The sequence below is a fragment of the Wolffia australiana genome, chromosome 13, assembly GCF_029677425.1.
Source record: "Wolffia australiana isolate 7733 chromosome 13, ASM2967742v1".
NCBI lineage: Eukaryota > Viridiplantae > Streptophyta > Magnoliopsida > Alismatales > Araceae > Wolffia > Wolffia australiana.
In genome coordinates, this window is record NC_135847.1 from 12,787,117 (window position 1) to 12,858,163 (window position 71,047).

Below are 71,047 nucleotides of genomic sequence, written 5' to 3' on the forward strand. Positions count from 1 at the left end.
TTATAGTAAGAAATTTACAAGTCTAAATTGTAACTTATATTATACATATATTCAAGAATAATACAATTAATAAAAGATAATGCTTTGTGCCACCCTAGGGGTTATTGAAATTACAAATTATAAATCTCATTATGTCTCCAACACGATGCTTCATCAACTAATGAACGCATATCCTTCCTCCCCTAGAAGTCTTAATGTCAACTAAGCCACTGCAACATCTGAAATTATAATTAAAATTATGGGGAAAAAATAAAACGAGAATTATTGTACGATCCATATCATGAACATAAATCATAATCAAAGATGAATAATACCTAATGTTTATAGTTGGGCAATAATGGCACCATTAAGACAGACATCATACTGTTATTTCCCCTTAATGCCTACACTTTACACGAATGAGTACCTCCACACTCCTCCCCTCTACTGAAGATCTCTCAAAGGTGGTGACCACTCAACCAGCCAAAAACAATCATTCTGATGGAACATTTATTGTGTATATTAATATACTTTTGCATCCAATCTTTGCTAGTACTTGGTAGACATGAACACCTTTAATTCCTCACTAGGTGTGCACAACTTCTCCCCCTCCTTGGTGCATAGTTTGTAAGAAAGTCTCAAATTTTTCCAGAGGAGCTGTTAATGTCTATTTAATAGTGACTTTGATACTAACGGCCTAATTGGCACATGTTATTGATCGTGGTCGTTAACTGGCACATTTGTGTAACAAATGTCTTATAAGCTAATGTTTCTAGAACTATAGGGAGAACACCTTAAGGAAGATCAATTATCAAACATTTTCCTCTACCCAAATGGCTCAAGTAGCATGGCAACGGGGATGTCACCATTATTCCAAATTAGCTTATCGTAATCAGCTAATTTAGAATGCGTTGAAATACATATAGTTTCTAATGATTTTCACTCATCTTGAGACAGTCTCCTACCTATGAAAAATGTAGGTTTTGTGACCTGTTTCATGACATCCTTTGTGTGCTGCAATAATGTTTGAGTAAGTATTGGGTTCTTGCGGCTTCACTCTAGACGAAGAACTCTGAATGATTCACAATATAAGACTTAAACAGAATTTTGGCTGCATCAATAAAATATTTACATGAATCACCTTTGCATGGAGCACATCCATTATTTCTTGGATCCTTGATCAAGATGAGTCTAGCTACTCAAGTGTGCAGCCTTTAGACATATCCACACAATCCTTAGCGTATCAAATCTCCTCCTTCACCTTGACAGTCTCCATTCACACTCTATTATCAACGTCCTGCATCCAGATCACATCGGGAATGGAGAATAGCTGTGAGGAGAATAGAGAAGAAGGGGAAGCCCCTTGAACAATTTTGGGTTGGGTGAATTTTGTTTATAGCTTTTTCTTATTTATACTATGTGGGTATTTTTCATAAAACCACCAAACTTGAAGCATATCTTTGGATGTCCAAAAGATCATTTTTTTGTGACCCTCTATGCCAATGTATCACTCTAGTTAATGACTCTAGTAGCGCAATAACCTTTATTGGCCTTCCACATTAACTAATTATATCATATAGATTAATTAATATTAGATCTTTAACTGAATTTGTAGGTTAAGTCTCCAATGAAAATATCACTCAAAGAGGAAAAATACAAGAAGAATAATAAGGATGGACATAGAGGAAAAGGAGATAATATGAGAAGAGTGACACCATGATGTAGATCATAATTCTTCTCTTAATAATTTAAATTAACAAGTGAGTTTGTATTTATAATTTTGAGACAAGTAATAACGGAAAAGCACTTATAGATCGAGATTTATAACTGCCGCATTAGTTTTAAGCTTAGCCATGAGATAATCCAACCGCTGGATGACGTGTCCTTGATTTCTCTTCATCCAAGACGTGGGGTGCTGATAATCTCAATTTTAGGGTTAAAATTTTTCGTTGGTGATTGAGATTATTCAATAAAAATATGTTTAGCCGTACTTGAAAATACTTAGTTAGTGATGTGTACAGATTGTCTCCATAGGCAACGATGATTAAGGAACTAATTTCATAAACTAGTGATGATCAATAAGAGGATCGACAAAAACACGATTCAGGGATATGAGCTAGTGGTATCGATTAAGAAGTACTTAATTATATGTTATTTTAACTAAAATAAAGAGTAAGTGATTGTGACGGACACGATGATGAAAGAAAGTATGAACGAGGATAGTGGTTGGATGTGGAGTGATACGATCGCAAGGATAGATAGACGAGAGAATGGGGACGTAAGTAAGCAGAATGATAAATGAAACGTTGATGAAAAACTATAACTATGATAATGATGATGTTAGGAGAGAAACAACTTAAGGCGAAAACACTTACCTCAAATCCTTACGTTCTGCCAAGATCATGCCGATTTGCATAGGCCGGTAAGCTCCCCCTCTTCTCTTTTGTCTCTTCTCACGCATCCAAGACACCAAGAACACTCTTGATGGATCTCAAAACTCACTATCTTTCAATCAGCCCACAAAATTAGGAAGCAAGTTCAAGATGATTTTTACAATGATCCAAGCATCTATTTATAGATCAGAGGGTATGGATAGAAAGATGAGGGGAAGATCAAAAGTTATGGCTGTTGGATGTTGAAGCAATCCTAGCCTTTAATTTCTTCTCTCTCCTCATCAATGTCATCAGTTTCGTGTCTGTTAAGAAGTCAAAGCACTTGGTATTATATGGCTTTTCATATTTTGTGGCTTTTCGTATTACGTGGCTTTTCATATTCCGTGGTTTTTTGTATTCCGCGGCTTTTTGTATTCCATGGCCTTTCGCATTCCCTGCCATATGTACATGACAAAAGGACAAAAAAACAAAGGAAAAAATCTCTTTATCGATGCTGACGTGGCGGCACATCGGCGTGCCACGTCACCCTATGCCATAAAAAACCAAAATACTTAAAATTTCATAATAAATCAAATAAAAGCCCAAAAAATACGTATATATATATTGACTTGGAAAAATCGTATCGTTCTAAATTTAATATCAAAAAATTGCAGAAAAATCATATTCTATCTCAAAAGTTATATTCTTTTAAAATATACTGTTAGAAAAATTCCAAAAAATATAAAAAATTCAGAAATTTTTTCTAAAAATAAATTTAATCATTTTAAGCTTGATAAGATGCAAATATGAGTAATTTAATGCATAAAGACACATAAATATAATGATATAAGGCACTAGAAATGCATGTTATCAGACCCCCCCCCCAAGTTTAATAATTGCTAGTCCCTTAGCAATGGCATTTAAAATATCTTGGCTGATACATTCACCTTATAGTCATAACAACATGAGCTTGAAGTAATTATGATATCAATTACACCTCTAAGTATGATTATACCCATGTAATGCTAGAATGCGTATGAGAGACTCCCTTGTGCCAACCACCAATATTCCACAGTAGGACAATGATTGCCGACAAAGAGGATTACAATAACTGAGAAGGGAGATAACGACCATCAACAAGCGGGATAATGATCGTTGAGGACAGAGATGAAGAGTATGGACAGTGTAGACAACAATTATCACTGATGACAAGGGATAATCGGTGCCATGAATGGGGTCACGGAAGAAGACAATTATGATAATTATCTCTCTTGTGTGCACCCTCTATTGCTCTCTCACTCACTCTCACTTTCTCTCTCTTCCGCTCTCTGGCTCACCCACTCTCTTTTCTTATCTATCACTAATATTCTCTCTCCTCCTCTCTTTCTATGTCTCGATGATGGGCTCTCTCCGATCCTCTCTCTCGCTCCTTATTGCTCACTCTCCCTCTCTCCCTCTCTCTCTATCTCATTGTCACTCTCTTTGTACCTCTCCCTCTATATCTCTCATGCACTCTACTCTCTCTCATTCACGCGCACAATTAGTATCTCAATGTCTCATGAGGTCTTTACTTCTCTCTCTACCTCTTGGGTTCTCTCTCTCTCTTATTGTTGCGCTCTCTCACTCTTAATCACTTATCTTCCTCATTTTCTTGTTCTCTCTGGTTCTTTCACTCTGGCTCGAGTGCTCTCTTCTTGGTCGTTCTCTTTCTCTTGTTGTCACTCTCTTTCCACCTCTCTCTGCGTCGGGATACACTCTTCTCGCTCACTCTCTCTCCCAATCCTCCTTGCTTTATATATTGCACAAACACTTTCTTTATCTTTCTCTCTCCCTCTCTTTCTCTGTGGTTCTCTTTCTCACTTTCTCTCTCAAGCTTGCTCAACACACACTCTCTCTCGCATTCTTTTTCACTTTCTCTCTCTCACTCTTTATTTCTCTTTATCTTTCTCTCTCTTCAATTGTTTCTCTCTCTCCCTCAGTCTCTCTCTGGATTGCCTGGTCCATTGTTTCTTTGCATATTTAGTCATCCGCCCATCCATCATACATTCCATTTTTTGGCATGGAAGGATGATGGAATAAGACTGATGATGGAGTTATGACGATGACTAAACACAGACGAATCTGACAAAAAATAAATGTTGTGGGTGGATGACTAGATGGAAGCATGTTCAGTCCTGAAAGGCTCCATCTTTCATCCAACAAGCTAGTCTATTGACAATATGGGACAACAACTACACACGAGGGGGATGACACCCACCAACGAGAGGGATGATGACTGTTGAGGATTTAGATGAAGACCATGTATGACACAGACAATTAGGGAATGGCACGTCGGGGAAGCGACGCACGGGACATGACGGGATGGATGATGATCCGTGATGGACGGTGTCATGACGAAAGTTTCATCACGTCACTGTCCCGTCATACGTCCTAGAAGTTCGGAAAAATCCGTCACGTTCGCGTCATCGTCATGGTTTACAGCGTATCTCCAATTATCTCTAGACGGCATCATTTTGCGCAGACGAACTAATACATGGACTATTCTACAAAATACCAAGAAATTGAGTTAGTGACACCACGTGTCGAAATATCGGCCATCGAAAAGCTTAAATCTAACGATTTTCTAGTTTTTTGGGTCATTTTTAAAAATCTGTCATGGGCGTCATCCGTGACGGCCGTCTCGTCATGTCATCTGAGGCCCTCCATTACCGTTGGGTCATCGTCACGCCCAGGTCGTCGTCCGTCACCGTCACCATCACGAGCCCCTAATTTCGTCACCATCACCTTCATGTCATCCGTCACATTGCCGTCGTGACATGTGATGTGACGGATGATGGCTGGCGTTCCCTATACTGAAAGGGGATAAGAAAGAAATTCAGTCCTCCGGAAAAAGCGTCATCCGTCATTCGTCCAGGTTCCAAATGAGATTCCTCGGGAAGCGCGCTTTACAATTTTTTGGGTTGCTATATAAAGGCAGCCGACAAATTCGAATTTGGCAGAGTTCAGAGTTCAGTCGAGTTCGAACTTCGAAGCGATGGAAGAATTGCGCAAGGAGGAAGTGGCGGAGGACTACTGTTTCGTTTGTAAGGACGGCGGGAGATTGCTAATCTGCGAGCATGGGCAAGTTCGACGCGATTTCCTGTTCTTTTTTTCGTCTTTTTTCTGATTTTATTGTTGTAATCACCGTTGTTGTCTGCTTTCGCCGATGTTTTCATCTTGTTCGACTCTAGAATCTCTCTCTCTATTTGTAGATTTTCCTTTTTGGATGGATTGTAGTGTTCTGCAGGTGTGTTTGGATATAATGCTGCATTGGATTACCTTTTTGCGCGTCAGAATGATTTTTTTAAGGTCTGATTGTGTCAGGGCGCTACGGCAATGTTTTTTCGGTAGTTTTTCAGATTGATAAAATGTTTTTTTCGTAGTTTTTAGGTCTGTTTTGAGAGACACGAAGATGTTTCGTGCTTTGTGTAATCCTTTTCATCCTCGTACTGGGACATAAAATGTCAAAGAGTGGGTCCTACGTTTGTGCGTCAGAAATAATTTTATTTTAGGGCAGATTGTGTCAGAGCCACAGCATGATTTTTTGGGTGGTTTTTAAGATTAATGAGAGACTCGAAGGTGTTTCAAGCTTGGTTCAATTTTAACCTTTTTTTGGATCGTGAAATGTCAAACAATGGGTCCCGCGTTTGGCCCCGCGTATAAGGAAATTATTTTCATTTGGGTTTCTTCCTTACTGATCGTTAGGACTCGGAAAATCTCCAGGAAAGAAGGATTCTATTGGTAATGTTGTGTTTTTCTTTCGAACGTATAAATACTGTTGTAATGCCTGAGGGGTTTTATATTTATCGGTTATTAAAACAGCTGACATGGAAACAATGGTTTGGAATTCACTTACTCATTCTACTTTGCCGATTTAGTTTCTTTGTTACCTCTAGATGTCACCGTGCATGAGATATCTTATCACGCTCTGTTTTTGGATTATTTCGTTGTTGTATCTAATTAAAGGATACTGTATTCTCTACTTGCTTGGTATTTTTCGTGTTTCCTAAAATTTGTTATGCCTCATTCTTCCAAAACAGTGACTGCCTTAAAGTTTATCATCCCCAATGTGTGGGAAAGGATGAATCTTTTCTGGAGGGGGAAGAGAGATGGAGATGCGGTAAGCTATATGAAACTTTTCTCGTTTTCTCCTTTTATGTGGCTTCTGATTACCTATCTGTGGATCCCCGATAGTACCTATTTGATGATGAAACCATATTATTTAATGAACTGTTTTCTCGTCTTTGGATTCTATATCTGTCAGAGGATATAGAGGGAAGGAGAATCAGAATGTCCCACAAGACAAGGGCGGAGTATGGGGGCATCAGAAGACACAGACAGTCTGATGTCCACCAAGAGAATACCTCTCTTATTGCTTTCCCCCAGAATGCTACACTAGTACTGTTGTATGGGCCTCTACTAAGTATAAGTACCCAGTAGCCAGCTTATATGACTCATCCCAACAGACACAATCTTGTTGAGAAGGTTGAATCGTGGAAACATGTGATTTGTTGGACCATATGTTGGGCCACAGATAAGGGTGTTTCTTAGATTCAGTCAGAGAGCACCTGCCTATACTATTTTTTGGTCTTCTTATTTCTTTCCTACGCCTCATTTAACTCCTCAGATAGTCATTTTACCGTTTCCTGAATGGTTTCTGTCGATTCAACTCGTATTTGAGAGTATGAGAGAGAGGAGATAGCACAGAGTAAGAGAAACAGGCAAAACAACACTAACTTATCGTGTACACTGAGTCTGTATTTAAATGTATGCCTGTAATGGCTAGTTTTTACTAGCCGTTACTTGCCTGATAATGGGCCTACCCGATAAGGGTGACTTACCGGATCTGTCAATTGAACAGATCGGGTAATGGGCTGATTAACCCAATACAGAAGAGGCTTATTCATCAGCCTTAAAACAAATATATTCAACAGTTTCAATAGGCAGGATATGATCAGGGACCACCTGTAATCCCCATATTTTATGTGGAGGACTGATTAAGTTAAATGTGATTGGTTTTTCATTCCCTCAAACCTCTCTGCGTCAGACAGAAAGCCTTGGGCAATCTTGTCTGGTCTCCCAGACTGTGGCAGGGTGTGACACATTGCGAGAGACGAGTGCTCTAGGGGATCAACACCTGTAAACTAAGGTAGGATGTCCCCAATATGGTTCCAATTAAAGTAATGAGAATAGGAAAAGATGGGGTAGTCAAACATGGGGCGTTGACCAGTCAACAGGCACCGACCTGTTAGTAGAATTCTTTACCTTACAAGTGTGACATTCATATCTGTTAATAGAATTCTTGTTCTTTTCTTACCAAGTCGATACAGTTCATATCAGTCCTCCACTGACCTGGCCCTCTTTCCCTTTGCCAAATCTACCCTGATGACTAAATCTTCTTTCCTCATCAGGGGGGGATTGCATCATATTCCCAATCGAAGCAGAAGCTGCGAGGTTCTGATATGATGTGAGACTTGTCCCTTCTCTTGGTCCTCCTCTCTTAGTCTCTCTCTTTCTCTGCCTATTGTCAGACGATCTTCCCTGTGATGTAGGCGCCATTTCTCCTCCTCTAACCTCTGAATCATCTAGATATCTCTCATTATCCCTTGAGGATTCTAAAGAAAGTTTATGTTTCTATTGAAGTATTTCGGGTTACATTTGCCTCATTGGCTTGACATCCCCCAGGATCCTGTGAAGTTCAATGGCTTCAATTTGGTGGTTGCCGCCAATATGTGAAGTTGATCCTTGAGAGTAAAGGGTTGAACTGTTATCTTACAGAGATTGTGGTTCCAAACAGCCTGAAGCACAAGGCTTGGAAGAGAGAAGAGGCTATGGTTCATGCATGGCTGCTAGACAGCACAACAGGAAGCAGGTGCTGGAAAAACCTGTACCTGAAGACCACTAAGAAGATCTGGGGTACTATCCAACAGAGTTGTCAAGAACACATTTGGACGGTATATGAGCTAGTGACTAGAGCTACCAGCCTTATGCGGGGGAATATATATGTCGTTGAGTATTCAGATGAATACCAACCCATCTGGGGGGAGACTGATCAATGCAGACCTATTCAGAATCCAAAATCTTCCAAGCAGCAATATACGCTGTCGGTTCGCCAGTTCGGATTCCCTATGAGACTGAGTTAAAGATATGTGGAATACTTTAGTTAAAGATTTATGGATGAGATTCTGGAGACTTGTGCCGAGCAGAATATTGACTGGAGGATATATAAGCTTTCAGTCAAAGCATTTGATAAGGTCCCTCTTAGGACCTATCATGAGAGCTAAAGAAGGCGCCGTCATCTGGCACATGCAACATGAAGCGGCACATGTCATCTTTGAATACAAGGCGGGATATGCTCCCTCATTATGAATAAAGAAAAGGGAGCTGTAGGCAGGGGGATGGTTCCTTTTCAAGAAAACTCTGTTGGGGGGGGAAGTTGTTACAAGGGAGAACCAATCCGGCTTGGGTAGAAGGCCAATCCGGCTGTCTCTTCCTGCGTCCTCTGTTCCCTTAAATCAAACACTTACAGGGAGCTTCATCTCATTGATGTCTTCATCTCGTTTGATTTATTGAGTAATTTTGCGGGTTATATTCGAATAAAATTCTTGAAATTCAACTCATATATTGAATATTGTTGAAGATTCTTGATATCTCGAGTTCTTGAATTTCTTCAATCAAAGCTATTACTGTCTTCATGTAAAGTCAGGATCGTAACTTTTTGGTTTTTGAGCCACCACAATCCTTGAATAACGACTAGAAACACCCGATCACAAAGTAGATGCAATTCAAAATTGATTTACTAATTGGGTTGACCACCAAGTTCCGGAGGTCTTCTTTCTTTCCTTGAATTTTTTTTTTGATTTACTAATATATTGGACCATCTGATGCAAGAAATGGCCAAACCTCTGCGCCGACATGAAGAATAAAGTTCCCGTGGTTTTACCATCTCATGCAGCACAAGAAGCACCAGTACATGTTCCTGAAAGACGAGTATAGTTTGACCATAAAAGTCTGGCTGAAATGTGCGGAGAGGTTTTTTTGTCTTCACACTATGGCTGATCATACAAGGATCATGCAACCATGCGAGGACCGAGTCAATCAAATCTTGGGAGACAACTACGACGAGGTCTTAAACTGGGACAAGAAAAGAGTTCCGGTCAGGGGGCATCACCATTCTTGAAAGGCCTAAGACAAATCTTCCCCAAAAGTTTGGGGGTTCTACTCAGCCTGACTAGGTGATGGCTCTCTATTTCTCCTCTGGGCAGATCACTGGTCCTCATGTGGCCCCCTGCGAGTAACGCTCCTGTGACTATTTGCGCTAGCACAAAGCCCCGAGATCACAGTGGGGGAGTGTTGGGGCGGCACATGGAACATGAGGTTTGTGGGCGTCCTATCAGATAAAAGAGTAGTGGACCTCTTGGATTTGCAACAAGCATTGAATCAGCTTTGCCCAAGACCCGACATAAAAGATGGTTGGGAATGGACCAAAGCCCCCTTTAAAGTGTGGAAAGCGTATTTGGGGATTAGCCAGGGAAACACAGAAAACTTAGAGAATGCCCACGCATGCCGGATGATATGGAGTCCTGATATGATCCTCTACCCCCAAAGGGTATCATAGGAGTTTAGCCCACTTGGGGCATTTTAGTAATTTCATGTTTAGGACACCCGACGGTGAACCATATCAGACTACCACCCTGTAAAAAAATGTAGCCTGATGCAGCGACAGAATGTGTACTGTGCACAGGAGGCAATGAGGACTATAACCATCTATTTTTCGGGTGCCCTTTTGCTCTTACGCTTTTGGGCCACTGGAACAGCTGCGGTGGTGAACACGACATCAGAAGAGGCCTTCTGGGAGTCCATGCAGAGACCTGGATCCAGAAGAAATGAAGAAGGGGTTAGAGCGCTGACAGTGCTTTGGGGTATTTGGAGCCACAGAAACGAAATGATATTTCGAGGTGGAACAGCCTCTACGGACAGGCTAACCCACGAGGTGGAGGGACTCATGGCGTCATGGTTCCCTTTCTTCAATAAAAAGGGGGAAGAAGAGAAGTACTCATGTAAAGGAGCCTTAGGGATCGATACATGTATATGCCGGGTGGTTACCAATCTTTTCGGGTGACTGCATTTTTGTATTAAAAATAACTATGGCTGATCATGACAAGCTTCGCCAAATATCGCGACATCTGGACGACTCAGCATTAACATGGTTAATACATAAAGAGGAATATTTTGGGATGGTGTCTTGGCTGGACTTTAAGGCACATTTTGAAGGGAGGTATGGTTTAGTCATTTGTGTCTTACGTCAGCAGTTATTCGAGATTCAATAAACCTCTTCAGTACATGAATGCATACTGAATTTAAAGCACCTGAGATTAAAGAAAGTGCTTACCTCGGGGGCCCCATACCCGAAATCAGAACAGAAGTATTCTGCCTCCTTATGCTGAGCTGCCTTCCCAAATGACAGCTAAACAAAGAGCTTCCTCATCGACAATGACAAATACTACGATGTTCCCTATTCAACAGACACGCTTCACAACTATATGAAAGAAATAACAGGCGAAAAGATCCGAAGATTACTGATTCGGAATTCCAATCATGTAAGGACAAGGGCTATGTTTTCATTGAAATTACAGGTTTAGTCCAGGACACAGACTTAAGAAGAATTTAAATCTCATATTGATAAAAGGAAAGAGATGATACTCCAGTTTCGGAAGAAGAAGATTTTCTTGAAGAAAACCAGAAGAAGATGATGAGAGAGTGTTAAGACTCTAACTGGTTCCATGACAACAGTAGATATATGAATGTGATCCAACACGGAGATCATGGATTCTTGACAATATCCCAACCTATATGAAGTAGAAATGTATTGAACGTGCGATTTGGTATAGCAGAATAGAGAATACACATAAATCTGTAGAATGTCTGTAAAATAAGAACAATATCAAGATGAAAGGTGGAGACTACTCTCCTGTGAGGATCTTGGAAGCTGGTGGCCATATTGGTCTGCAACAGCTTCCTCGGTGGAGAATTTCCCTCGTACCGAGATGTCTGACGATGATTCTTCCTCCTTTCACCAAGTGCCACCCCTTTCTTTATATAGCTTTATTCCTCCTGCTCTTTTTCCGCACTTTATTCTAGGCTTGCCACATGCCGCCTCACTCCGCACGTGCGGTATGAATCATGCGCCTTCTCTTGGTTTGGTAAGTCCTCGCTAGAGGTTTATCAGAGCGATTTAATGAATACTGAAGACAGACTAATAACTGAGGGGTCTTGATGCATCCTCCTCTGTTTGAGATGCTTATGCAAAGCTCAGCGGTAGACACATAGGGGAAGACCTGAGGATCCTCAGGTCGTGTTGAATCATATGGTGACAAAAGTTCTTCATTAAGGTGAGATTTTTCTGTTGGCTGTTCCTTCGACGAAGACTAGTGACGAATGTCATCCTTTAGAGATGGATCCCAGAAGCTTTGGTGGGGTGTGCTATGTGCGCAAAAGCTGATGAGGACTGTGTCCATATTTTCTTTGAATATTCATTTGCCAGAGCAGTGTGGACCCATTAGCCAGTCATGGGGATGGATATCTCCTCGAAGGAGGCCTTTTGGGACTCTATACAGAGTGGTGCAAGAAACTACCTTTTCTGGGTGGGTATTTTCTCAGGCTGTTTCAGAGATTTGCCTCTTCTGGATCTCTAAAACTTTTGGGTAGTATCAATGGTTTACCTATTATAGTTCTTGAAAAAAAATTTTCAACAAAAATACTTTTTGATGGGGGATTTACTCATAACTTCATAAATCCAGCAATCTGCCCTCGATATTGATTCCCATTCTAGTGAGATCCAGATTTGATGTCATGTTAGGAGATGGCTTTCTAAAATCCTCACATGACATCTGTTTGATAGTCCATTGCATATTCAAAGCCTGAACATTCTGCAAGATTTTCTACCATTAGCACTGGGTCAATTTAATGTAGAATTGGGCATACAGTCCAACTGCCTTTTCCTTTTTTTTGGGTTCCGAGTGGCTTCGAGGAGTGTGAGGTTTTCTCACTTAACATTAGCACATGTGATAGAGACCCAGCAGTAGGCATGATACATCAACAACATTTTGGTGCAAGAAACTAGATTTTATATCATGTTATCTTTAGACAGCTTCTTTTTCAAAGCTCGGTAGACCAGTCGCTATGTTAAGAGCAAAGCAAAGAACAGCAGAGCCCGTCGACTGCCCCTTGTGCGCTAGGGGCGAGGAAAACTGCTCACACCTTTTCTTCACATGTCACCTCGCTCAAGGAGTATGGGCCTCGCAACAGATTTCAGGGGTGAATATCTCCTCAGACGACGATTTTTGGGCATCAGTCACGATGGGTGGATACCAGAGCAGAATGGAGTGGGGGAGAATTCTCGCAATCAAAACGAATTGGTGTTCAAGGGAGGAAAGGCTTCAGTCAAGAGTGCCATATTTGATGTTGAGGCACTAATATCTTTTTGGGGGCTAGGGGGATAAAAGCAGGATGTGCAGTCATAACTGTAAATGATGTGTACATGACTTTGTTTTTTAATAGTATCAGGTGGGCCACCGGTTTCGGGTGGTCTGCCCTATTTCCTTCAAAAAGCAAAAGAGCAAAGCAAAGAAGCAACGACACATGGGAGAAGGAAATTCATCTTCATCTGGATGTAAATAATCATAGACACCACTTAATAATGTCGTGCTAAATTAAAACTCCAAGTATGGCCTTGATTTCCTGACAGACAGGATAAACTTTTAAGGGGGGGAAATCAGGAAAATGCCCTTTTTTGTCATCCTGTCTCCCCAATGACCTCAGCTTAATAATAACTTTTGGCCACCGTTTATTTTTTTGTCAATTGTTTTTGATTTAATGTCAACTTTGGGTACAGCCCGGCACAAGTGTTTTGTCTGCCACCAGAGTTCAAATATTCTATGTTTTTGCTGCCCAAAAGCCTGCTGCATAGGATGTATTGAAGCTGCTAAACTTATAGAAGTTAGAAAGTCAAAGGGCTTCTGTGGAAACTGCCTGGAGTTATTGATGTCGGACAAAATTAACGAAAGCCACAAGTCGACCCAGGTGACTTTTGCAGAAATATGAGCTTTTATTTCAGTCATATTCGTTGTTCTATGTTGGAGAAAACTTGAAAATCCTCTAGATGTGTTTTTGAAAAAAATAACTTTGAAATTGAAAAGCATCCCAACCTGACATATGACATAAAAGAAAACGGATGCAAGTTATCACCTAAGGAGATTGGATTGAATTAATTATTTTCATCGCAGTATTTGTGGTTTCATATACCAAAGGATTTGTTTATTCACAACGTATTTTTATCAAAGTTCTTAAGATCATTTGATTGTTTAGAAAAATCAGTGTGTACTTCAAATACCAATGCATAAGTCAGTTTATCAGGCCGGATAGGGAGAGAGGCTTTTCGTCAATTGTTCCTTCACAATAGTAAGAAAGCTAAAGTCACGAACTTTTAAAACTTGATTTGGATAGCTTGTCTGCCCATAAATCTATAATTGTTTTATTTTCCTCTGGTCTCTCCTCGTTCATATATTCAATCAACTTCTTTTATCCCATGGAGTTTGACAATTGCAATTTTCCTTTCTACAGGGGGAGCTGGACTTGGGCAGTTCTGGAACAAAAGAGCTTTTTATGGAGTATTGGCATCAAATAAAAATAAAAGAGAGGATCAGCTCCAAAGAGCTTCAAAACGCAGAAACTCTGCTAAAGAAACGGTACAATCTTAAAATTTCATGCACAGATGTTCAACACATCGATAAGAATGTGGAAGTCATGTCGGGTGACATTTGTGTCACAACGCTGAAAGTTGGACAAGGTAGAGGCACCAGAAAATATCGACGCAGGAAAAGAGTATTCAAGGGCTGGGGATCCGTGGAGCTCTTTGAGTTCCTCAGATCTCTTGGTAAAGATACTTCACAGCCCCTTGATCAATGGGATGTTTACAAGATTATAGAGGAATATATCTGTAAGAATAATCTTTTCCTCTCGAAAGCAAAACGAAAGACGATTGTGTGTGACAGTAAGCTGCATTCCCTTTTTGGCAAGGTCAAAATCAAATTTCCCAAAATTTATAATATTCTAGAAGGGCATTTTGCCACACATGCAGCTCAAGATGCCTTGTCTTTGGAATCTGAAAAGGATTCATCTGATAAAGAATCTCAGATACAGAAGGGGACAAGTTCTGGCTGCACAGACAAGCAGCAAGGAGGTCACTTTGCTTCAGTAGTGCCTGAAAATCTTAAGTTGGTCTATCTCCGAAAATCTCTTGTCATGGAGTTGCTGAAGGACTCGCAAACGTTTGACCGAAAAGTAATAGGATGTTTTGTGAGAATAAAAAACAATAGCGAAAATGTTGATTTCTCCTCCGATAAAGCATTTGTGCTTCTGAAAATCTCTGGTTGGTTAATTCCGCTTTCATCATTTATGAGCCTCTTTAAATATCTGCAATTCTAGTAACTGGTTAAGATGATGTCAGGGATTGATACTCTCTCTGAGACCTATGCTGTTGGTGGAATGAGCACAAATATCATCTTGCGCGCTCATAATTGTTCCAAAAATATCAACATTTCTCTGTTGTCTGATGATGATTTCATGGAGGTACCTATTGAAATCTGAGATGCATTGCTTTGATCTTATTTGTCATGCATATTGCAGGTTACTTATTTTCACCGATTTTCTCTGACCTATTTTCTTTGTGGGTTGAAATGTCATGGAAGAATTGAAATGCCGAGTTGTGAAGTTTCTGTCTTTGTTATTGCCCTTGTCATCTTTTCTGCAATGATATGGGTCAATTATCCTTTCTTTCTTCTCAGTTGTTACTTTTGGCAGGAAGAGTGTGAAGATCTCAGACTATTTATTGAGAGAGGTTCCTTCGAGAGGCCCACTGTTGTAAGCTATCCATGAAAGCTGATAATACCTGTTCTAAAGTGTATTTCATGGTTTTATCTGACTATTTATGTACAGATTAAATTTTCATGACCTTTTAAGGCTAAAAGTTTTTGAAATGAATGTATTAACACCTATGATACTGGTCTTATGTTCCCTTTCCAGGAGGAACTTGAGGAAAAGTGCAGATTCATTCGTGAAGATATAGTGAACCATGTAAAGTTTTTTTTTACTTGTGCCACTGAAAAATTCTCCTAAGTCATTAGTTTTGATTAATTTTTAAATATTATTTTTACAATTTTTATAATGTTATATCATGTTGACTATTGCACCCTCTCTCTGCACTATTTTTTGTCAATGTCCTCTCTTGTGTGTACTTACATGGAATTAAGTGATATGATCTCCGCTGGGGAACGTATCGAGAAAGAAGGAGAAGGAAACCTTGGTGGGATGGACGATGCCAATGTGGGCAAGGTCGGAGGAACGGTAGAGTGGGTGTCAGTGGAGGAGGGGAAGAGACCCGGCAGAGTGGACGTCATCAATGGAGATAATAGCTACCAAAAGGAAATACTGAATTGTCGCTTCATGTCCTGCCCTCCAACAAGGAGGGCTACATATTTAAACGTAAATACAAGATGAGAGTGCAAAGACAAGAATGCCCCTATTGGGCTTACTAGAGGAAACAGATCATGACACTAAATTACCCCTCTTAAACTAGGTAGGCCAAACCCAGTTGAAGTATTTGATGCTTATTAAGAGGTATCAGAGAGTGCTGTTGGCGATGTTTTCAATCAATAATGGCGCCAAGAGCTTCTCTGGAGCTCTGACAATCATATCGTTCCCATCCTCTCTTTCTGTATGCATGAAAAATAGAGATGTTGATAAAGCCAGGGTATTTTTGAGTTTAAATTTTCTACGTTATGTCAAATTGGCTGTTCGGTGAAAACACCTATCTTTTTTGTGTTATGTTTCTCACTTCTATTTTTCTCGTTGTGCTTCACAGTTGATCAAAAGAGAACTTATGATCCTTCAGAGGCAAATCGAGAGGGCGAATGAGAAAGGATGGTATCGAGAATATCCTTATCTTTTGGAAGTACTATTTACATTATGTACCCCCATCTTTTATTCATTTTCACCTGGTTGTCAGATTCATTTAAAAAGTATGAAATAAATCATTACAGAAGAACATTTTGATAACTGAACCGGGAAGTTTAATGTCTCAAAAAAAATTTTAAAATACCGTATTCTGGTAATTTGTGTGGTGTTACCCTTGACAATGTCCTGGCTTACAAAAATGGAACTCATCGGAAGAAGAGCTCTGCTTCAAACACATGGTGAACGAGAACGCCTTTTGAAGGAGATCCCAAAAATCATTGCTGATGTATAACGAGAAGCAGAAGATGTTAGGGACCCTACCTGATTATACCTGCACAGACGGGGCCAGAAGTAGCGAGATTTTCAAAGGAAAGAGGATTGCTCAAGCACTTAGTAAGACTCTCCTCTCTTGCATTCTTATTCAAGTCGTCTCTTTACCTCTTGCCTTCCCTATCTTGCTGGGTCATCATGGCCACAAGAGTTGCGACACGACTCGAAATGTATTTTATGTTTTCTTTTATTTTATTTGATGTATGTGTTGAGCCAGAGTTTGTTAGTTTATGATAGGATTCCCAGCCCACATGGGGGCATTTTCGTCATCTTATTATGCTTTCTCTCTCTCCCTATGTTGCCTTTAAATAGCACAGCCCTCCTCCAAGGAGGGCAGACTTGGATTTGATTATGAAGTAGTGGTTTCCCTTCCCTCTTCGTCTCTCCTACGTCTACAGGCCCTCTCCCTCCGCGATCCCTGTCCTCGTGATCGCCTCTACCTCACCGCGTCTCCAGGCGGTTCGTCCCGGGCCTATCCCTACCTCCTCTGCTCGGCCCTCCCCTACCCTTCCCGTTTCACCTCGCAACCCCCGGGAATTCCCTTCTCGTCTCACCCGCTTCCACCTTCAGATACGGACCTCGACCAAGGTCCCTATCAGTTTACTTCTACTTTATTCTCTTTATTACTTGTTGCTATGTGAGCTATCACAGATTATTATTGGGCCACATACCCGTCTCTTTTATTTGCTTTCTTAAGAGTCAGTAGGCCATGTGGTTTCGGTGGACCACATGACTTGTTCTTTAGTCATTCTCACGCGAATAAGTGACTTGAGTTTATTGGGCCCTGGCCCAGTTGTTTTTAAGAGTGTATTTAAACCAGACCCAAATCAAAATTCAATGTGTAATTATTTTGAAACCCTTATCAGTGTTAGAGGTCTGGAGTTGCTGGAGGGAAGCTTGTCATCACCAGGATTATGGTAAAATCTTTGTCTATATCTATCAAGAAAATTTTAGAAACTTTCGTCAGAAAAAAAAGAAAATAAGTAACAAAGTTGAAAACACAATTCCACAATATTCCAACTGTTGATTGAGAGAAGGAACCGATCACAGTCAATTTGGGAAGAAACATCTCAGGAACACATCATGGAAGTAACAGTGCAAAGAAGAACCAATAGATTTGGAAAGGAGGACAGGGTGGATCTCCCTAGTTCTATCCTCTGCCTCAGCAACTAATTAAATATTGGTCAATGTCGTCTGCCCACTGTCTCTCTCCACCATGTAGGATCATGTTGCCGCAAGTTTGAGTCATTTGGTCCAGCACATGTCCTGATGGGTCACGCATGCTGCCTGATATCTCCTTGGCTCACTCAATTTTGTAGTACCTGTAGAGGTTCCTATCAGATTGGTGATTCTTGACACTGTAACTGATCTGGCTTCCCTGGAGAGCTGATAAGGGTATTTTCTCCTCCCAGCAATGGGGTTATCTTATTTCGCCTGGTTTTTTATAGAGACTTCTGGCAAAGGACGATGGGAGTCTCTTGGATTGCAATATGAAGGCTCAAGAGGACTCACCTGCCCCTGGAACCCTGAGGAACAGGGAAAGAGTCAATATTGCTCTCCAAGACATTCAGATTGAATTTGATGACCTGAATCGTGATATGATACTTATAAGAGTCTACGAGAGGAAGTGTCGAGGAGAAAAAGGGAGGGTCAATGTCATGTAAAGGATCGCAGATCCAGGTGGTGCCTGATATAATTCGCCAAAGCATATATGTTTGGCCCAGTCCAGAAGCCTCGGCCCAGCCCGCTGATGATCCCATATAAGCCCTCTCTCTTGAGAGTAGAGGGCAGGAAAAATATCACTGTGAGTCTCCCTTTCCTACCTCCTTCCTCCTTAAGGCCTTGACCCTCCTTTTCGTGCCTGCTGGTGGATGCAGCCCTCTTCTACCGTGCGACACCCTCCCTCTGGCAATCTTTCGCCATTTCCTCACCATTCCCGTTCTTCCCTTCTCCCCGGGAACCGCTCACTCTCTTCCCCACTTCTTTTATCCCGAACAATCTCTCTTTCGTCTCATCTGAAATTGAAGATTTCGGGTTCTAGTGAACTATCGTTGTTACAGTCAAGGATCGTTACAGGGCTGATCAATCCAGTCCCAACTTGGTATTGTATCAGTGCCGACCTGGCAGAATAACTACCAGTTCTTGACCGGTAGTTCAGAGAGTAAATAAAGGAGACTATAAAGAAAGTAGACAGGCTGCATGGAGGGGGCATCTCTGGTGTCAGACTTTCTTGGAGTGCAAGAGTCCTTGGAGGGCAGAGCTGCATTTGATTTAGGCGTCTGGCCAGGTTCTTGGCCTCCTCGAAGGTTGGAGATGAAGAAGGAGGGACATTCTGATATGGGTCGCACTCGTACATACCTGGAGAAAAGGAAGAAGAAACAGAGTCTTCGTCTCCCGCATGCCACGTCAGATAAGATAACTGATTCTTGAAAATCGTAGGGTTATAAATACCCCCATATAAGGTCATTAGAGGAACTTTTGATGAATGATCACTTATACGAGTCTCCCTCGTATATATTTGGAAAAGAGAAGAAAGAAGAGGAGAACTAGATTGGCCACGTCGGACGACTCTCACGAAGACCCTTAGGCGGGTGATTAGCCTATAAATAAGAAGGTGGAGAAGGTCAGATCAAGAAGTTAGTTGGCGTCTTCAGCTCGGATTGGAGATTCTCCTACTCAGTGGGCGACAAGAGCGATTCGCCTCGTCGCAGTCTTGTTCCCCTTTCTCTCTGTTCCCGGAACTCTGGATAATCTTTTCTACGGATTGAAGGTACATTGTATTGTTTCATCCAATTACACTTGTTTTCGGATTCAACAGAGCTCCTGGTTGATCTACGGTCCGTGAATTGCGTCGCACTCGAGAGGATCAAGTTCGGATCGATAATCTTGGCCGAGATCATACCAATCACCTTATGGTATCGTGGCACGAGTAGCTGTATCCGGCTTTCATGAGGGCAAGAACTCCCGATTCAGAGGTTCTTGAGGGTTTGTTCACCTATCTCTCTCTCTTCTTCTCTCTTACCTCTTCCATCTCTCCCATTCTCCTTTCTCTCTGATACGAGGCCGCATCAGACATACCAGAGAAAACGCACAAGGCTCGCGGCACCAACCCAAGGCGGACACGTAGCAGTCAACCATAGTTGACCGGATTGACTTCCCAAGACAGTATATAAAGAAGAATACGACGAATAAAGCAATCAAGAATTCAGTTGCGACTTGCGGGCTGGAGTCGGGATTGCGATCTCGTTCCGGAGGAGAAGACGACCGATCCGGCCTCTCTCCCTCGATTTCCATTTGGTTCCTTCTAATCTCTATCTCTCGCGCGTCTAGATTCTACGCGTACTCTGTTATTCGTTCCGCCTCCTCTGATTGCTCAGAATATTATTGCTCTCGGATTCTTGGAAGAACTATTACATTGATTCAATAAGTTCTTGCAATTTGTGGTTATCTCGACCCGACCAGGGTCATAACACTCTCCCTAGTCCAATTTCTTGATTTTGTCAGATCTCCATGGGGATAGTAACAAAGACACACAAGAAGAAGAACGAACCCTTCCTATAAATTAAGGAAATGAAGGAAGATTCGGCATCTTGAAGAAGTCAGTTACAGCAGCCTGTGCTGATCGGGAGATCTTCCCTTCTGAGGAAGATGAGAGCTATCTGCTTCATCTCTCTAGCTCAATCTCCTCATTCCAAAGCTCTCTCTCTAGTATCGTCCTTCCTACACCTTAATCGTGGTCTGTTCTCTTCCGGGACGCCTCTTGAACAGCATTGACATTCTTGGAAATCTCTGGTATTTTCTTGAATTTCGAATGACAACTTGCTTCTGTCCATTTCGACATCAATATCCTCATGGGAGCATATCACATTCCGCTTGAAAGACTGAGTAGATCTGATTCCATACTGTAAGTGACATATTTCAATTCTTGAATATCTACCATTATGATACAATAACATATCAAAATGCTATCAGTAGAGCAAGCCGGTGGAGCCATATCTTGATGCAAGGGCCCTGGCAGATCAGTTTATGGAGGAGGGGGAGGTGGTTTAAGAGAAGCTTCGCCATCTAAGGACCCATCCCTCTATATCAGATGTTGAGTTTGCACAGAAAAAGACAGTAAATATTGAATTGTGAGTTCTCTGGCTCTCTCTCCTGCCTCTCTCCTCTCCTTGTGCCATTACCCCGTCCATTCTGATCTAGCGGATGTTCTTACCAGCATGTCGGTGGCATTCCTCTGGAGCTACATGAAGATGTCACCATGGATCCCTCCTCCCTTCATCTTTTTCTTCTCGTTTCCATTTTCTTCCCTTGAGAGATTTCAAGTTCTTTCCTTGAGACTACTGTTTGGACCCTTTGAGAGATTTCAAGTTTATTGAAGTTTATTCATTGGAAGTCTAAGGGTTACTGTCATATTACATCGATACGACTCAGCATCGTATCAAGTCACTGATTGACCAAATACCCTTTGTAATGTTTGCTCTTAAGAGCCCATTTTAGGTCATATGTTCTTATTATCCTGATGTTTTCCTCACGGATAATATTCCTCTCAGAGGATTTGACGGCCTAGAAAATGATCATTTGCCAGGGGTTGCAACTTCTAAACTTGTTCCAAGGATTGTTACATTTGCACTCATGACTTATTCTGAATCAGGAATGCTTATCGGTGTTGGGATCCTGGTATGTATCAAGTTATTTGGGACCTCCAATGTCCTATTTAATGAAGGTCCTGATAAAAAGCTCCCAAGAACTTAACAGAGAACGAATTGAGGGAGGAACGTCACATGTGAACGTCAGTAACGACATGTCTGGATTCAAATAAAGAGAAGGCATGGGAAGTGGTTTATAATTAAAGAGGACCTTCAAGAAGGAACTTATTATTTTCTTGGAGAGAACAATCCCCTGGAGCGGCAGGGCGGCAGCAGAGATCCTCCAAGCCGAACGGGAGCAGATCTGAGTAGGCAATTCTCTAAATTTCTTTGCTTAATGAATTCTTTCTTTTACCCCTACATTGCCATCTTCATATACTATTTTTATTTGGAGAACTATTCTTGATGGATATCTATTCAATTCGACATTTGAACTGGAAATTATCTCAGGTGCTACTCACAACATTTCGTGGGGAACCTTATCAGGTCAATAGTTTTTGCCAGCAGAATTTTGACCCGCCCATTTACTAAAGGATCATCATTTCCTAATGTCAGCCTGCCTGTTTATAAATATCTAACAGCCTATAAATATCTAACAGCCAACTGCCTCCTACTACTGACCGGGCTACTCTCCGTTAATTGGTGCTGCACACATCTACAAGAAGCAGAACAATGCGTAGCAGGATACTACTCCCCGAGGTGATTGGCACTTAAGTGGATATGTGAATCTTATGTGCTGCAAGCGGAGTGCTGATCTCCTCATGAGAATCAGCATCCTATTGAGGATACATATCTCAATATTGCTCGTCGAAGGGTGTGCATGAGCACACCAAATGCCCATTATACTTTGTCCTATTATATTTCCAAACACTGTCTCTCTCTGCAGTATCGCTCTTTGATAGCATCATTGGATCAACATCCACTGCCTAAAAGTGCAGTCTTGGCAGTGCATCAGTCACTGTGGAGGAAGGCTATGAATGCAGAAATTAATGATCTTCATAAAGTTGGAACTTGGGACATTGAGTCACTTCCCTAAGAGAAGAAGCCCATGGGACCAAGTACAAGGCAAGCAGAACAGTTGACCATTATAAAATGCACCTATTGGAAAAGGGGTAAACTCAGGTAGGATTAAATACTTCAAAACTTTCTCTTGTTGCAAATATGGGTACGATGAGGTTACCGATCTCCTTGGCTGTCAACTTAAAGCAGCCTCTACTTAGCTTGTTGTCAAGAATGCATTTCTGCGTAGAGCTGTGGACAAATAGCTAGACATGAATATAGCTCCGGGTTATCTAGGAGTGGGCAATGACGGGGAAATTTTGCTAACCAAATTAGGCATTCAATAACCTTAGACAATCACCCACAGCCTGGTTTGGGAAGTTGACCAGAACCATGAAAAGTCTGAGTCAACTTAAAGCAATGGTGATAAAAAAACAGCTATTCCCTTCAGATGTGACTAGAATCACCGTCGAAAACAACAGTCCCCCTTATTCAAGTCCCACCTTTTATTTATAGGTGATAATCATGTATTTGTGCTTGAATCTGGACTTGATGCGGTGAATTGCTTGATACCCATGTTGGCACAATGCACATACAATGAGTGACCAATGTCACGACATTACAAGGGTGTGTTCCACGGGCCTTTGCACACATTCACCGACTTGCGTGGGGTGTTGATGCCCAACCTGGTCTACGGCAGCAGTGTGAGACGCAATGGTCTGAGCGTATTCGGGTTCCTGGTGCAGGCAATGTGGGAGGGGTTACACCTTGCTCTAGGTGCTTTTGGTGCTGAGTTGGAGAGCTGCTGACCTAGGGCAGTCAGGAATCAATCTTGTGCCAAGTATGTCCTTGTTGAGGGGATGCAGTCTGGATAGACGTATCACAGTCCAAGGGGTCAGAGCACTCTCTGTCTTTCATCTTCGAGGGTAACCAGGTATGTTGGGAGTGCAAGTCACCGATAGGGAACGGCAGCCGTCATCCGTCACGTCAGACGTCACGGGGACGGCAACGTGAAGGATGACGTGACGGTGACGGTGACGAAATTAGGGGCCCGTGACGGTGACGGTGAAGGTGATGGATGACGAACTGGGCGTGACAGTGACGGTGACGGGGGCCCTCAGACGAGTGATGTGACGGGACGGCCGTGACGGATTTTAAAAATGACCAAAAGAGCTTAAAAATCGTTAGATTTCAGCTTTTGGCGGACGAGATTTCGCCACGTGGTGTCGCTAACTCGTTTTCTTGGCATTTTGCAGAAAATTCCCTGCATTAATTCGCTCGCACAAAAGGATGCTGTCCAAAGATGATTGGAGATATGTCCCTCCAATTCTCTCTCATCTGCATGGTTGTTTTTCCCGTTACAGGTGACGGTGACGCCGTCCAGTGACGGGGGCATGATGGGGACGCCGCAAACCATGACGATGACGCGAACGTGACGGATTTTTCCGAAATCCACGGACGGACTTTTTCGTCACATCACCGTCAGTCACCGATCGTCATCCATCCCATCACGTCCCGGACGTGCCATCCCTAGTCACCGACACAAGAATGTGCCAAAGCAGTACTACCTTTGCATTTTTAAGGGCATGAACACTTTCCCTATTATTGTGCTGGGTTGAACCGAGTTAAAGCTTGCTCAGCATTCTCTGACACCGACGGCGTGGCCCTTCGCAAGTGCTAATGATTGTGTGGAAAGAGTCCACCAGGTGCAACCGCCACCTCATTGCTTGGGAATTAGAGAGTGGGATTGGTATTAAACAGAGGGCTTTGAAACATCTCACTCATTGCATAAAACAATAGGCGGAATCATGTTATGTATGAGGTACTGCTAAATTAGCAGAAAATGCTGACATGTTAAATTTTCTTTATTGAATTCAATGATATAATCAGGGTTTTAATTAGAAGGTGAGCTAGACATTTGCAAAATTGGATCCAAAATTAAGGTTCCTCCTCTAGTTGTCTTCTTTGTACAAAATTGGAAGGGATTTACTGAAATAAACACTTTTTCTTTTATCCTTATAAATCGCTTTATTTCCTGGTGTTATATTTCAATTTAATATTTGCAGAGACAGCCGTTGATGTCGTCAAGAAGACAAGCAGGAGTGCTAGTTTTTGTATCTTTTTGGTCCTCACAGCAACTACTGGTTAAACAGTTTGATAAACAGCCTGTCCTTTGTATTTATTTTTTTGAAGAACTCTTTTTTATGTAAAAAGTCCCTTGAAAAATTACCAAGAGCAATGTCACCAGGCCCACACTTACCAGACCAGCCCTAATTTTTTTGCCCTTTTAAGAAGCTTACCGAAGTTGCCAATAGGAATGGTTGCATGGTTCGTTACGAAGTTAAAGGTTACGAAGTCAATCACGTACGAAGTAATGAAGTCAAAGAAACATATAACATATTGAATCTATTTATTATAAATTTTTTATAAATATTATATTTATGTCATATAATTACTGTGAATTGATGACGATTGCGAGGGGTAGAACATGGTGGAAGGGGGTGGAACAGTGTGGAACGGTGGAAGGCTTTGAATCAGGTGGAAGAAAGGGGGTGGAACAAGGTGAGATGTAGTGTTTGCCCATCTGATATCTAATATCGGACAACTGATATCTGATCTCTGATAAGTTTCCCGGGCCGCATCGAGGGCATTATCGTCATGTTTTCCTTTTATGTTCCTTTAAATAGCGCAGCCCTCCCTTGGGGGGGCAGACTTGGATGTTGGTTCTTAAGTGAATGTTGGTTTTCCCCTCCCCTCTCGTCTCTCCTATGTCTAATCTTCGTCTCCCTCCACGATCCCCGTCCTCGTGATCGTCTTTGCATTACCTCGTCTTCAGGCGGCTTGTCCTCGGCCTACCCTTACCCCTTCTGCTCGGCCTCCTCCCGATCCTTCCCGTTTCACCTCTCTACACCGGAAATTTCTACCTCCTCTCGTCCTCTACCCTCGTTCCGATACGATCCTAGATCTAGGTTCGTATCAATCTCTGAACAAAATCCTGGTGATTTCTAATAGTGCACATTGGATATCAGACAGAATTTGAATATCCATCTGATATCGGATATCAAGATGGGTGGTTATAGGTGTCAGGACCTGGCGGATGCCTGTACTGGATATCAAATCCGATATTCGGATATAGGATACTGAAATCCATACTGAAAATCAGTATCTGGATATCCATATTAGGATATTGGTTTGAAAAATGAGCACCCATTGTCCCACATGGAAAAAGTAAAAGTTAAATACATTATAAATAGTTTTGAAGAAATATAATTTGAAAAAACACTACACTCTACACTCCCAGTAATAAATACATATGATAGACACATACTGGACCCCGTCATCTGCAGTACTGGGCGCATTTTGGGCCGGACCAGACGTAGTAGAAACTACTAATTGATTGTTGATGAATTCTTTTAAGAAATATAATCTAAACTCAAACATAGAATATAACTGCCTATAGCTCAATGATGCATTTGTCTCTCCAAGTAAAATGATGACTTATTTTAAATATATTTATATTTATGTCAGATATCAAAAAAACTGATATCCAATATCATCATCCAACCCTTGGATGAAGACGGATGAGGATATCGAGACAGATAACAGTATAGGTTATTGGTACTGTAGCAAATGATATCTGATATCCGGATATCAATAAAGATGGACATTGGATCAACCTATTTCCAATATCTGGTTCAACATCACCGCCCACTGCTCAGGATCAAACCATCCCTTATCAAAATCCCCTGGGACCCGCAATGCGAAAGGTCTTCATAAATGTGAAATTACCAAAGTACATTCAGATCTTTAGGATTCCTTTAACAACAAGCTTCTTCCAACTGTGTAGTTATTAATCTTTCTCTCTCTGAAGAAAATCTGTGGCAGATTAGCAGCCCCACCATAGCTTGGTCTTCTAGAGATGGTGGGCCCATGAGAGGAAATATCATTTTCATTAAAGTGAAAATACAGAAATACCCTTGGTCTTCAGGATTCCTTTGACCAAGGCCCTATCTCTTTATCTCTCTTCCAGTTTCGTCTCTATCCTCTGTAGCAATCTTTTCTTTCTCCTCTCCCTCTCTCCCCTCTCTGTCCTCTCATTCTCTCTCTCTCTCTCTCTATCTCCCCTCTTCCTCCCTCTCTCCTCTTCCTCCCTCTCTTCCTCTTTCTCTGTCTCTACTCTCTCCCTCTCTCTCTATCTCCCCTCTTTCTCTGTATCTCCTCTCCCTCTCTCTCTCTTTCTCTCCATCTTTCTCTGTCTCTCCTTTCCCTCTCTCTCTCTCTCCCCTCCTCTGTCTCTCCTCTCCCTCTCTCCCTCTCTTTCTCTCCCCCCTTGTCTCTCCTCTCCCTCTCTCTCTCCCTCTCTTTCTCTGTCTCTCCTCTCCCTCTCTCTCTCTCCCTCCCTCTCTTTCTCTCCCCCTTTCTCTCTCTATCTCCCTTCTTTCTCTCTCTCCTCTCTCTCGACACCTATTCTTCCATCTCTTTGATCTCTCTCTCTACTCCTCTTCCATCTCTTTCATCTCTCTCTACTCCTACTCTTTCATCTCTCCCATCTCTCTCTACTCCTACCCTTCCCTCTCCCCCATTTCTCTCTCTACTCCTCCTCTTCCCTCTCCCCCATCTCTCTCTCCCTCTTCTCCCCCTCGTCCCTCACCCCCCTCTCTCTCTCTCCAACTCTTCCCTCTCCCCCATCTCTCTCTCTCTCTCTAATCCTACTCTTCCCTCTCCCCTATCTCTCTCTACTCCTCTTCCATCTCTCTCATCTCTCTAGTCTCTTCTCCTATTCTTCCATCTCTCTCTACTCCTCTTCCATCTCTCATCCCTCCCCTTTCTCATATTTCTCTCTCATCTCTCTACTTCTACTCTTCCATCTCTCATCTCTCTACTTCTACTCTTCCATCTCTCATCTCTCTACTTCTACTCTTCCATCTCTCATCTCTCTACTTCTACTCTTCCATCTCTCATCTCTCTACTTCTACTCTTCCATCTCTCATCTCTCTACTTCTACTCTTCCATCTCTCATCTCTCTACTTCTACTCTTCCATCTCTCATCTTTCTCTCTCATCTCTACTTCTACTCTTCCATCTGTCATCTTTCTCTCTCATCTCTCTACTTCTACTCTTCCATCTCTCATCTTTCTCTCTCATCTCTACTTCTACTCTTCCATCTGTCATCTTTCTCTCTCATCTCTCTACTTCTACTGTTCCATCTCTCCCATCTCTCTCTCATCTCCCTCTCTCTCATTCTCCACTCTTACTCTTCTATCTCATTCCTCCCCTCCCCTTTCTCTCTCTCCTCCCTCTCCCATGGCGCCCCCGCCCCTCTCCGCCCCCCTATCCCTCCTCCTCCTCCTCCTCCTCCTCTCCTCCCCCGCCGCCGCCGGAATCTCCGCGGAGGAATCTCCGACGGCGTACGAGATGCTGGAGAAGCACGGATTCCCTCGGGGAATCTTGCCCTTGGGCGTCTCCTCCTACCTTCTCCGGCCCGACAACTCCTTCCGCCTCTTCCTCGGGTTCAAGAACGACTGCGACTTCGCCGTCGACGGAGGGTATCTGCTCAAGTACAAGAACGAGGTCAGCGGCAGGCTGGACGAGGCCGACGGGGCCTCCCCGGCTCTCAGGGACCTCCGCGGGGTCTCCGTCAAGGTCTTCTTCATCTGGTTCAGCATCACCGAAGTCGTCCGCGTTGGCCGCTCCTCGCTCGCCTTCCGCGTTGGCCCTCTCTCCGCCTCTTTCCCCCTCTCCAATTTCGAGGAATGCCCTCGCTGCCGCTGCGGGTTTGATTGTTCTATCGATTCCTTGTCCTCGGATTCCTAGTTTTTTTTTTTTCTTTTGTGTGCGCTTCTTCTTTTGTGCTGTCAATAAGATTGATTATATCTGTGGTTCTCTGATTTGTGTTTTTTTTTGTTTTTTTTGGGGGTTGCGCAATTCTTTGTTCTGGATCGATCGGATTTGTGAAGAAATTTGCGGCTGCGGGTTTGATTGTTCTGGGGATTCCTTGTTGTTGGATTCGTAGTTTTATTTTTTTTGTGCGCTTCTCTGATTTGTGTTTTTTTTTTGTTTTTTTTGGGGGTTGCGCAATTCTTTGTTCTGGATCAATAAGATTGATTCATAGTATTCATCTGTTAAATTTAAATAGATTTGCGCAATTCTTGATCAATATGATCGGCTGTGGGATCGATTGTTCTGGCGCTTCCTTGTCGTCGGATTCGTAGATTTTTTTTTTTTGTGCGCTTCTTTTGTGCTGTCAATAAGATTCTACATGTGGTTCTCTGATTTTTGTTTTTTTTTGGGGGGTTGCGCAATTCTTTGTTCTTGATCAATCGGATTTGTGAAGAAATATTCTCGCGATTCCTTATCGTCAGATTCGTAGTTTTTTTTTTTTTTGTGCGCTTCTTTTCTGCTGTCGATAAGATTGTACCTGTGGTTCTCTAATTTGCGCTGCCTTTCGTTTTTTTTTGTTTTTTTTTATTGGGGTCGCGCAATTCTTTGTTCTTGATCAATAAGATTGATTCGCTGTATATTGTTCAAAAAAAAAGATTGATTCGCTGTATTCATCAGTTAAATTCAATCAGATTCGTAGCGCCATCTGCCGCTGCGGGTTCGATTGTTCTGCCTTTTTTCTCGGTCTGATTCCGTGATTTGTGATCTCTTCTGCCTTTTTTCTTTTATTTTTGGTGCACAATTCTTTGTTCTATCAACCAGATTGATTCATAAGATTCTTCAGTAAGCTCCCTCTTTCAGATTTCATCAGATTCTCAGATTTCATCAGGAAGTTTCATCTGCCTTGTTTTCAAATTTTGGGCTGTGAGTCTGGCATATTCCTCAAGAATTGTGCTAGATTCTTCCACAAACTCAAGATCGGGGAAGAACAATTTTGCCTGAATTTTGCTTAAAGAACAGAAAATTCTGGTTCTCACCAATACTTTCAAAAGTTCACCTAAATTAATTCTTGAGGGGAAATCTGATTATATGATCAGATTCTTGAAGTCACTGGCGTTGTTTTAAAATATTATTATTTTTTGTGCAGTTCTTTGCGCAACCAACCAGATATTTCCAAGTACTGCGCTCGATTCTCCTAAATTCATTTAACTTTAACCCAAGTTCCCAGAAGAACAAATCAACCTGAATTCCTAAAAAGTAAAATAAGATTTGTTTATTCTCAATCTATAAAAAGAACTGGAGTACAGGGGTATTTCAAGGAATCCAGAACCCAAGTGAGGATCCATTAACTGATAATTCAAAAAAATTATTAACTGATCACAGGAGGGTCAGGCAGCACCTCTCTCAAGAACACTTTAACTGATAAAATAAGACTTGTTTAGTCTCAACATGTACAAGAACCCAATAGAGCATCAATCAGCTGGCAACACAAGGATCAAGAAGCATTCCTCTCAATAACACAGAAGAAATCAACCTGAATTATTTAATCTTGCCCAAGTTCCGTGAAGAACAAATCAATCTGAAGTCTGAAAAAATAAAATAAGCTTCGTTTAATCTCAATTTATACAAGAAGTTTGGAGTCCGGGGGGGATCTCAAGGAATCATGAACCCAAGAGAGAGGATAAATAAACTGATTATACAAGGATCAAGCACCACCCCTCTCAAGAACACAGAAGGAAACCCTGAAAAAAAATCTGGGTCACACCAAAACAAAACCCTTCAGAAATTCATCACCGACTGGCTCATGTTCAATCCGAATTCTGTAAAAATAAAATAACTTTGTTTATTCTCAATATGTACAAGAACTGGAGTGCCGGGGGGATCTCCAGGAATCAAGAACCCAAGAGAGAGGATCAATAAACTAACTGATTACACATGGATCAAGCATCACCCCTCTCAAGAACACAGAAGAAACCCAGAAACCCTGAAAAAAAATGTGGGTTACACCAAAAACAAAACCCTTTTAGAAATTCATCACCGACTGGCTCATGTTCATCAGCGGCTCCAGCGCGCTCGGCGCAAACTTTCTGGCAAACAGGAAGCAAATAGACGTCCAGCCAGAATTATAAGCGCAGGACGTACCATTGTTCCTGATGAACCTGATGAAGGTCTCGTTGACCTCTCTGCGGCCGAAGAGTGCAGGGTGGGGCCCACGCGTTGACCAGTCAACCCAAGTGACCGATCTGTTGGAGTTGGTACCCGGGTCAAACATGTTCAAGAAGGTGGCAATGTAGTGTTCGTCAGGGTAGCAGGACGGCCGGCAGTACTTCCTGAAGACCGCGTAATACTTCGTCTCGGAGACGATCTTGACCGCCACGTGTCGGTTCATCTCGAACCATTCGGACCCTTTTCGCCACTGGTAATGCCAGATGTCGGGGGCCATCCGACGAAGGTAACGGCCACGGCCGTGGTCGGAAGGGTCCACGTAGGATTCCACATAGCTCTGCTCCGAGTTGACCAAGTACTGGTGCACTGTGGAGAAGTTGAAGACGGGGATGCAGCTCTCAGAGAGGAGGACGAAGCGTTCGTTGGAGAAGTCTAGAAGAGCGTTCGCCAGCAGCCGCCTCTCGGCATCCAGCAATGATATTGATCCCCATGAGACACCCTGCAAAAGGAATTTTGATTTTGATTTTATAATGGAATTTGGCTTCAAATACATTTATTATTATAACTTTGATTCTGGAAAGAGACATCGTTTTACTATATATATATATGGAATTTTTTGTTTCTTTTTCTCTTAAGAACTTGAGGCCATAATAAAAAATTCTTGATATAATATGTTATTGTGGCTTTGCCTCGAATATATTCATGATGATGATGTAAGTTGATTTGTTTGATCTGCAACAGAGACTGTTTTATTATAGATGGGGTTTTCTCTGTTTGTTTGTGTTACGAGGGGTAAGTAGGAACTTGAGGCCATAGTAGGCAGTCCCACAAATAAATTATGGACATTATATTATTGGTTTCTGCTTCAAACACATATATGATGATGAGGATGATGATGGTGATGTATGTTAATTGCTTTAATCAGCAATAAGATTAGGTCTTTTTAGATTTATGGAAAATTCTGTATTTTTTCTTCGAGGATATGTAGAAATTTGAGGACATTATGGCAGTCTTACCAAGAAATTTGCGAATTTTCCATAATCATGGCACGCCACAGAGCGCAATTGTCTTACTTGACTTTTTATATTTCTACAAAACTCGAGGGTCCAATAGGCGAACGATATAGAGCAAACAACTGTATTTCTCAGACCATCAAAAAGCAAACTGAAATAACAGCGGTCAAAATTTTAACTACATTCTTTTCATCGCAGATGGAGGTTTATTGGGTTTCAACAACTACAATGTTGGTACCATATTTCTGTGGAAATAGATAAGTAAAAAAAAGTAAATCAAATACCATTTTTAAGAGACATAAGCCGCTGATAACTAGATCAGTATCAATTATTTATCTGGTTTTCAACAACTTGTCTTCTTGCCAACCATATTTCAGTGGAAATAGATAATTAAAAATGGTAAATCGGATACCATATTTAAGAGACATAAGCCACTGATAACAAGATCACTATCAATTCTTTATCTGATTTTTCAACAACTTCTCAGATATTAAAACCCAAAAAATTCAACGTTGACGAACGTACCTGACTAGGAATCTGACGACCATAGAAAGGAGACGTCTCAGAGACGTTTAGCCTATACCCTGGGAATGCATGAACGTACACTGAGAAAAGACCTTCATGCCCTTGGAAAAACCTCTCCCACAAGGGCAAAAGAGGCAGAGAACCTCTGGTCAAGAACATGAAAGCCACCTTGGGAACCCTCTTGAAAGGAAATTCAGCTTTCTTGGGCACCATGGATGCTCTCCAGAAGAGCTCTTCATCACTCATTTGATGATTCAATTGCTTCGGTTCGATGAAATTTTCAATTCCCAAACACCCATCAAAGAAATGAGTGGTGGGAAAGAAGAGCTCCGTCTGAGATATGAAATACTGACTGAAATGGCCGTTCAAAGACAACCCAATAATCCCACCAAACATGAATATAACCAGCACAGTAACCAGCCTTATCACGCCCAAATACCCATCCTTTCCAGACATGATTGAAAACTGTTCCATGTCCTTTTCGTAAGAACAATTCCTAAACTTTGGCTTCATTCCAACCTCCCAGAAGAGCCACCCTTGGACGAAACAAATCCAATTACTCTCTTGAGATGGTGAAATAAGACAAGGAACGAAGTTTCAACCAAGAACGAAACGGGTTGATTCCAAATCGCTTTCAAAACTGACCTACAGATCCAGAACACGTAAAATTTCCGGTTTTTCCGACTCCGCTGAGAAATAGACAAATATCCACCTCTAAAACCGCGTGTGAAGGATCAACAGGAAGACGCGGAAATTCGACCAAACCCAGGATTTGAACGGATCAACGAAGCCAAAAGTTGAGAAATTTCGCTGATTTAACCTCGCATTGTACTTCCAGCCATCTGCAAACCTTCATAAAAAAATCCCATTTCTGATATCAAACAAGGAATAGAATCAAACCCGCCAACCTTCAAACAGGGGCAACACGCTACGCAGAAAACCGCGTCTTCCCCTTCTCTCTACTATGAACTCGGCAGGAAATAAGGAACTAGTTAACACGCTTAATATACATGCGACATTTTTATATATCACCCCTCTTTAAATCTCGTATTAGCATTTAAGAAGTCTTTTGAAAAACAGTTATTTATTGACGGTTTTGAGTGGCATTTAATTCAGGTGATTATGTGTTGTGATTATTTTTTATCATTAAAAAAGTTTCTTTTTTTAAACACGAACATTTAATTTGATATTACTTAATGTTGAAGATAGTGGGTCCAAAATATTTAACTGGACCCCATAAAACCTTAGCTCCCTTGTAATTTAATAACACTTGCTAAAACTTTTTTTAAAATTACCGGGTGTGAGTGCCACTTATAACATCGAAGGGTTGCTTTTTAAAGGCCTTTAAAATGAAAATTAATTTTACAGAGAACTGGTTAAATTACAGAAACAGACACAGAAAACCTCAATTCTTATGTTCTTTAGATTAACAACGTGCCGAAACCACAGGTTTTGAACATCATTTAATTCAAATTAATATGTTTTGCGATCATGTGTTGCATACAGATGGATTATGTTAAAGAGAGTTGGTCAAAATACTAAATTCCCCAGCAAATTTAGACTCTAGTTGAAATATTTTGTTAATTTTAAATTACCGGTTTTGAATGCCATTTAATTCAAATGTTTTTGCAAGCCACTTAATTTGAAATTATAGAATTTTACAGAGTTGGTTAAAATATGAAACTGGACCCAAAAAACCTAAATTCCTCTGCAAACATTTAGAAGTTTTAATTACTGATTATGAATGGCATTTATTTCTGGACTCTAATTTTTCGTGATCACTTTATATCGTGAAAAAATCAATTTTTGAGAGCCTCTTAATTGACCCAGAAAATCCAAATTCCCAAAAATATGGATTTTCTAAATCCCTCCGGAAACATTTTAAAAGTTTAATTACTGTTATTTAATTCCGGACTATAATTTTTCCTGATTATTTTATATCGTAAAAAAAAATGATTTTTGAGAGCCTCTTAACTAACCCAGAAAATCCAAATTCCAGATAAAGTTTGAAAAAAAAATTCGGATGTTAGGTCATGTGATGTGTGCCTAAAAAAGAAGCTGGGGCCCACCGGAACACGTGTTTTGCCAGCTGGAGCTTACGTCACGGTTGAGACGCGACGTGCCGCCAACGTGGCAGCAAAAGTACACGTGGCGACCTGTTTTAAAAGGAGATCGTGTGGTGGTTATTCGATCCTGATCGGACGATTCTGGCCGCACGATCTGTGCGCCCCGTGGGATTAGTATTATATGCAAAAATTATACTTGAGACGTCATTAGAATATGGTTCTAAGACCGACGACAGAAAGAGAGAGAGAGAGGGAGAGAGATAGAGAGAGAGAGAGAGAGAGAGAGAGAGGGTGAGAGGAAGAAAGAGAAATTGAGAGAAATCGACGGAGGAGGGAGAAAGAGAGAAGAGAGAGAAAGAAAATAGAGAGAGAATGAAATAGAGAAAGAGAAATAGAGAGAGAATGAAATAGAGAAAGAGAAATAGAGAGAGAATGCGAGAGAGAAAGAGAACAGAATGAGAAATACAGAGAATGAGACAGTGAGAGAAGGAGAAGAAGAAAGAGAATGGGAGAGCAGAGAGAGATAAATAGAGAGAGAATGAGAGAGAGAGAGGGAATCAGAGAGAAATATAAATAAAGAGAGAATGAGAGGAAGAGAGAGAGAAAAAGAGTGAGAAATTGAGAGAGAATGAGATAAGATAGAGAGATAGATACATAGAGAATGAGAAAGTTAGAGATAGAGAGAAATAGAGAGAGAGAGAGAGAGGAAATGAAATAGAAATAGAGGAAGAGGTAGAGATTAAGAGAAAGAGAAATACAGAAAGAATGAGATAAGATAAAGAAATAGATAGAGAGAGAATGAGAGAAGAGAGCAAGTAAGGAAAAGATAAATAGAGAGAGAATGAGAGAAATGAAGGAGACAGATTTTGAGAAAGAGAAATAGAGAGAGAATGAGAGAAATGAGAGAGTTAGAGAGTGAGAAATAAACAGAGAGAGAATGCGAGGAAGTGATAGAGAGTAAGAGAAAGAGAAATAGAGACATAATGATGTAGAAAAAGAAAAATAGAGAGAAAATGAGAGGGAGAATGAATTAGAGAGAGAGAGAGAAATAGAGAGAAAATGAGAGAGAGAAAGAGAAATAAAGAGAGAATGAGAGAGAGAAAGAGAAATAGAGAGACAAAGAAATACAGAGAGAATGAGATAATGAGAGGAGGAAGAGAAATGAAAGAGAAAGAGAGAGTTAGATAGAGAATCAGAGAGAGAAATAGAAATAAAGAGAGAATGAGAGATTCAGAGAGAGATATATAAATAGAGAGAGAAACAGGGAGAGAAATAGAAATAGAGAAAGAATAATAGGAAGAGATAGAGACTAAGAGAAATGTAAATAGAGAAGGAATTATAGGAAGAGATAGAGAGTAAGAGAATATAAATAGAGAAGGAATGAGAGGAAGAGATAGAGAGCAAGAGAGAGAAATAGAGAGAGAATCAGATAAGGTAGAGAAATAGATAGAGAAAGAATGAGAGAAGAGAGAGTAAGAGAAAGAGAAATACAGAGAGAATGAGAGAAAAGAGCAAGAGAGAGAGAAAGAGAAACATAGAGATAATGAGGGGGATAGAGAGAATGAGATAATATAAAGAGAGAATGACATAATATAGAGAGAGAATGAGAGAATGAGATATAGAGAGAAAAGAGAAAGAGAGAAAGAGAGATATAGAGAAAGAGATCAAAGAGAGAATGAGAGCGAGAAAGAGATCAAAGAGAGAATGAGAGCGAGAAAGAGATCAAAGAGAGAATGAGAGAGAGAAAGAGATCAAAGAGAGAATGTGTGAGAGAGAGAGAGAAAGAGATCAAAGAGAGAATGTGTTGTATGGAGAAAGAGATCAAAGAGAGAATGTGTGAGAGAGAGAGAGAAAGAGATCAAAGAGAGAATGTGTGAGAGAGAGAGAGAAAGAGATCAAAGAGAGAATGAGAGAGAGAGAGAGAAAAAGAGAGAGAATGAGAGGGAGTGAGAGAATGAGATATTATGTATTGAGAATGAGAGAAAAGAGAGATAAATAGAGAAAGAATGAGAGGGGAGAGAGAGAAACAGAGGGATAATGAGAAAATATAGAGAGAGTAATAGAAACAGAGAAAGAAGGAGAGGGAGAGAGAGAAAGATAAACAAAGAGAGAATGTGGTGCTGCATGCAACCACATACCATCACCGGATGTGACACCACTATTGCAGGAGACGTCACGTGTCATGGCACGTCGCCAACATCAACTTAAGACCCCAGATCCGAGCGTCATTTCAATTAAACTTGAATTTTACAGTTATTTAAAGTTTTATCTTTCCTCCGAGGCCTATATATAGGCCAATGCTGTGTTGAACTATTCGGTGATTTTTCTTCGGAATTGAAGTTTTCTTACTCTCAAAGAAATTGTCCTAGTCTTGTCTCCACTGCCGCCACCACTGCTTACCACCTCTGTTGCCGTTGAGAGGAGACCTCCCTACTTGCAGTCCTTCTTAGAGTGAATGCGGCTCGCAGTTGCCGCCGTCCAAGTAGCCCCCGTGCCTCGACCACCCGCGTGGCTCTACAACCACAACCAATGCACGTGCGGTTCCATGCATGTGGCCAGCGCCTGCACAACCCATCTCCGGGTGTGATGCAGGATGACTAGGGGATGACGGGGTGATGCAGGGTGGCTAGAGGAGACGGGGACATGGTGACAATGGGAACCAGATACTAGGATGACTAGGGGAGGGATGGGATAAAACAGACCAAAAATCACACGATCGAATTCGAAGATTTAAATCCGGTGAAAATAACGATGGTGCAGCCCCTTTCCTCGTCGAGGTTGGGAATAATGTCTTACAACCACTGCGGTGAAAAAAAAGCAACACGTTCAATAAATCCTAATGGCGATCGCTAGAAGATTCAAAGACCTATTCAACTAGTCGCTTGAAGATACAAAATCCAATCAAACCCGACACAGATTGGACCGTCTGGTATGACATGCTTTAAGTGTCAAGGACGTGGCCATAGAGCTTCCTAGTGCCCTTCCCGAGCTCTACATATAGGACAAGAGTCTATAGAGGGTGAACCTATCTTGGAAGAACAACCGATCAACGTAGAAGAATATAGGATAGATAACAATGTGGTAGATGAATTTGTGCACAAAGATGGGTTGGTGAGTTTCATTGGCATCACTGACTGCCCGCCATCCCATCCTCGTCATGATCCATCTACGTCAGTTAGGGGAATTGTTCGATGCAACCTTACCCAACCATCTATTGACAATTCTGCTTTGAAGACATCCATATTTTACACTTATTTTAAGATTGGTGATAAGATGTGCAAGACGATCGTAGACAGCGGTAGTTGTATCAATGTTGTATCCGATGTTATGACTTCAATTTTGGGATTACCATTGATTGATCATCCTCATCCTTATTATGTATCTTGGATCGATGCTACATCGATCCCTGTAAAGAATCAATGCCTACTCCCTCTAAAAGTCCAATCGTATGAGGAAGAAGTATTATGTGTTGTGTTACCCATGAAGGTAGGAAGCATTATCCTCGGTCGCCCATGGTTATATGATAATGACGTACACATTTTTTGTAGGAGAAATACTTGCTCATTCCTCTATCAGGGTAAGAAAATTACATGGCACCCATATACATACAACCCATAGAAACCTTCATCGAAATCTACGTCATTAGGTCTATGCAATCTCAACGGGGGCCAATTTCAGAAGGAGATAGATGGTGAGCTGTCTATTTGTCTAGCCATGGTTCCCGATCATTCCTCTGAGAATTCCACACCCCTACCACCAGAGGTTTCCCAATTACTAGCTGAATTCGAGAGCGTCTTCCCCGATGATTTACCTAATGAACTACCACCTATGCGTGAAATTCGGCATGCCATTGATTTCATTCCTGGATCATCGTTGCCAAATCTACCCCATTATCGTATGGATCCCACGCAATATAAGGAACTTCAGCATCAAGTCCAAGAGCTCTTGGACAAGGGATTTATTCAAGAGAGCCTTAGCCCATGCGCCGTACCTGCATTGTTGGCTCCCAAAAAGAATGGGAGTTGGCGCATGTGTATTGATAGTCGAGCCATTAATAAGATCACCGTTAAGTATAGATTTCCAATCCCTTGTATTGATGATTTGTTCGATATGATGGCCGGTTCAAATATTTTCTCAAAAATTGATTTAAAGAGTGGTTATCATCAAGTCCGAATCCGTCCTCGAGATGAATGGAAAATCGCATTTAAAGTCAAGGATGGCTTATATGAGTGGAAAGTCATGCCTTTTGGGTTGTCGAATGCTCCTAGTACCTTCCAGCAATTGATGAATGATAACACCCTAAATTCAGTTTTTATTTCATGCTATTAGCACAATTTTATGCATTTAAAGAGCTTAAAATGGGGTTATTATCATCTATATTCATGAAAACACTGTTTTCAAGTGATTTCTGATTTTTCCTTAATTTTTTGTTAATTCTATGAATTTTAAGGGATTTATTTGAGCTTGAAATAATTATTTTGGAATGAAAATGGCAAGTTTAATATTTAATTTTGAGATTTATCAGTACGGGATGAATCAGTGAATTTTCTAAAATTTTCTAGGATTTTTTAGAATTTTCTAGGATTTTTCTGAGATTTATTTGAAGAAGAAATGCATTTTTTCTAAGAAAAAAAGATATATTTATAAGAAAAAAATTGAGTATTAAGTATATTTTTGAACTTTGAAGGGCTTTTTGTAAAATTTCGTTGCAATGATACCCTCAAAACAGCTCTCGGTCATGGTTGCAGGCGTAAAGATATTATTTTAAGTATTCTAGGGTTTTATTGCAATTATATCATATTTGTTTTAATGTTTTTTTAGAAAAAAATCAGAGGAGAGAGAATGCGCTGAGGACATATACACGATTACTTGTGGGTGGCGTCAGGCGGCAATTCCAACTCTTAAGGAGGACTTTATTACAAAAGTGTTAGAAGGATTTTCGGACGTCTGACGTGGCCTCATCACCGCCGTCGGATTAGCATCCGACGGCACCTGATGAGGGTCAGCGCCGGGAGGTAAGTTCACTGCCCGCGCAGTGCGAACAACGCGCACGCACGGGCGGTTACGTGGCGCTTGCGGATTCACCCGCGTTGCGAGAAACGCATGCGAAGGCGCATGTTATATTTACAATGCTGATTTTTTCACCTTTTTCTATCTTTCTATTTTTATTTTTGCCAAGGGGTATGTGGTGCAACGAGAATGCACCCCCCTGAAGAAGTTGAAACGTTGCCGCCAATCAAAAGATGACACCTCAGCGAGTGGTTAGAAGAAGAAAAAATTTAAATAAATGATTTAATCCAATGGTTAATATTGGTTAAAATTCATTTATTCATGACCTTCGATCCAGAAGTCCGATTGAGATGATTTTTTTATGAATTTGCTTGTCTTAATCCCCTCTTTCTATTTATTTAATTGAATCATTGAGATCAAGCCTATATTGATAGATAAAAATTAATTACTAATTAGGGGTAAAATAGTAATTTTTGCCATTTTACCTAGGTGTAAAAGCCGAATTTTGCGAGGAGGGGGTCATTCTTGATGGTGCTCTATCATAGCTGCAAGACAGAGAGGAGCTCTAACTTGGATCAACCTATATGGTACCTTTTTCATGTTTGTAGTTGAACTTTTAGTGTATTTTGGATGATGTTTTAGTGAAATTTCTTCTTCATTCTTCTTGATCTTGGTCTGAACTTCTAAATCGCTAGGCTTGAGCGGAAGGTACAAGCCCTTACTGAGATTGAGAGGAGAGAATGAGAGATTTACCTAGCTATTCCAAGTGCACATTAAAAAACTATAAAAAACTTCAATTTCTTGGAGAGTAAATTTCCCTTTGTATTATCTAATTGGGTAGTTATTTCTGAATTATAAGACCTACAAAACCAACAAACTCAAATCAAAATTTCCCTCTCAACCTCTCTAATTGACTCCTTAGACCTTTTTCTTTGGATCAAAGAAGCCAATTTAGAGCTCCCTATTTCTTCTATTCATCCCATCTCTTCTACCCCCCTTTCTAAATTTTTCATCTAATTAGGATGATTTGATCTTCAGTGAAGATCAAATTAACTCTCATTAGGGTTGAATTACCAAGAAAATCATCAAATTGAATTCCTTACTAGCTTCCCTTGGATGACACTCGTACTTATCACTACACATCTTAAGTAGAGTTTTTATAAATTTTATTGTATAAGCTAAAATTGACAATGACAAGGGTTAAAAATTGCATAAAATTTACCCCTATTTTTGGCTTATCAATGAACCACATCCTTAGACCATTCATAGGAAACTTTGTTGTGGTTTATTTTGATGATATACTCATTTATAGTAAATCCAGGAACGATCATGTCCACCACCTACGCCTAGTTTGTGAAGTTCAAAAGGCCGAACAATTATATGCCCATCCAAAGAAATGTTCATTTCTTGTTGATCATGTCTCATTCCTTGGCTTTATCTTATCGGCACAAGGTTTATCCGTAGATCCAGCAAAAATAGGTGCCATAACCCAATGGCCGACTCCTAGAATCGAGAGAAGTAGTGGTAGAATCGAGAGAAGTAGTGATACTATTAGGTGTTATTTGAACGGATGACTGAGGGGTAGGAGCCGGCGCGCGATGTTCTATAGGAGTACGAGTTGGAGTAGAAACAGGCGCTGGGAGAGCGAGAGGAGGATTACGATGGGTTGTCATGTTAGAATAGTTAGAATAAGATCTGTCACTATGCGCGGGACGACCGCTCACGATGGGACTACCGTAGAGGGTTTGGCAAAGCTCTGGATCCTCTACGATCTGATAGGCTTGCTCTAGGGTGGCTGCTTTTCAAACAAGTAATTCAGTTTCGAGGTTAGGATTCAACCCTGTTCTAAAACGGGAGATGACGACTCGCGGATTCTCCTCAAAGCGACACCTCATATAATATTCGTCAAATTGGGTGATATACTCTGAGATGGGTCATCTAACTTGCTGTAATTTATGCCATTGATCTAGGAGGTTAACTAAATAGGCGAGGGGAACATATTTCTCTCGTAACTTATCTTTCATTTGGGGCCACGTGTCAATCGGTGCCTCTCGTCGGTTATAGATAGAAAATTCAAGGTTCTCCCAAAAGATTTTGGCTTGACCTCCTAACCTCATTTCAGCATATTGTACCTTTTGCCATTTGAGCATATCGTACCATTTGAAATAACTATTAAGCTTAGACTCCCAATTTAGATAATCATTCGGGTCCCTAGATCCCTCATAATATGGAACATCGACTTTGACACAACTTTGAATCTAGTGCCAATGATTATCGTGATCTAGACGACGGTGATCGCGAGGCGGTGCCCAATCCTCGGGATGATAGGGATCATCCAGTTCAAGACGATTCCCATTCCAACCTCGGCGCCTATCGTTAGGCGAATAGGGATCATTCCGGGGGGGATGATTCCTATCACGATCTGGGATCCTCTCCTCCGGTAGTTAGTAATCGTCTCGGGGAGGACGATTTCCATCTTGTACGGGTTTCTATCCGTAGGCGGATAAGGATCGTTTTGTGGAGGATGATTCCTCTCACGGCCCAGGGTTCTATGTTAGGTGGATAGAAATCGTCTCGACGATTGCTATCGTAGCCCGGTGTTCTAGCCTCAGGAGGAATCAGATCGTCTCGCTTGTGATGATTCTGATTACGACCCCCGAATCTATTCTCGGGTCGATAGGGATCATCGGGTTTGTGATGATTTCTATCGTGTTCCCGAGGTCTAGGTTCAGGCGGGTACGGGTCTTTGCAATCACGGCGATGCCTATCACGACCTCGATTTTCTAATTGGTAAGTTCGCTTACTAACCGCATTGATAGAATTGGTTAGACGATTGTCCATGTTGGTTAATCGTGTGTTGACGTCATGAAAACCATTCTGAACAGTGTCTAACATGAGGTCGACATCCCCACGTGAGGAGGATGGTAGAGCGGGTGGAGACGAATCATGGCTAGGAACAAAAATCTCATGACTATCTAGGGATGGTTCATTCATTGGAGCAGAGACTGATAACTTGCAAATTAACCGGATTAATTGATGAATTTGACATCATATTCATGTGTTTTAATGACCATATTTGCATGTTATCATATTAACATGAAGATAAATGACTTACACTTTGATTTCACTATTATTTCTAATTTATATAATTTTTTACGTGGTATTTAACCTCATTTCATTAAAGAAATATTTGTAACAGGGCCTTAAATACATGGCTAAATGTCAGTAAGGGCTTTCCTGTTTTTTTTAGAAATTTTCACATATTTTTATATAATTTTCTGATCATTCTATAGCCAAGAAATGATTATTTAAATAATACATATTCTATTTATTTGGCATTTTATAATATATTTATAAATATATCACGTGGCATCCACGTTATTCACCTGAAATTCGGGCGAATCAGTGGATGCATTTTTTATATATAAATAAGAAGAGCATTATTAGCTCATTAAGGCATCGCAATATGCGATGCCATAATGAGCAATCATTAGCTACAAAGAAGCGAATGGCGCTGTTGGCAAGAAAAGTAAAAAAAAGGTAAATTTGTCTTTTATTTCGTATAATCAATGACTGGAGAATCGATAACTGCGTGCATTAAATGCACACAAGAATCGAATCCGCAATTATATATATATATATATATTCCTCGTATGCGGGATCGAGTAGCCGCGTGAATTAAATGCACGCGGTAATCAATTCCACGTGAATTTAATAAAAAGATGGCCACTGCAATACACCCGTCAATTTTCTGCGTGCATTAAATGCACGCGGCAATTGATCAGCGAATATTATAAAATAGCGGTAAGCTCATCGTTGTACCTTTTTTAATTATTTTTTAAAAACGGCGCTGACAGGGTGACGTGGCAATTTTCTAGCCATTTAAACACAGGAATCATTTCTCCAATGATTGCACGCTTCGGATGCGGATGACGACGTGTCAGAATGTGATCTGAGAAGGGGGGAAATGAGAAAAATTTCGGCAACCAATCGGAAAATGCCATTTCCTAGCTTCTTGGAGGAGAGATAAATTAATCCAACGGCTAGGATTAATCCTCAGTAAAACCTTGATATCTTGAGATCTAGACGTCCGATTGGGCAGAAATTTTGAGAGCATGTTTGTCTTTTCTCCCTCTACAATCCAAATGGTCGGATCTTTAAATAGAGGTCTGGAAAAGGGTGAAATTTACTTTTTGAGGCTCTCCCCAAGGATTTGGCCAGGAAGGACACATGAGTTACTTTGGAAGTTGATAGAACTTGATTCTGCATTCAAAGTTGTAAATTTCTGATTTGTATTTTGAACTTCTTCTTGAGAGATTCTAAAGCACCTTGGCATGGGCGAAATGTACATGCCCTAGAAGTTTTTTTGAATGAAATTAGCATTGCATTTTGAGTCTCATTCGAGATCTAATTCTAAATATTTATTTTTAATTAGATTTGGAACAATTCTGCATTTTTAAAATTTTAAATTAGGGTCGAATTTCACCTTTTCCCAAATTCTTCACTTTCTCTCTCTAGGTTAATTTGTCTAATTTCTCTCTCTAGATTTAAAAATTGATTATTTAGAAATTTAATTCAATACATAAAAACCTAAAATATAAAATTTTATCAAAAAATTCATCCATCTTGAAGTCCAATTTCAAAATCCCTTTCTTGATTATTAAATTCCCAATTTCAATTCATAAAAATTGTCTTAACATTTTATAATAATTGGGAAATTAATAATCCGAATTAATCTGATATTATAATTAAAATTACACTATCTTGAGCTTTTTGATAACAAATATTTAAAATGAAAATTAAGTTTTTACTTAATTTTCATCAATTAAAAACCTCATAAGGTATAATCAAGGTTTATTAATTTCAAAATTAATTCATCCTTGAATTAATTCATTAAATATTAGATAAAAGTTCTTGCTTGCTGCCTCCCTGTGGTTCGACCCCTTGCGTGCTCTATACACTGTATTTAGTGATTAAGGGTATTTATAAATCTAAACGCAAAATCAACGACGTATTTACACATTATTTTTTAGGTTTATCGGAGACGCGTTTGCCTGAACGCAGATGCATGCAAGACGTGATGATGAATGAATGACATCTACGACTGTGGAGTAGGTAGGTGACACAGGTTGGGCTTTGATACCAATTTGATGCATGATGACTAGGGGATGACGGGGTGATGTAGGGAGGCTAGAGGAGCTGGGGACAGGGTGACAATGGGAACCAGATACTAGGATGACTAGGGGAGGGATGGGATAACACACGACCAAAAATCCGGTGAAAATAATGATGGTGCAGCCCCTTTCCTTGTCAAGGGCGGGAGTACTGTCTTACAACCACCGCTGTGAAAACAAAGCAACACGTTCAATAAATCCGAATGGCGATTGCTAGAATATTCAAAGACCTATTCAACTTGTCGCTTGAAGATTCAAAATCCAATCAAATCCGACGGCGGTGGATGAACACTCGAAGAGCACTGGAAGAAGAACACGAACACCAAATAGTGTAGAAGTACCTCTGCACTAGATAGTACATGAAGAGGCTGCGGGAAATTCTCGACGCGTCGTTGGCAGGACAATTGATGTGCACTTTGACAAGGTGTCACGGATGAAGGATCTAAAGCCGAGATGCTAATTGTAGGGATCGTGTGGGTGTGAGGTGGTTGTGCGCGCGGGCGGTCTGCGGGGGCGGTGGCTTGCGTGGGCAGCGGCCTGCGTGTTGGCGGGCTGCCTACGCGAGCGACGGCCTATGCGCGGGCAGGTGGAGGCCTGTGCGGGCAGGCTGCCTGCGTGGGCGGGCGCCTGCATAAGCGGGCCTCCGTGAGCTACGGTCTGCGTGGGCAGCGACCTGTGCGCAAGCAGGCCTGCGCGGTCGGCCGCCTGCACGAGTGGGCCTACGAGGGCGATGACTTGCGTGGGCAGCGGGCCTAGGCGGTGGGCAGCATGAGCGTAGGGTAGCGGCCTAGGGACGCAGGCGGCCAGGGGCAGGGCGACGGCCTAGGGCACGGGGCGGCAGTCGAAGGCGTAGGGCACGGCGGCGATCAGTGGTGGCGGTGACCGGAATGGGATGGGGAGGATAGGGCAAATCTTCCAAGAGGAAAGAAAACTTCAATTCTTGAAAATATATTCACCAAATGTTTCTTGCAACATTGGCCTACATATAGGCCTAGGAGGAAAGAGAAAATATGAGAAATAAAATAAAGTAGATGACGTGTTATCGTGTCGCGTCAAAGGGTAGTTTTGGATTTGGCGTTGACGACGTGTCATGATGCGAGGCATCTCGGATGACAGTGGCGGCGTGACCGAAGATGGTGCGTTGACGTCATCGCCACGAGGGTGTGTTGCCCATGCGACCACCGTGTGCAACTGCAGCTCGCGCAGCCACCGTGCACAGCTCTTTCCTGCGTGGCCACTCCACAGATCCACCACCCGCGCAGCCACCGCATGGAGGCTCATCCACACTACCACTACGCACAGTCATTGCCCGCACGTTCATTGCACGGAGCCACTGCCTGCACCGCATTCTGCATCGATCTGCTTCATACTCCTTGCCCGGTGTCCACACATGCGGTTTACTGTTTCGTTTCTACTATTCCCTTTTCCCAATCCATGTTTTCCCTAGTTGTGGCCAAGAAGGGTCTACCTAAAATGATCGGAGCATCTTTAATATCATTTTCCACCTTCATATCGACAATAATGAAATCAACAGGGAAATATAATTGTTCTATTTTGATAACAACAACTTCCAATAATCCATAGGGCTGTCTAGTAGAACCATTTACTAATTGTAACTCTAAAAAGATCGATTCTAATTCCCAATTTTTAAATTTATCATATAATGCTTTTGGCCAATCAGTAGCCCTGATTTACTCATGCATTGTACAATCAACTTCTACATGATCAGCACTAGAGCAATAATGGCAAAGTGAAGTATCCATTTGAGAAGGATGAGAAGAATTAGGATATTTTAAACTATCAATGTGTGTAGTTAGATCGGAAAGAGCTTTTACTAGTTCAATTTGCATATCAAGTTCAATGACACTCAAGTCAATCATCCCTCCACTCTTAGAATTTGCACTTCTCCCATTATGATTAAGAGCAGCATAATAATCATCATTTTCTACTAGTGTTTCTAAAATTTTGAGTGCTTTGTCTAAATATTTATGCATAAATGTACCTCCACTGGTGGCGTCAATCATCTTTCTGTCTTGATCTCGTAATCCTGCATAAAATACATATTTTCTAATCTTCTATCCCGTGGTTTGGACATTTTTGGGTTAACTCTTTTAACCTTTCCCATGCTTTACCTAAGGATTCATCTGGCACTTGACAAAATTCGCTTATCACTCATCGATATGAATTTTTCTTTCAAACTGAGTAGAATTATCTTAAAAATTGATTTCCATTTTCTTTCCATGAATCCAAATTCAGAGATAGAGATGTTAACCAGCTTCTAGCTTTATCTCTAAGACTGAACGGAAATAATCACATTGACAACCTCATTCATATCATTATGGATGTGAAATGTTTGACAAATCAAAGATTATGCTTCCAAATTTTTATAAGGCTCTTCTTGAGATAAACCATGAATGTTAGAGAGTGATTGAATCATATGGTGATCAATTTTCAAATTTGAGCCCTCATTTATAGGTGCATTAATCTTAGTGAGTGGCTCTTTTACTAAAAGAGCAGAATATTCGTTTAATCTACGCCTTCTATTGCCTTCATTTATAACAAAATCCTCATGGTCATCATTTTGATTATTTGAATCCTCTCCTCTATCTCCTTCACTTTCATTCTCATTTTGTTTTAGCGATCGTCTTCCGTTCATGATGAGATATATCCTTAAAATTGTAAAAAATTAAAGAGTTTTTAAGATGAGACTTGTACCTTTTCTCCGTGTCTTCGCGTGTCTCATGTAACTGATTGCACTGCTTTAGTCATGATTAGTGATAGAGAGAAAATACCTAAATAAAAGAAATAAAATCCTTAATGGCTACTGTTCATCAGCAATGGCGCCAATTGATAATCTCAAATTTAGGGGTTATAATTCGTCATGGTAATTGAGATTATTCAATAAAAATATATTTAATCATATTTAAGAATATTTAGTTAGTGATGAGTACGGATCGTCTCCACAAGGAACGATGGTTAAGAAATTAATTTCTTAGTATAGTGGTGATCAACGCGAAAAGAGATGAAGATGAGAGTAGAGTGTGTGAGCTAGTGATCTTGAGTAAAAGGATGTAAGTTATATCTTGAGTAAAAGAAAAAAGTGAACGTGAATTATGCGAAGCAATATGGGGTTGAGTTAGATAATGTGAAGGACACGATGGTGGTCGGGTGTGTGAACAATGGTAGTGGTTGAATGCAGAATGGTGTGATGGAGAGCATAGAAAGGCAATACAAGAAAAGAGGATATAAAGAAGTAAAATGCAAGTAAGAAGATGAGGATGAACCCTAATTAAGCTAACTATGATGTCAGGAAAAGAAAGAACTTAAGGCGAAGACACTTATCTTAGATCCTTACGTTTCGCCAGGATCACAGAGGTTTAAGAGTGTCGGTAAGCTCCCTGTCTTCTCCAATGCTTCTCCCCACACACCCAGGACACCAATAACACACTTGATGGATCTCAAAGCTCACTATCTTTCAATCAGCCCACCCAAGAAGGAAGAAAATTCAAAATAAATTGCACAGTGATCCAGGACTCTATTTATAGATTAGAGGGCATGGATGGAAAGAGAAGTGGAAGATGAAGTAGTGCTGAAAATTTCAGCTCAATAAGAGTTGTAGATCAAATGTTATGGATGTTTGAAGTTGAGCCAATCTTAGCCCTCGATTTCTTTCTCTCCTCGTTAGTGTCGCTGATGCTTCCTCGTTTTCTGTTTAAGTTAAACACTCACACCACTTGAGATTCTGCATCTCCTCCCCTTCTGCACGTGCGCTTTTCGGAGTCGCTACGTTTACATGCAAAAGGACAAAAAGCAAAAAAGAAAACAAGAATGAATCATTCTTTCTGGAGGCTAACGTGGCAGCGTGTCAGCGCACACCACGTCACCCTGTCTTTTCTGTTCTATTTTTTCTTCCTTCAGCAGTGGATACGAGCACGCCACGTGTACATGAGTGGGCCATGTGTACACATGGTGCCTCGTCGTGTGCCCACATCACTCTCTGTTAGAAGTGAAAGAGAAACGGAGAAAGCACTTTTATGTCATTTTGTAACTTGGTCACCGCGTGTATTCATTGCGAAAAAAATGCCTATTTTTTATTGGTTCAGGGTGCCCTGTGCCAGAGAATTTTAAAATTCAATGCGTCATAAATAAATGTAATAGTTGCTTCACGAATCGCGAAGCAATGATTGCTTGGCTAAATGATTGGCTGTCACCAATCATTAACTAAGTTAATGATTGGCTGCCGCCAATCATCAACGATTGCTATGACTCGTCATCATTTGAAGAATCAGACGGTGACACGTGGCAGCGAGATAAACTAAAGGCTAAAATCTCTTAAAATTCATATTAAATAAAATTCAATCCCAAAAAATACAAAAAAATATATTTTTTGACTTAGAAAAATCGTATTTTCCAATTTTAATGTCGACAAATTCCAGAAAAATAATACTCTGTTTCAAAGATTATATTCTTTTAGAATCTATTGTTGGAAAAATCCCCAAAAAGTACATAAAAATGAATAAAATTCAGAATATCGTCTTAAAAATAAATTTTATCATATTAAACTTGACAACATGAAAATATAAGTGATTTTATGCAAATAAATGCGTAAACATGATCATATTACAGTTTTAGAAATGCATGATATCACAAAGATTATAATGAGATGGTTGGAAAAGGAAATTGAAACATAAAAACTAATTATAATAATAAATAACATTTATATTTGAGAAATCACTAAAATTGAATAAGATATAAAAGGGATAAAATGATTGGTGCAAAATAAACTTAATTAAAGAAAAATAGAGGTACAAGAATGGGTGAAGGAAAAAAGGAAGAGGATGAAGAAATAATTAGATAGAAAGTAACCACAATGTGAGTTTGAAATACAAAAAAATATAGAAAGATGTGGATAACAGTTTTTGATGCAAAGAAGGCAAGCATGAAACATAATTTAGACACAAATGTAAAACATGAGAATTGGGCTAAGAGAAATAAGAGAATAAATGAGATACTTAAAAATAGTAAACTATTCACTAATTTATTTGTATTTCTAATATTATTTTTTCTTTATTTCAAGTTCCTTGATGGATATTGATATTTGAATATTTACTTATGATAACGATCTGAATATTTTTAGTGGAATCACTTCTTTGAATAGCTGGGATATCTATTGACTGAAATTTGTTGAATTTTTAAAATATATACATGACTGATTTTTATTGAGTATCTTAATCATCCATCATTTCAACATTATCTACATTAAAGTGATTAAGTAGATATAAAATCGTGGAGTGAGATGGGGGGAAAGATCTGAAGAAGAGCTAGATAAGTCATTCTGCGGATGGCTTCAGGGGTTGAGGATGTCAGATATTCTTTCTTTTTCCTTATATCTATATATTTTCTATGTTATTGAATGGTTTTGGGTCATAGGGCACAAACATTTGAATATTTTTTTAACTATGATCAGGATATGCCTAGACATGAGTACGAAACAAGCCCCACATGTATAAAAACCACTGAATCTACCCAAATTAATAAATTCCATATGTAGTAATGTTGTCAACAAATGAATTTCCCACTTTATAGTTAGTGAACTTTTTCGAGACTAAAACCACCCCTCTTATGTCACATCTTAGCCACGAACACCAACAGAGGGCATGGCAGTAATTTTGCATTTTTAACGCAAACAGAAGCTTGGTTTGAGGTTCCGGACAAGACAATAGCAATTTAGAGTGGAACCAAAATAAGAATCCTCCAGAAGGGCCATGTCAATGACAACATCAAATCTTGAAAAGATTGCTAGGTTATGTCGGTAGTTCTGTAATTTTTAACAGTTTAGGAAGGTTCTTCCATAGATTTGAGATACGATTATAATTAAATAAACACTAGAACCAACCATCCCCCTCTCCAGAGTAGCCCAATTTTGGATGATTCAATTATTTCAAACCATATTTATCCACAAATACAATTAAATAATAACCTGAACCGACCACCCGATTTGGAATTTCCACAACTTCTATGAATAATATTTGGTAAAATACTAAAGTTTGAAAACATTTAATCTTGTAAATTGGACTATTCAAGAGAATACACTTGATTTAATGTCCTTGAGAAACCGTCTTTCTTCAGGACTCTTTTTTAAAACATTATCGTTCAAAGCCGGGCCCACCAACCGCCATCCTGAGTGTACCCGCTTTTCCGGTTGAATACTACCCGTAGGATCTTGCCACGTGTCCTCTCTGAATCCTGGACCGCCCGATCGTCCATAGAACGAGAAAGAGAGAGCGTGTGTATATATATAGAGAGAAAAAAACGAAAGGGAAGATCGAGATTGGAGAAAAAAGGGAAGAAAGGATTGTTTGGGGAAGCCCAAAAAGTTTGAATTTCCGTCGGAGGTTTGTTTTTCTGATCTAAAAAAGTTTAAAATCGTTCATTTCCGATCCGTTTTTCGTCCGATCATGTCTGATTTCCTGTTTTTTGGTTCAAATTTTATCGATTTCCGTTGTTTATTCGCGTTTCTTCGCGGATTTTCGTTCTGATCCGATGACAGATCATCCTACCTTTCCGTCACGGACAACACGACAGCACCGGTACCAACTTCCGCGCTAGATCGAGAAAAGTCTTGGATTGTTCCGCCAAGTATCTTTCCTTTTTTTTCTATAATCTGTCATCATCATCCAACCTGCTCCATGTGAGCGTCCTCGCCGTCGTGGTGGCTTTCAATTGGATGCCCGTCTTCTTCTTCTTCTCGATTGGGCCCCTTTTTTGGCCCGATGAAGATGACCTGTCTCTCGTTACAAGTTGCAATTTACCTCTCTTTCTCGTTTATGATACCCTTATTTTCATGATCTTGCAGAAGGAAGCAGAAGGGTTTATTGGCAGAGAAAGAGAGAGGGACATGGACGATCGGGGGATGGAGAACGATATTGAGAGCCATGATTTTGCGACGATCGAAGGTGGAGGTTTGGAGAGAAACGGTTCAGAACTGAGACAGCCCCTTCTGAGGAAGCGCACGATGAACACCACATCGCAGATTGCTATTGTCGGTGCCAATGTCTGCCCAATAGAGAGTCTCGATTACGAGTAAGTGAAAATTAAAATTTCCTAAAATTTGTGACTCATCATTAGAACAAAGGATTGAAATTTTTCTTCGGCCTCCAGGATTGTAGAGAACGATGTGTTCAAGCAGGATTGGAGATCGAGGAAGAAGGCGCAGATATATCAATACATTGTGCTTAAATGGACGCTTGCTCTTTTGATCGGCTTGGCCACTGGGTTGGTCGGGTTCTTCAACAATCTGGCAGTCGAAAACATCGCTGGATTCAAACTCCTGCTGACGAGCAATCTCATGATTGTCAACAGGTAACAGATCATGACACTATATCATATTTGAGAAAAGAAAAAATAACCGATATCTTAATATATTTTTTTCTGCTCATGTGTTCCTCGATTGTTCCACTAATCTTGAATCTTGTATTTTTTTGTGATTTTGCGATCCTCTACAGGTATTACATGGGGTTTCTGGTGTTTGCGGGTTGCAACGTTGTCCTCGCTGCCTCTGCAGCTGCTCTCTGTGCTTATCTTGCTCCAGCAGCCGCCGGATCAGGAATTCCAGAAGTGAAGGCTTACCTCAACGGAGTTGATGCTCATTCCATTCTGGCTCCGAGCACGCTCTTTGTTAAGGTAATAATTCAATTTATTAATCGAACAAGCAAGAAAGAAATAAGGAAATAAGCAGTGAGTTAACAAATTAAATGGATTGACATTTCTTCACTTGATGTAGATCTTTGGTTCAATATTTGGTGTGGCTGCGGGATTTGTGCTTGGCAAGGAAGGCCCCATGGTTCATACTGGGGCATGCATCGCTTCATTGCTTGGGCAAGGCGGATCGCGCAAGTATCATTTAACATGGACTGGGCTCAGATACTTCAAAAACGATCGAGACAGAAGGGACTTGATCACATGTGGCGCCGCCGCCGGCGTTGCCGCCGCCTTCCGAGCCCCTGTCGGCGGCGTCCTCTTTGCCCTGGAAGAAGCAGCTTCATGGTTTGTATCCAGACGACCCTTGATCAGATCAACCCGAGCCCAATTATGATGATACGTCGTCATTTGTCTGCCATGGAATGACATTGAAGATCATGACAGTGTCATCTTCATCGTTAATTTCCTGCAATTAGGATGGCAATCATGAAATCTTCATGGTTGGTATCCAGACAACCCATGATCTGATCAGTTCCAAACTCAATTATGATCATGACTTGTCATCATCTTCGTCATTCGCCTGCCATAGAATGACACCGAAGATAATGACATTGTCATCTTCATCGTCACTGGCCAGCATTTGGATGAAGAAGATGAAATCTTCAAGGTTGGTATCCAGACGACCCATGATCTGATCAATCCCAAGCTCAATTATGATCATGACTTGGTCATCATCTTAGTCATTTGACTTCCATAGAATGACATTGAAGATAATGACATTGTCATCTTCATCGTCACTGGTCTGCATTAGGTTGACGATGACGAATCTTCAAGGTTGGTATCCAGACACCCCATTTATCTGATCAATCCCAAGCTCAATTATGATCATGACTTGTCATCGTCTTCGTCATTTGTCTTCCATAGAATGACATTGAAGATAATGACATTGTCATCTTCATCGTGACTGGCCTGCATTTGGATGACGATGACGAAATCTTCAAAAGGTTGTTATCCAGACGACCCATGATCTGATCAATCCCAAGCTCAATTATGATCAAGACTCTTCATCGTCTTCGTCATTCCTCTAGCCCAGGATGACATTGAAGACAATCAAACTGTCATCTTCATCCTGCAATTAGGATGACAATGATGAAATCTTCATGGTCATTTTAGCAGCCCTTTCTCTCTCGCTAGATGACACGGCTGAGAAGATCTTTTCATCATTTCTAAGGGGACGATGATGAAGAGGAAAACGTCATCTCTGTCGTCATCCTGCCGCATTTTGGGATGACGATGACGAATGATTGTTTGATGGCAGGTGGAGGAGCGCGCTGTTGTGGAGGACGTTCTTCACCACGGCGGTGGTGGCGGTGGTGCTGAGAACTCTGATTGGGTACTGCGAGAGCGGGAAATGTGGGCTTTTTGGCAAAGGTGGGTTGATCATGTTCGATATCAGTTCAAGGGTGATCACATACAGCACGCCAGATCTTCTCATCGTATTGGTGCTCGGCCTCACCGGTGGCTTGCTCGGGGCTCTCTTCAACTTCCTCGTGGACAAGGTCCTCCGCATGTACAGCATCATCAACGAGTACGCCCTTCTCTCCCTCTCTACTTTCCGTAAGCCAAAATCTAGATGGAGAAACTCCATTTCTATTTTAGAGAAGGATAAACTCTGACCCAGATGAAGAAATTCTCTAGAGATATGCGTCATCTACTTTCCAGAACCAGATAGGAAATTTTGAACGGAAAAACAAAACCTCTTCTTTTTCTTTCCCTGAGGCCCTCTGAAGTTTCCAGAACCTAAATCTAAAGAGAGTAGCCCTGACCCTGACAGGAAATTTCTGACAGAAAAAGAAAACCTCTTTTTTTCCTTCCCCTGACGCCATCTGCTGTTTCCAGAACCTAAGAAAATCTTGAGAGAGAAACTCTGACCCCGACTGGAAATTTCTGACAGGGATGGAAAACCTCTTCTTTTTCTTCATCTGACGCCCTCTGCAGTTTCCAGAACCTAAATCTTGAGAGAGAAAGCCAACCCAGAAGGGAAAATTATGGCGGGAACTCTAAATTTCCCCCGACTCCAGAGTCGACAAATTAGAATTTCTGTCGGAGACGCAAAGCCTCTGTAGTTTTCAGAACTCAAGTCTAGAGTGAGAAACCCCGACTCAGACGGGAAACTCTGTTGTCTCTTCTTCTCCTTTATACAAACCCAAGTCTAGAAATAATAACCTTCGCGCCGAAACTTCAAACATCTTTGCCAGACCTTAAAACCCTTTGTCAAGAGAGAGAAAAACCCCAATCCAGATGGGGAACTCGAAGCCTCTTCTTCTCTCTTCCTCATGCGAACCCTCTTGTTTATTCTAACCCAAGTCCAGAACTACAGACGGAAAGACCGCAACTTCAAGACACCCCATCTACAAACAAAAACCCTCAACCATCCTTCCCCACAACCCCATCATCTTTATCTCCTCTGGAGAGAAAAACCAACATACCCAGATGGAAAGACGGCAACTTCAAGACACCCCATCTACAAACAAAACCCTCAAGGCCTCAACCACCATTCTTCCCCAAAACCCCATCATCTTTTCATCTTCTCTAGAGATAAAAACCAACATACCCAGATGGAAAGACGGCAACTTCAAGACACCCCATATAGAAACAAAAAAACCTTCTCCCCAAAACCTCAACCATCCTTCCCTAAAATCCCATCATCTTTATCTTCTCTGGATAGAAAAACCAACATACCCAGATTGAAAGACCGCAACTTCAAGACACCCCATCTAGAAACAAAAACCCTCAACCATCCTTCCCCAAAACCCCATCATCTTCATCTTCTCCGGAGAGAAAAACCAACATACCCAGATGGAAAGACAGCAACTTTAAGCCAACCCATCTCTCCTCCAACGATAACCCTCCTCCTCCGATTCAATTGGATTGAATATGGATTGAATTGAATTTGAATTGTGGAGGGAATGAATAAACAACAGGAAAGGAGCGCCGTTCAAGATCCTGCTGACGATGGGCATCTCCCTGCTGACCTCCTGCTGCGCCTACGGCCTCCCCTGGCTGGCCCCCTGCAGCCCTTGCCCGGACGGCCACGAAGACCGCTGCCCGAGCACCGGCATCTCCGGGAAATTCAAGAGCTTCCACTGCCCGCCCGGTCAGTACAACGACCTCGCCACCCTCTTCCTCACGACCAACGACGACGCCATCCGCCACCTCTTCAGCCCCTCCTCCTCCTCCTTCCGCCTCCCCTCCCTCCTCACCTTCTTCCCCTCCGTCTACCTCCTCGGCCTCCTGACCTACGGCATCGCCGTCCCGTCCGGCCTCTTCATTCCCGTCATCCTCGCCGGCGCCTCCTTCGGCCGCGTCGCCTTCGCCCTCCTCGGCCCCCTCTCCGCCCTCGACGCCGGCCTCTTCGCCCTCCTCGGCTCCGCCGCCTTCCTCGGCGGCACCATGCGGATGACGGTCTCCGTCTGCGTCATCCTCCTCGAGCTCACCAACGACCTCCTCATGCTCCCCCTCGTCATGCTCGTCCTCCTCGTCTCCAAGACCGTCGCCGACTCCGTCAACCGCGGCGTCTACGACCAGATCGTCCACATGAAGGGCCTCCCCTTCCTCGAAGCCCACGCCCAGCCCTACATGCGTCATCTCGTCGCCGGCGACGTCGTCTCCGGCCCGCTCGTCTCCTTCTCCGGCGTCGAACAGGTTCGTTCTCTCGTCAATTATGATGATACGTCGTCATCGTCTTCGTCATTTGTCTGGCATAGAATGACATTGTCCTCTCCATCCTCACTCTCCTGCAATTAGGATGGCGATGATGGGATCTTCATGGTTGGTATCCAGACAACCCATGATCTGATCAAATCCCAAACTCAATTACGATCATGACTTGTCATCGTCTTCGTCATTTTTCTGCCATAGAATGATATTGAATATCATGACATTGTCATCTTCATCCTCACTCTCCGGCAATTAGGATGGCAGTGATGAAATCTTCATGTTTGGTATCCAGACAACCCATGATCTGATCAATCCCAAACTCAATTATGATCATGACTTGTCACCGGCGTCGAACAGGTTCGTTCTGTCGTCGAAGCGCTGCGGTTTACAGGGCACAACGCCTTCCCGGTGGTGGACGAGCCGCCGTTGACGCCATTGCCAGAGCTCTGCGGGGTGGTTCTGCGGTCTCATCTGGTGGTGTTGCTGAAGAACAAGGGGAGGTTTACCAAGGAGAGGGTGGCGGGGAGGGGGGGGATGGAGGGGTTTGGGGCGTTTGATTTTGCCAAGGCCGGGTCTGGGAAGGGGGCGAAGGTGGAGGAGGTGGAGCTGTCCGAGGAGGAGATGGACATGTACGTGGATTTGCATCCGATTACGAATACGTCGCCATATACGGTGGTGGAGACCATGTCGCTGGCCAAGGCCGCGCTGCTGTTCCGCGAGCTCGGCCTCCGCCATCTCTGCGTCGTCCCCAAGACCCCCGGGGTGAGCTCCCTCCCTCTTCTTCTCTCTCTGTGTATACCTCTCTCTATCTGTCTCTCTCTGTTTATACCTCTCTATCTGTCTTTCTACTTATCTCTTTCTCCCTGTTTCTAACTTTCTCTCTCTCTCTTTATCTGTCTCTCTCTGTTTATACCTCTTTATCTTTCTACTTATCTCTTTCTCCCTGTTTCTAACTCTCTCTCTCTTTATCTGTCTCTCTCTGTGTATACCTCTCTCTATCGGTCTCTCTCTGTTTATACCTCTCTATCTGTCTTTCTACTTATCTCTTTCTCTCTGTTTCTAACTCTCTCTCTCTCTCTCTCTCTATCTGTCTCTCTCTGTTTATACCTCTCTATCTGTCTTTCTACTTATCTCTTTCTCCCTGTTTCTAACTTTCTCTCTCTCTCTTTATCTGTCTCTCTCTGTTTATACCTCTTTATCTTTCTACTTATCTCTTTCTCCCTGTTTCTAACTCGCTCTCTCTCTCTCTCTCTCTCTCTCTTTATCTGTCTCTCTCTGTGTATACCTCTCTGTATCTGTCTCTCTCTGTTTATACCTCTCTATCTGTCTTTCTACTTTTCTCTTTCTCCCTGTTTCTAACTCGCTCTCTTTCTCTCTCTCTTTATCTGTCTCTCTCTGTGTATACCTCTCTGTATCTGTCTCTCTCTGTTTATACCTCTCTATCTGTCTTTCTACTTATCTCTTGCTCTCTGTCTTTCTCTGTTTATACCTCTTTATCTTTCTACTTATCTCTTTCTCCCTGTTTCTAACTCGCTCTCTCTCTCTCTCTCTCTCTCTCTCTCTCTTTATCTGTCTCTCTCTGCGTATACCTCTCTCTATCTGTCTCTCTCTGTTTATACCTTTGTATCTGTCTTTCTATTTATCTCTTTCTCTCTGTTTCTAACTCTCTCTTTCTCTTTATCTGTCTCTCTGTGTATACCTCTGTCTATCTGTCTCTCTATTTCTCTTTCTCTGTATTTCTAACTCTCTTTTTCTCCATCTGTCTCTCTATTTATCTCTCTTTCTCTGTATTTCTAAACCTCTCTCTATCTGTCCATCTATTTATCTCTCTCTGTATTTGTAACTGTCTCTCTATTTATCTCTCTGTATCTGTATTTCTAACTCTCTCTCTCTCGCTCTTTATCTGTCTCTATCTGTTTATACCTCTCTATATCTGTCTCTCTGTTTATCTCTCTTTGTCTCTGTTTCTAACTCTTTCTGTTTGTTTTTTATCTCTCTATCTCGTTTTGTCGTTTTCGTCTTTTCTCAACGTTAGTACGTTTTATCGTTTTCGTCTTTTCTCTACGGCTTATCGTTTATCGTCTTCTATCTCGTTCTGCGTCGTCCCCAAGACCCCGGGGTAAGCTCCCTTCTTCTACTCTCTTATCTTCTCTTCTCCCCCCCCCCTCTCTCTCTCTCTCTCCCTCTCTATTTATAACTCTCTCTCGCTTTGTATCTCTCTCTTTATAGCTCTCCATCTTTCTATCTCTCTCTCTTCATCGACTTTTAATTTTTCAAAAGCCTCCCCTTTATCTCATCATTGACCTCAACAATGATTCCCCTAAACACTTCTGAAGCATCAACATTTACCCTTCTTTTCTGGCCAACCCATGTTTCTATAATTCGAAAAATAAGCTGATTTTTTCAGAAAAATCTCCCTTTTATGATTCCATGTGAAAATTCAGAACAAATTATTTTTTTATAAAATTATGTTTCTTCAAATTTACAGAGGCCGCCGATCGTGGGAATCTTGACAAGGCATGACTTCATGCCAGAGCACATCCTTGGTCTTTACCCCCATTTCAAGTCCGGCAAGGGGAAATAAATATGCGGTAATATATTATATTTTCCTTATTATCTTATTCAAAAAAATTTTCCTTCTAGCTTGATTTACCGTTACTTTTTTTTCGTTCTTCAGAGAACAAATGAAACTCTTGGAAGTTTATTTTTTTGCACTTTCCAAAGAAGAGAGGAGAACTCGACATGGATGCGTACAAAGCGGGACCGTTTGAAATTGAGTAATGTGTTGTTGTTTGTTATTTCTGTCTGGGTTGATTTTTGGTTTCATTTATTTTTTATTGTACAGCGTGCGCTGGACATTATCCAGCTTGCGTTTTATAAAAATTGTTTCTGTAAATTTTTAAGAGAAAATAAAATACCCTGGGCTTGTTGATAAGACTCTTTAATTTCCTGTGTGATTGGTGGGCACAAAATGTTGAAAATTTCTAACTGGGCAGTAAACCCTATTTCTTAAAGACTGAGAGAGGGCGAGAGAGAGAGTCTCGGAGAGAGGGGGGGAGAGAGAATCTCAGAGAGGGGGAGGGAAGAGAGAGTCTCTGAGAGAGGGGGAGAGAGAGAGAATCTCAGAGAGGGGAGGGAAGAGAGAGTCTCTGAGAGAGAGGGGGAAGAGAGAGAGTCTCGGAGAGAGAGGGGAGAGAGAGAATCTCAGAGAGGGGGAAGGAAGAGAGAGAGTCTCGGAGAGAGGGGAGAGAGAGAGAATCTCAGAGAGGGGAGGGAAGAGAGAGGGGAGAGAGAGAAAATCTCAGAGAGGGGAGGGAAGAGAGAGGGGAGAGAGAGAAAAGCTCAGAGAGGGGGAGGGAAGAGAGAGAGTCTCTTAGAGAGAGGGGGAGAGAGAGAAAATCTCAGAGAGGGGGGGAGGGAAGAGAGAGTCTCTGAGAGAGAGGGGGAGAGAGAGAAAATCTCAGAGAGGGGGGGAGGGAAGAGAGAGAGTCTCTGAGAGAGAGAGGGGAGAGAGAGAAAATCTCAGAGAGGGGGGGGGAAGAGAGAGAGTCTCTGAGAGGGGGGGGAGAGCGAGAGGCTCTGAGAGAGAGGAAGGGAGAGAAAGAGAGGAGAGAGAGTCTCTGAGAGAGAGGGGGGGAGCGAGAGACTCTCTGAGAGAGAGGGAGGAGAGAGAGTCTCTGAGAGAGAGAGGGAGGAGAGAGAGTCTCTGAGAGAGAGGGGGAGAGAGAGAGTCTCTGAGAGAGAGGGAGGAGAGTGTTAAGAAGTCAGCACCCAGTGCGTCAACTCGCTCGAGTCAAAGGCCTGCTGAGTAGGGACTAATGAAGATTAGCTAGTAATGAAATAAATAAAGTATACTCGCTAGAAAAGTAGTGCCTAGGATTCAATATAAGATCACAGATAGTATAGGATTCAATATAGTTGTTAGGATTCAACATAGCATGATAGGATTCAATAGAGCTAACGGTCGGGAGCACGAGAATGATCCAACGGTCAGGATCGGTGCTCCCGCCTTCATTATAACGGTCAAGAATGAATCTCCCGTTGTAACAGAGAAGCCCGGTGCACCGATCAAACGGCTAGATCCGGTGCACCCACAGCAGTTATAACGGTCGAGATCGTTCGACCTATTCAAATATATAACCGTTGTATTTGTTATAATGGTTATATAATCAAACGGAAACTTACTATATCTACATTACGATATTATAATATAAATATAAACCCACATTGTCAAGATTGTTTTGCAGAATACAATGATCTAAAGCCTCATTCTGTGCAAGGGTTCATCCATCTTTCTCATCCATCTTTCTCTCCTCTTCTCCTCTTCTCGTCTCCTTCTTTCTACTTCTTGTCGAAGATTCTTTTCATGGTATCAGAGCACGACGATCTCAAGATGGGAGAAGAACGTCATGCCTCCTCAATCGCCATCCCTTTTGCTTCAAGCTCGTCAAGCATGACTACAATCGGGCAGGTGCCCGACGTTATTCCGCTTGGAACAACCATTGTGATCAAGCTCGAGGCTAACAACTATCAACTGTGGAGAAATATTGTTCAGCCCCTTCTAAATGGGTATGGTCTGGACCGTTTTATCATCAGTAATACTTCACCTCCTGCCTTTACTACAGATCAGTTGGGGAATACAGTACCCAATCCTGACTACGAAAACTGGTGGAGGGTTGACCAACAAGTCCTTGGTTTCCTCCAATCTAATGTCTCTCTGCAAGTTCTTCCAACCGTGGTCAAAGCAAAATCCTCTCTTGAAGCCTGGGAAACTCTGGAGAACGTCTTTGCAAGTCGAAGTCAGGCTCGAATAATCGATCTCACCCGGCAATTCGCAAACATTAGCAAACGTACTATGTCCATTGAAGATTATATAAACCATTTCAGGTCAATTGTGGAAGCACTTGAAATCGTGGGGCATCCAGTCAACTAACCCACGAAAATCTACACATTTCTCAGAGGACTACCACCTGAGTACTCATCATTCGTGATCAACGTCAACGTCAATCTCGACCACAATTTCGAGTAGATCATCACCAATCTGAAAGCCCACGAAGACTATTTGATTCATCATACCAGAGGAACGCCCAATGGGTTTCCGCTAATGGCCAACACAGCCCAGAAGCAAGCCTACAGAAATCAAGAATATGGGCGCAGAAATGAAAACTATCAGAGGAATCCCTCTGATCAAGAGCGAAATGCCAGATCGGATAACTGGCGTCGACAGCAGGATAACTATCACAGAAATCCATCTGAGCAGGAGCGAAACACCAGGTTTCAACAGAGAAGTTCATCAGACAACTGGCAGGGGCGACAGCAAAATTCTGGTAGAGGACGTGGAAGAAGTCAAAACTATCAGCCATGCTGCCAGTTATGCACACAATACGGGCATAGGGCCAGAGAGTGTCAAGAGTTTATTAGACTATCTTCTAGTAGTCAACAAAATCGACATCCACATGCCTTCAATGCCGAAGCTCAGCACCCACGTTCATCCAGTGCTCAAGGATGGTATCCTGATAGCGGGGCCACGCATCATGTCACCACAGAACTAAGCAACATTCAGCAACATCAGAACTATCAAGGAAACGATCAACTTCATATAGGTAACGGTACAGGTTTGAATATTTTAGCTATTGGTGATTCCAAAATTACTACATCGGATAAAATACTTGCTTTAAACAACATACTGCATGTTCCCTCTATAACCAAGAATCTACTATCCATTCAAAAACTCACCCTTGATAATAATGTTTTCGTTGAATTTCACGACTCATTCTGTCTTGTGAAGGACAAAATCACCAACAGAACTCTTCTCCGAGGAACAATTAGGAACGGGCTATATTTTCTGGATGGCCTAACTCCAAAATCAGCCTACATTGGAGAAAGAGCATCTGCAGAACTATGGCATTCAAGACTGGGCCATCCCCAACTGAAAACTTTAAAATTCTTGATTCAAAAATATGGATTACCTGTCTTTCATTCTAAACAATTCTTTGTTTGTGACTCATGCCATATCTCCAAATCTCACAAATTACCCTTCTCGCCTTCTGTTCACAAGTCCAACAGTTGTCTTGAAATTATTCACTCGGATTTATGGGGACATCCCCCATCCTATCATTTTCAGGCTATAGTTATTATGTAGTATTTATCGACGACTACAGTAAATACACTTGGCTATTTCCGTTAAAGAGGAAAAGTTATCTTCTATCGGTTTTTGAAAATTTTCAAAAACAGGTAGAAAACCAGTTTTCAGGAAAAATAAAATATCTTCAATCTGACCGGGGAGGGGAGTTTCAATCACTCAACTCCTATCTCAAAACTCAAGGTGTTTTTCATAGAGTGTCCTGTCCTCACACTCCTGAACAAAACGGTACAGCTGAACGCAAACATAGATATCTCATTGAAACTGCACTCTCTCTTCTTCATCAAGCCAAAATGCCCAAAACATTTTGGGATGAAGCTGTAGTAACTGCCGCACATCTCATTAATCGTCTGAGCACTCCTATTTTAAACAATAAAACTCCCTATGAAATCCTGTTTAAGTGTAATCCTGATTACAATTTTCTTAAGACTTTTGGTTGTCTATGTTACCCATACACTCGCCCATACGCCAAAAAATAAGTTGGAACCAAGGGTAGAGAAGTGTGTTTTCCTCGGATACAGCGCAATGCACTATGGTTACCGGTGTCTATCTCTCCATACAGGTAAACTCTTTGTCTCTCGCCATGTTATTTTTATTGAAAATACCTTTCCTTTTTCAGAATTAAATCCTAGTTTTGAAACTCAGGGAGTCCTTGGAGCCTTTCACAACTCTAACCTTTCCAATCCAATCAATAGCATCTCTAATGATCTCCCTGAGTCGAATGAAATTCAAACACCAAACATCCACTCTGAAAGCATGTCGTCCACTGACACCTCAAACATTGACATCTCAAATATTGACACTCCTACATCCGATCATGAAATTCCAGAATTCTCTTCTACCCAATTTTTTGATCCTCATAATCCCTCACAATCCGAGATCCCTATTCTCCAAACTTTAGATTACTCTCCAGAACCTGGTGAACTATTGAAAATTAAACCTCTTACTTATATCTACCATCAAGAACTCCCAAATGACCATCTACCTCCAAATGACCATCTACCTCCTCGACTGTTGTTGACTGCTACTAAACATCCTTTACCTCAATGTCTTTCGGCAGTTGTAAACCAAATAGAAGAACCTCAATCATACAGTGTACCATCCAAAAATATAAATTGGGTACATGCTATGGAACAAGAAATGACGGCTCTATTGCAAAACCAAATATGGGATTTGGTTCCTAGGAATCCCAATTTCCATATAATTGGTTGCAAATGGGTTTATAGACTCAAGTATAAACCCAATGGTGATATTGATAAATACAAAGCTAGACTTGTGGCGAAAGGGTTTAATCAACAGGACGGATTCGATTTTTCTGAAACATTCAGTCCTGTGATTAAACATACGACCATCAGACTTCTATTATCCACAGCCATCAGCAATAACTGGACTATTCATCAACTTGATGTCTCTAATGCATTCTTGCATGGAGATTTAGATGAAATCATATACATGGAACAGCCCATAGGATTCAAAAGCTCCAAATTTCCTCAACATGTTTGCAAACTCAAGAAATCCATTTATGGCCTAAAACAGTCACCTCGAGCTTGGTACACCAAGCTCACCCATTTCCTCAACTCGCTCGAGTTCATGGGATCCCAAACCGACACTTCATTGTTCTTCAAACCTTCTTCTTCAAAACCAATCTTTATTCTAATATACGTTGATGATATTCTTATCATCTCACCTTGTTCATCAGTTATTAGTTCACTTGTTCATCAACTACAACAAAAATTTGCAATTAAGGATTTAGGCCATGCACATTACTTTCTTGGGATAGAGCTGATTAAATGCACTAACGGCGTGCTGTTATCTCAATCCAAGTATCTTCATAACATCCTTAAAATCTCACATGGAAAACAGTAAACCCTCATCCACTCCCTGCCGCTTAGCCAAATTATCTGCTTCTACTGAACTCTTTCCTGACTCCACGCTATATCGTAAAATAGTTGGATCTCTTCAATATCTCACTCTAACTCGTCCTGATATCTCTTTTGCTGTGAATAAGGCCTGTCAAAAAATGCATTCCCCATCTCTAAATGACTGGCAATCTCTAAAACATCTGCTACGGTATCTCAAAGGCACCATTTTACATGGACTCTTCTTCTTCAACCACTCACATTCCTCTATAAGTGTTTTCAGCGATGCAGATTGGGCAGGAGATCAGGATGATCGACGTTCAAATGGAGGTTTCCTTGTCTTCCATGGGAAAAATTTAATCTCCTGGAGCTCCAAAAAGCAACAAACAGTTGCCCGATCAAGTACCGAAGCTGAATATAAAGCACTAGCAAACGCAGCTGCAGAAGTCATCTGGATCCAATCACTTCTCAAAGAATTGAATCTTCATGACTCAACACCTCCAACCCTTTGGTGCGACTGTTGGGTTCTAGGGGCCTTGACTTGGATGAATAAATCTAAAACGATGCGCAGCGGAAGTCTCTTTGCGAATCGAACGGCATCAATAAAAACATTGAAACGGCGTACCTTTACACGAATCTCATTCGTGATTTCTTCGATCCTGGAGTGAGACGAGTCGAGCTGCTCAAGTGTGCAGCCTCTAGACGTATCCACGCGGTCCTCGGCGTGTCGGATCTCCTCCTTCTCGTTGACGAGCCCCGTTCTTTCTCCGTCGGCGTCGTTACGTCGTCCTGATCACATCAGGGATGGAGAGGGGGTGTGGGGAGAGTGGAGAAGAAGGGGAAAGGCCCCTGAACAATTCTGGCCTGGGTGAATTTCGTTCAGAGCCTTCCCCTATCTATACTAAGTGGGTATTTTTCATAAAACCCCCAAAACTTAAGTATATCTTCCAACGTCCAAAAGACCATTTGCGTGTGACCCTCTAGGCCCATGTATCAGTCTAGTTAATGACTCCAACGGCCCAATAACCTTTATTGGCCTTCCAACTTAATTAACTATATCATCATATAGATTAATTAACATCGGATTGATTTAACCCAATCGATAGGTCGAGACTCCAACACGTGGGGTGCCAAGCTACACCTCGTGTCCTAGAAGATACAAAGGAGTGTGTATCGACTCACTCATAGAACCTGTTCGTCATCGGTTACCGTGTATGTATAATCCCTCATCCACTTGACGCTCCTTGGACGACTTAGGGTATGGTCAACTGTCAAACCCTAATCGATCATCCGAGTTAGTACTGATGCATTCTAAACTCTTCCTTGAGCTGTCACCTCTTATACCGAGGGTGGACGATCCATCTTGACCACTCAATCGCCTTCGTGTACTTCTTGATGCACCCGAACTAAGACCGTTTAGAATCCCATGATTAGAGACTCGTTGGCCATAGCCAAAGTACAACCGTCCGTCCACAAGACGTCTTTGGTGTCTCAGGCCTAAGGACCACTTACACAACCGTGACGTGAATCAACATGATTGATAGTTCGGTATAATACCATTCAGGGATTCGTACGGATCAATTTAGTGAACTCTTTCCACTAAAGAGCACCCACTATCTATCCTTAGTGTCGGCACACTAATGGCTACGGGACCGGCCATACTCATCATATGAGTGAGGCTAGATAGTGCTATTCTATCCGGATACTTCGATGTCCTTCTCGCGTATCCTTTGAATAGGAATGTTTAGAACACATGCATAAAGACTAGTGATCTCCGTATTACGATCTCATCGTAATTCACTAAGTTCGATCATGTATTCGTGGACTTCATTATATGCATCACACGTGCACTAAAATGAATATGTTCTATTAATGAATATGGAACGAGATGTGGAATGTGTGATTGGCTTGCCGGCCACATATATTTCCATCAGCGACAACATTAGAGCAACGTATCTGGCCGCCAATCCAATCTTCCACGCACGCACAAAGCACATTGAAATAGATTTTCACTTCGTCCGAGAACAAGTTGCTGCCAAGACTCTGATCATCAGATTCGTCAACGGTGAAGGTCAACTGGCAGATATTCTCACCAAGCCCTTGCCGTCTCCAAGATTCTCTCAGCTCCGAGACAAGCTCAACGTCTTGGAAGATCCTCATCACTCGACGTTAAGCTTGAAGGGGGGTGTTAAGAAGTCAGCACCCAGTGCGTCAACTCGCTCGAGTCAAAGGCCTGCTGAGTAGGGACTAATGAAGATTAGCTAGTAATGAAATAAATAAAGTATACTCGCTAGAGAAGTAGTGCCTAGGATTCAATATAAGATCACAGATAGTATAGGATTCAATATAGTTGTTAGGATTCAACATAGCATGATAGGATTCAACAGAGCTAACGGTCGGGAGCACGAGAATGATCCAACGGTCAGGATCGGTGCTCCCGCCTTCATTATAACGGTCAAGAATGAATCTCCCGTTGTAACAGAGAAGCCTAGTGCACCGATCAAACGGCTAGATCCGGTGCACCCACAGCAGTTATAACGGTCGAGATCGTTCGACCTATTCAAATATATAACCGTTGTATTTGTTATAATGGTTATATAATCAAACGGAAACTTACTATATCTACATTACGATATTATAATATAAATATAAACCCACATTGTCAAGATTGTTTTGCAGAATACAATGATCTAAAGCCTCATTCTGTGCAAGGGTTCATCCATCTTTCTCATCCATCTTTCTCTCCTCTTCTCCTCTTCTCGTCTCCTTCTTTCTACTTCTTGTCGAAGATTCTTTTCAGAGAGAGAGTCTCTGAGAGAGAGAGGGGGAGAGAGAGAGTCTCTGAGAGAGAGGGGGAGAGAGAGAGAGTCTCTGAGAGAGAGGGGGAGAGAGAGAGTCGCTGAGAGAGAGGGAGAGAGAGAAAGAGCCTATGAGAACGGGCAAGAGAAAAAAGAGTCTCAGAGAGAGAGAGAGTCTCTGGGGGGGGGGGGAGAGAGAGCCTGTGAGAGAGGGAGAGAGTCTCTGAGAGAGGGAGAGAGGGAGAGGGAGTCTCTGAGGGAGGGAGAGAGAGTGTCGATGAGAGAGGGGGGGAGAGAGAAAGAGTCTCTGAGAGATTGGGGGTGAGAAAGAGTCTCTGAGAGATTGGGGGAGAGAGAAAGAGACTCTGAGAGATTGGGAGGGGGAGCGAAAGAGTCTCTGAGAGATTGGGGGGAGAGAAAGAGCATATGAGAGAGGGGAGAGAAAAAAATTCTCTGAGAGAGGGGCAGAGAGAGTCTCTGGGGGGGGAGAGTCACAGAGAGGGGGAGAGAGAAAGAGTCTTTGAGAGAGGAGAGAGAGAGAGAGAGAGAGAGCCTCTAGGTGAGGGGGAAAGAGAGAGAGCCTCTGAGAGAGGGGGGCAGGGAAAGAGTCTCTGAGAGAAGGTGCGAGGAAGAGAGAATCGGAGAGGAAAGGGAAGAGAGAGACTCAGAGAGAGTCCCCGAGAGAGAAAATAGAGAGACTAACTGATATATATATATAGAGAGAATCTGATAGAGGGAGAGACAGAGCGTCCCTGATATATATCTAGAGAGAGAATCTCATAGAGGGAGAGAGAGAGTCTCTGATGTATATATATATATCTATAGAATCGGATAGAGGGAGAGAGAGAGTCCCTGAAATATGTACACAGAAAAGAATCTGATACGGGGAGAGAGTCCCTGATATCTATATAAATATATGAAGAGAGAGAGAATCTCTGTGAGAGAGAGAGTAAGAGGGAGAGAGAAAATCTCTGTGAGAATGAGAGGGAGAGAGAATCTCTGTGAGAGGGAGAGGGAGAGAGAGAGAATCTTTGTGAGAGTGGGAGGGAGAGAGAATCTCTGTGAGAGGGAGAGGGAGAGAGAGAGACAATCTCTGTGAGAGTGAGAGGGAGAGAGAATCTCGGTGAGAGGGAGAGGAAGAAGGAGAGAGGGAGAGAAAATCTCTGTGAGAGGGAGAGGGAGAGAGAGAATCTTTGTGAGAGTGAGAGGGAGAGAGAATCTCCGTCAGAGGGAGAGGGAGAGAGAGAGAATCTTTGTGAGAGTGAGAGGGAGAGAGAATCTCTGTCAGAGGGAGAGGGAGAGAGAGAGAATCTTTGTGAGAGTGAGAGGGAGAGGGAGAGAGAGAATCTTTGTGAGAGTGAGAGGGAGAGAGAATCTCTGTCAGAGGGAGAGGGAGAGAGAGAGAATCTCGGTGAGAGTGAGAGGGAAAGAATCTCTGTGAGAGGAAGAGGGAGAGAGAGAGAATCTCTGTGATAGGGAGAGAGAGAGAGACAATCTCTGTGAGAGTGAGAGGGAGAGAGAACTTCTATGAGAGGGAGGGAGAGAGATAATCTCTGAGAGAGGGAGAGAGAAACTCTGTCAGAGAGAGAGGAGAGAAAATCTCTGAGAGAGGGAGAGGGAGAGGGAATCTCTATGAGAGGGAGAGGGAGAGAGAATCTCTGTGAGACGGAGAGGAAGAGAGAGAATCCCAGTGAGAGTGAGAGGGAGAAGGAGAGAGAATCTTTGTGAGAGGGAGAGAGAGAATATCTCTGAGACAGGGAGAGGGAGAGAAAATCTCTGAGAGAGGGAGAGGGAGAAAATGGGGATGAGAGACACTATTGGAGAGAGAGAGAAGAGAGAGAGAGAGAGAAGAGAGGAGAGAGAGAGAGAAGAGAGAGAGGGAGAGATGATGCACGACAACTAGGGGAAAGATGACTGTGGAGGATAGGTTGGATATCGACGGGGGAGGATATAGGATAGGTTTGGATGGATTGGATAAAACAGACCACAGAATCCACATGATCGAGTTCGAAACTTAAAACCGATGAAATACTGGTGGTGCAGCCCCGTTCCTCGTCGAGGGCGGGAGTACTGTCTTCAACCACCGCGACGATGCTGAAGCACCAAATCCGATACTCGAATTCACGTCCGCAAGAAATCTTACGAAAGGGGGAATTTTGAGGAAAGAAAGAGATATTCAAAATCAAATCTGATGGCGGTGGATGAATTCTCGAGGAATACTGAATGGAGAACACTCGACACCAAAGAGTTCAGGCGTACCTCTGCACTCGGGTGTGTGATGAGGCTGCGGGAAATTCGGGTTGTGACGTGACTGGCGATCTGGGCATTATAAGGCCCACTGGACAAAATATCTGGACGTTCCGGACGTTGAGCGGTCCTAGCAATGAGACGGTCGGATTAAGCCTGGTTGCTTAGTGGCCGAGTGCTTGGGCATGGGGCGTCGTTGGCGGGACGATTGATGCGCGCTTCGACAGGGTGTCGCGGATCCAACTACGCGGTCAGTTTGGCGGGGGGTCAAGGGGGGAGTCGCCCCCTTGCGGGGTTTGGGGCAGTGCCTCAAAACCTAAACAGTATGCTCCGCGGTAAGAAGCTTCGAGGGCGTGCGGAAGCGCGGCTAATTGCTTCGAGGGCATCCGGAGGCCCGGGCGGTCAGGCACGCAGCGTGCGCGGCTGGCCGGGCGCGCGGCGTGCGGGGGTGCTTGCATGCGCAGGCGCCGGCGGGGGCTGGCGTGCGCTAGCGCCGGTGAGCGTTGGCCTGAGCTAGCGCTGGCGGTTGCGGGTGGTTGGCACTAGGGCGGGGCGCGGGAGGGGGAGGCCCAGAGCGGGCGGCCGACGCTAGGGCGCGGGCGCGGGCGGCCTTGAGAGGGCTGCCTACGCTGGCGCTGGCGTTGGCGGTTGCGGGTGGTCGGCGGCTACTAGACGCCCTTCGGCGGGCGTCTGGAGTCATGTGGCCGAACCCTAGGGCAGACGGACCAAGAAGAAGAGGGGGATGGAGAGAGAGAGAGAGAGCGAGAGAGCGAGAGAACGAGAGAGAGAGGGAGAGAGGGGTGGCGAAGGAAGAAGAGAGGGAAGAGTAGGAGGGAGGCCGGCGACAACATCGATGGCGGCGGCGGGGGCGGTTGGGAGGAGACGGGACAGGGGAGGCTGGGCAATCCTCCAAGAAGAGTTAAAACAAACTCAATTCTCGAATAATGACTGCTTAACTGTTTTTTGAAACAATGGCCTATACATATAGGCCTTGGAGGAAAGAGAAAATACAGTTAAAAGAAATAAGAATAAAGACGAACGCCGTGACGAGCGGCGTGGTTTCGTGTCACGTCAAGGGGCAGTTCTGGATCTGCCTTTGACGACGTGTCAGGACGCACGAAGGGGTGTGCGTGGGTGGAGACGTGCCTGACGCTGGCTCGTTGATTTGATCCGGTGACATGTCTTCAGCGGTCGTGTTGACTTCAGATGACGGTGGTGACGCGTCCGGTGTCGCTGCGTTGGCGTCGTCGCCACCAAGAGAGAGGGAGAGAGAGAGAAGATAGAGAGAGAGGGAGAGAGAGAGAGGAGAGAGAGGGAGAGAGAGAGAGAAGAGAGAGAGAGAGAGAGAGAGAGAAGAGAGAAAGGGAGAGGGAGAGAGGAGAGAGAGAAGAGAGAGAGGGAGAGGGAGAGAGGAGAGAGAGAGAAGAGAGAGAGGGAGAGAGAGAGGGAGAGAGAGAGAGAGAGAGAGAGAGAGAGAGAGAGAGAGAGAGAGAGAGGGAGAGAGAGAGAGAGAGGGAGAGAGAGAGAGAGAGAGAGAGAGAGAGAGAGAGAGAGAGAGAGAGAGAGAGAGAGAGAGAGAGAGAGAGAGAGAGAGAAAGAGAGAGAGAGAGAGAGAGAGAGCGAGAGAGAGAGAGAGAGAGAAAGAGAGAGAGAGAGAGAGAGAGAGAGAGAGAGAGAGAGAGAGAGAGAGAGAGAGAGAGAGAGAGAGAGAGAGAGAGAGAGAGAGAGAGAGAGAGAGAGAGAGAGAGAGAGAGAAGAGAGAGGGGGAGAGAGAGAGAGAGGGGCCAAGTTTATAAAATAAAGAACAAAAATATAACCATTATTGGGGGAATCAAAAAGAGAAAAACGCAATGGGCAACAAGCCATCGAAATACCAATAATACCAGGATGAGAACGAGTTAGTATCGACATAACGAGTTACTTTAGATATTCCTGAGGCCCAGACGCTGAGGGCAACATCCAGACGTTCAGTCGGCCATCGAGGGTTCAGATCAGGCCACGTATAATGCTTTGACAAACATTATTAATACATTTCAACTGACATTGTCAAGTAATAAGAAATATTGTAGTTGACAAAAATCATGGGTAGAAAACGTTGAATTGGGCAAAGAGAGAGGATTGAAGAAGAGCATCGGTCATGAGTTCCACCGAATCGCGCGCAATTTGTGAACTCACCTCCCCATTCTCCCTCTCGAGTATTCCAATCTCCTGTTTGGCTTAGAACAGATCTCAGAAATTTGGTGGGTTTGGTAGATTGCTCTTGTTTCAGGGATTTTTAGACTTTCTGATTGATTTCTCGAGGTTGAGAGCTCGCCTGATCTAACCTACGCAATGTGAAATGGTAAGCTCATCTTCCGACCAAAACCTTG

General features: G+C 42.2%; 5 protein-coding genes across 12 annotated transcripts in view; 4 read left to right on the top strand and 1 right to left on the bottom strand.

The window, feature by feature from the left end:
• Positions 1-5,351: 5,351 nt before the first annotated feature.
• Positions 5,352-24,664, top strand: LOC144711466 (uncharacterized protein At5g08430-like). Of its 7 annotated transcripts, none has more exons than XM_078585478.1 (10): positions 5,352-5,471; positions 6,431-6,510; positions 13,285-13,472; positions 14,013-14,820; positions 14,899-15,020; positions 15,252-15,311; positions 15,474-15,524; positions 16,312-16,382; positions 16,599-16,796; positions 24,445-24,663. In XM_078585478.1, the coding sequence occupies exons 1-9, from the start codon at positions 5,386-5,388 to the stop codon at positions 16,693-16,695; spliced, it is 1,563 nt and encodes a 520-aa protein (XP_078441604.1). In that variant the 5' UTR covers positions 5,352-5,385; the 3' UTR covers positions 16,696-16,796; positions 24,445-24,663. The 7 variants fall into 7 exon arrangements, with proteins under 7 accessions (XP_078441604.1, XP_078441606.1, XP_078441602.1 ...); XM_078585480.1 differs by having other exon boundaries at positions 13,348-13,472; XM_078585476.1 differs by lacking the exon at positions 5,352-5,471 and adding an exon at positions 6,018-6,131 and having other exon boundaries at positions 24,445-24,664.
• A 1,805-nt stretch (positions 24,665-26,469) lies between these two features.
• LOC144710832 (uncharacterized) lies at positions 26,470-28,260 on the top strand. Its single transcript, XM_078584648.1, has one exon. It carries the CDS (start codon positions 27,682-27,684, stop codon positions 28,189-28,191), a length of 510 nt encoding a protein of 169 aa, XP_078440774.1. The 5' UTR covers positions 26,470-27,681; the 3' UTR covers positions 28,192-28,260.
• A 1,804-nt stretch (positions 28,261-30,064) lies between these two features.
• Positions 30,065-32,926, bottom strand: LOC144710831 (glycosyltransferase BC10-like). Its single transcript, XM_078584647.1, has 2 exons — positions 31,962-32,926; positions 30,065-30,922 (listed from the first exon to the last, which is right to left on the bottom strand). The coding sequence occupies exons 1-2, from the start codon at positions 32,472-32,474 to the stop codon at positions 30,281-30,283; spliced, it is 1,155 nt and encodes a 384-aa protein (XP_078440773.1). The 5' UTR covers positions 32,475-32,926; the 3' UTR covers positions 30,065-30,280.
• A 17,609-nt stretch (positions 32,927-50,535) lies between these two features.
• CLC-C (chloride channel C) lies at positions 50,536-58,567 on the top strand. Its single transcript, XM_078584687.1, has 10 exons — positions 50,536-50,606; positions 51,068-51,294; positions 51,373-51,573; positions 51,717-51,894; positions 51,995-52,257; positions 53,231-53,500; positions 54,897-55,617; positions 55,990-56,394; positions 58,121-58,223; positions 58,310-58,567. The coding sequence occupies exons 2-9, from the start codon at positions 51,110-51,112 to the stop codon at positions 58,214-58,216; spliced, it is 2,319 nt and encodes a 772-aa protein (XP_078440813.1). The 5' UTR covers positions 50,536-50,606; positions 51,068-51,109; the 3' UTR covers positions 58,217-58,223; positions 58,310-58,567.
• Positions 58,568-70,734: 12,167 nt separating this feature from the next.
• The window catches only part of YLS7 (trichome birefringence-like protein (DUF828)), a 3,825-nt gene continuing 3,512 nt past the window's right edge, over positions 70,735-71,047 (top strand). The window contains exon 1 of one of the 2 annotated variants that reach the window (XM_078585106.1): positions 70,735-71,019. The gene's annotated coding sequence lies outside the window, so the exon portion shown is untranslated. The remainder of the gene's footprint in view (positions 71,020-71,047) is intronic. The other variant, XM_078585104.1, reaches the window with a different exon arrangement.

Coding starts and splice junctions, on each gene's coding strand:
- LOC144711466 (XM_078585476.1), top strand. CDS start 6,025: ATGGGTCCCGCGTTTGGCCCCGCGTATAAGGAAATTATTTTCATTTGG. Junction 6,132..6,430: donor AGGAAAGAAGGATTCTATTG/GTAATGTTGTGT, acceptor CTTCCAAAACAG/TGACTGCCTTAAAGTTTATC. Junction 14,821..14,898: donor TGTGCTTCTGAAAATCTCTG/GTTGGTTAATTC, acceptor AGATGATGTCAG/GGATTGATACTCTCTCTGAG.
- LOC144710832 (XM_078584648.1), top strand. CDS start 27,682: ATGGCGCCCCCGCCCCTCTCCGCCCCCCTATCCCTCCTCCTCCTCCTC.
- LOC144710831 (XM_078584647.1), bottom strand. CDS start 32,474: ATGAAGCCAAAGTTTAGGAATTGTTCTTACGAAAAGGACATGGAACAG. Junction 30,923..31,961: donor GTCGTCAGATTCCTAGTCAG/GTACGTTCGTCA, acceptor TTCCTTTTGCAG/GGTGTCTCATGGGGATCAAT.
- CLC-C (XM_078584687.1), top strand. CDS start 51,110: ATGGACGATCGGGGGATGGAGAACGATATTGAGAGCCATGATTTTGCG. Junction 53,501..54,896: donor ATGTACAGCATCATCAACGA/GTACGCCCTTCT, acceptor AATAAACAACAG/GAAAGGAGCGCCGTTCAAGA. Junction 56,395..58,120: donor TCGTCCCCAAGACCCCCGGG/GTGAGCTCCCTC, acceptor TCAAATTTACAG/AGGCCGCCGATCGTGGGAAT.